We start from the raw sequence: 72,089 nt of genomic DNA, 5'->3' as shown, positions 1-72,089 counted from the left end.
TTCTCTGAGTGAATTCTTTTTTTCTCTTGAAATATCGTTGCAGTGCAACAATATGCTGCAGGGGGGAATCGTGCTATACCGTATTTTTCATTGCATAAGACGCACCAGACCATAAGACGCACCTAGTTTTTGCAGGAGGAAAACAAGAAAAAAAATATTCTGAATCCCAGAAGCCAGAACAGCAAGAGGGATCTGGCTTCTGGGATAGCCTCTTGCTGCCCTGGCTTATGGGATAGCCGTGAGCAGCCTCTCCCGGGCAGCGGTAGGAAGGCTTCCCCAAGAGCCGCACTCCCTTTAAAGAGTTCCTCAGGGAAAAGCCCCCAAGAGCCGCACACAGGCTCCACGTGGCTCTGTAAAGGGAGCGCTGAGCAGAGCCTCCCGCCTGCATTCGCTCCATAGAGGACGCACACACATTTCCCCTTACTTTTTAGGAGGGGAAAAGTGCGTCTTATAGAGCAAAAAATATGGTACTTTCATAGCAGGGTGGGGGAACTTTTTCAGCCTGAGATGCCACTGGACATCTGAGGGTCACTTGCCAGAGGTAAAATTGGACAGTGGAACAAATGTGAAAGTTACCTTTGAACAGTAGGCTACCTTATATCTCCCATGCAAGCAAGAGTTCAAGGATGTAGTCCAGCCGGGGGAGGGGGACCTCATGGAGGGTGCAAAGCAAGGGAGTGAGGGATGCAGCCCTGGGACAGGGCGTGTGGCCTAGGAAGAATCTTGAGGATGGATATAAGACTGAAGGGCTGGTTTAGAACTTGTTTGCCTTGCTTATCCAGAAACATATTCCTGAATGGTACCTCTACGATTGTTTCAGCCACCTCCTTTGTTTCTGCCCTCCCATTGCACTTAGGCAAAATTCGCTACACTTAAACTACTTTGCTAAATTATTTGTAGACTAGTGGAAACTGGTAGATCTTGATTCAAGAAGAGTCTTGGACTCTCTGAGAATTGTCGGAGGAAAACGTTGCAAAATATCGATAACGGCTAGTCATGCAGTTTCCCGGCAATGTCAGCATGAAACCCACAGCCATCTAGCTCTGGGTTTCCCAAACCTGGGTCCCCAGCTGATTCCCATCCTCCCTGACCACTGGTCCTGCTAGCTACGGATGATGGGAGTTGTAGTCCCAAAACAGCTAGAGACCCAAGTTTGGGGGACCCTAGTCTAGATGATCAAGGCTGCAATCTTATGCACTTTTTATCCTGCTGAAGTCAGTGGGAGTTTCCGATACAGAGAGTGGTTTTACTGTTGGAAGTAAACCTTTTACATGAAGGTACTGTGGTACCTCGGGTTAAGAACTTAATTCGTTCTGGAGGTCTGTTCTTAACCTGAAGCACCACTTTAGCTAATGGGGCCTCCTGCTGCCACTGCACTGCCACTGCACGATTTCTGTTCTCATCTTGAAGCAAAGTTCTTAAACTATTTCTGGGTTAGCGGAGTCTGTAACCTGAAGCATATGTAACCTGAAGCATATGTAACCCGAGGTACCACTGTCGTCAACAAAAGAGGCATAGGCCGTATCTGTCTGCTGTTTAGTGTGATGCCTGCAAGAACTAGACATTCTAGGGCAGTGGTTTTCAAACAGTGTGCCTTGGCAGCCTGGGGTGCCTTGAATGATGGTCAGGGGTGCTGTGGGCAACCCTGACCTCTGTCCCTCTTTCCTTCCCTCCTTCCTCTGATGCCCTCTTGCATCACTGCCTCCCAAAAGCTTTCACAGCTGTTTATTGCAGCAGGCCTGGCTATAAGCTCCATAGGTGAATGGTGTCTCTGGGGTTGACCAGGAGGTGCTTCCCAGGCCCCCATGGGGCAGTGTGGGGCACCTCTCTTTGGGGCAGGGGGGCAACTCAGAGACCAGGGGTGGCAGCTGCAGCTGCTCAGAGGACTCCCAAGGAGAGGGGAGAGGAAAGGAGGCTGAGGGAACCCTCCACAAAGGAGAGTGTTCAAAAAAAAGGTTAGAAATTGCCAGCTCTGCAGGAAAGGGGTGACATAACTGAGCTCCTGAGCCCCACAGGGGTCCTGCATGAAAGACTGCAGTTGACCAAGGAAGCCATGGACTCAAAAAGGTTGAAAACCTCTGTTCTAGGGGAGAAAGTGGGAGAAGCCTTAGTGGGTCCAACTGCAGCTTGAGGTGGGGCCAATGTCACCCTGTTTTGTTTTAAATACAAGGGTATGACTGGATCTCATTTCACATGCTAGCAAGGTTATGCTTAAAATTCTACAAGGCAGGCTTAAGCAGTATGTGGACCGAGAGCTCCCAGAAGTGCAAGCTGGATTTAGAAGAGACAGAGGAACCAGAGACCAAATTGCAAACATGCGCTGGATTATGGAGAAAGCTAGAGAGTTCCAGAAAGACATCTACTTCTGCTTCATTGACTATGCATGTTATGTACTGAGTTGACTAGGATCCAAACTGCAGCAGTCTGATTGGTCCTAGAACAATAGGATCCAAAAGGCAGCAGTCTGATTGGTCCTAGAACAATAGGATTCAGAATGCAGCAGTCTGATTGGTCCTAGAACAATGCAGCAGTATGATTAGTTGGCAGGAACCACCCAATCATGCTCCAGATAGAAGTGAATCCACAACCTGATTGGCTGACAGTAGAATTCCGGAATTAGCCAATCATGTGCAGCCCATTGTGTAAATAATGTATATAAAGCAGATACTTTGAGGGGACATTCATTCATTCCTCCTCACCACTATGAGCTGAATAAAAAGCATGAAATCACTTTGTGACTCTGAGTATATTTCAATGCAAAAGCCTTTGACTGTGTTGACCACAACAAACTATGGCAAGTTCTTAAAGAAATGGGAGTGCCTGATCACCTCATCTGTCTCCTGAGAAATCTCTATGTGGGACAAGAAGCTACAGTTAGAACTGGATATGGAACAACTGATTGGTTCAAAATTGGGAAAGGAGTACGGCAAGGCTGTATATTGTCTCCCTGCTTATTTAACTTATATGCAGAATTCATCATGTGAAAGGCTGGGCTGGATGAATCCCAAGCCGGAATTAAGATCGCCGGAAGAAATATCAACAACCTCAGATATGCAGATGACACAACCTTGATGGCAGAAAGTGAGGAGGAATTAAAGAACCTTTTATTGAGGGTGAAAGAGGAGAGCGCAAAATATGGTCTGAAGCTCAACATCAAAAAAACGAAGATCATGGCCACTGGGCCCATCTCCTCCTGGCAAATAGAAGGGGAAGAAATGGAGGCAGTAAGAGATTTTACCTTCTTGGTCTCCATGATCACTGCAGATGGTGACAGCAGTCACGAAATTAAAAGACGCCTGCTCCTTGGGAGAAAGGCGATGGCAAACCTAGACAGCATCTTAAAAAGCAGAGACATCACCTTGCCAACAAAGATCCGTATAGTTAAAGCCATGGTTTTCCCAGTAGTAATGTATGGAAGTGAGAGCTGGACCATAAAGAAGGCTGATCGCCAAAGAATTGATGCTTTTGAATTATGGTGCTGGAGGAGACTCTTGAGAGTCCCATGGACTGCAAGAAGACCAAACCTATCCATTCTGAAGGAAATCAGCCCTGAGTGCTCACTGGAAGGACAGATCCTGAAGCTGAGGCTCCAATACTTTGGCCACCTCATGAGAAGAGAAGACTCCCTGGAAAAGACCCTGATGTTGGGAAAGATGGAGGGCACAAGGAGAAGGGGACGGCAGAGGATGAGATGGTTGGATGGTGTTCTTGAAGCTACCAGCATGAATTTGATCAAACTGCAGGAGGCAGTGGAGGAAAGAAGTGCCTGGAGTGCTCTGGTCCATGGGGTCACGAAGAGTCGGACACGACTAAACGACTAAACAACAAATGACTGGATCAATCTGGTTTTGTACTGAAGTGGTTTATAAAAATGAACACATGTCGGGATCCACAGGACTACTTTAAGACTGCACAAGGATTTGGGCATGCCCAGCGAATCTTTGGTCTTCTGCTGTGTGAATAGCACAACATCTTCTCGCTTTTAATGGTGGCTTCTCATGGGATATTAGTAAGGGGCTGCTGTTTGAGAATCGCATTCTCATAGTCCCCCGCAAGAATGCAGAACTAGTTCCATAGATCTTTGGATTTCAGTTATAGTACTTACTAGAAAATATAGCAGTGCACATGGTTTTATTGTAAAATCTGATCAGCTGCAAGCTTGTACTTGAGCTCCACCTTTAGGACATTTGAGAGAGAGAGCCAGTCAACCATTTGCCTAATGTTTGATTAAAACAAGGGCATTTTAATGGAACTTTGAGCCTCTGGTTACAATTCTCATTTACCTGTTTGGATAACCTGGCTGTTTACCACAGAAATTATCCAATCTTCCTCTACATAGACTTGCCATAGGGCAGACTGGGCTACACACCAATTGTGATAGGAACCCATTGAAATGCAGCTTCTAAATGATTTTAAAGGTTGGCTAATATATTTCTAAAATCTTAATGGCTTGGTTGTAAACTAACACTGGCATACAGAAGTAATTCTGCAGATATGCCCCTGCTGTTCCTTAATGAATATGAAATTCTAAATCAATTCTCTCTCTCTCTCTCTCTCTCTCTCTCTCACACACACACACACACATACACACACACACACACACAGAGAGAGAGAGAGAGAGAGACAGACAGACAGACAGACAGACATATATGCACATTTCATTTAGAGTTTCAGGTGAAGATTGGAGTGGTCTATGTATTGAGAATCCACAAAAGCAATTACTGCTGTCTCATTTTTTCCCAGCAAAAAATATGAGATTTCCAACTGCTACAGTCTCGACTTCTAGCTGCTACAGTCTTTGAGAGATAATGAGTTCACTGCCTAAAGAACACTTTCTGTGGAAGTGAGGGGGAAAATAATTTGCAGGAATGCTTTTTTTGCTGAGAGTGATTGAAAAGTGTTTCCAAACTCCATTGTTGACACGAACCGCCGTTTCCAAAGAGCCATGTAAAATATTGAAACTTGAAATTATATTGGTTCAGATAAGAGGCAACACCTGGAGAAGCGAAAATCTGCCCCGCCAAAGAAATGATCAAGTCATTTGCCTGAGGAAGAATATCTGTATATGCATAGAATTTCCCTTTGCTGCCATTCCTCCACAACTTAAAAAAATTTTGCTAGGTTTTCTCAAAACTCTTTTAGCGTTCCCTCAGAATTCTTCAGATGAAAGCAGAAACTGCATCTGGCATCAACTTCAGATAATTTTGTTGTTGTTGCTTAGTCGTTTAGTCGTGTCCGACTCTTCGTGACCCCATGGACCAGAGCACGCCAGGCACTCCTGTCTTCCACTGCCTCCCGCAGTTTGGTCAAACCCATGCTGGTAGCTTCAAGAACACTGTCCAACCATCTCGTCCTCTGTCATCCCCTTCTCCTTGTGCCCTTCCTCTTTCCCAACATCAGGGTCTTTTCCAGGGAGTCTTCTCTTCTCATGAGGTGGCCAAAGTATTGGAGCCTCAGCTTCAGGATCTGTCCTTCCAGTGAGCACTCAGGGCTGATTTCCTTCAGAGTGGATAGGTTTGATCTTCTTCCAGTCCATGGGACTCTCAAGAGTCTCCTCCAGCACCATAATTCAAAAGCATCAATTCTTCAGCCCTATATGGATGTAAACACATAAAACATCAAATCTGCATGTGAGTGGAGTGTGACCATTTTGTCTGTATAGGGCATTCAACATGGGATTTTTCTAAGACCAATGGTTCTCATCACTGGCCAGCATGTGTCAAGCTGGAGATGGTCTCTTCATTATGCTTTAGATTTCAGCCAATGCAGCAGCATCCCAAGTATGAAAGCCCCATAGGAATCTAGTTTCCCCAGCATCTAGAGCAGTCATACGTCCGGATTTTCCCAGACATTACCGGGATTTCAAAGGCGGAATTGACGGGGGGGCGATTTCCAAAATGTGGCGCATTGTCCTGGATCTGATGCAAGTCAACCAAAAAAATCACATTTTTGAGAAGAGGAGGAGGAGGAGGAGGAGGAGGAGGAGGAGGAGGAGGAGTTTGGACTTGATATCCCACTTTATTGCTACCCTAAGGAGTCTCAAAGCGGCTAACATTCTCCTTTCCCTTCCTCCCCCACAACAAACACTCTGTGAGGTGAGTGACGCTGAGAGACTTCAGAGAAGTGTGACTAGCCCAAGGTCACCCAGCAGCCGCAAGCAGAGGATCCCAGAACTGTCCATACGGCGCTGGAGCAGCGCCGCCGGCAACCCGCTATGTACAGCGTATGTGCGGCGTCGCTATGTACGGCACATGTGTCGTACGTAATGACACCACACATGCGCCCTACATAGTGACGCCCCGCCCCGGGTGTCACAACGCCTTCGTTCACCCCTGGATGGGTGGGTATTGTATCGTATCATATCGTATTGTATTGAATAAGCCGTTCCTATTTTCATCAAAGAAATGTTGGAGGGTATGCTATCCAAATCATAATGAGTCTCTGGCTAGGAGTTAAGGAAGGCATTGTTTTCTGCTCTGCCCTGTATCCCCTGCAAGGAACACACTGATAAATCAGCACCCAGCAGGACTGAACCCATAGGGAAGACATTGCCAGAGCAGCACCCTGCAGGATTTAATCCACCAGCTGATGAGTGGAGAGTTCAGCCCTGCAGGCTAACAAGCTCTGCTTCATCCCAAACAGGGAACGCACAAATGAAGCCGACCCCAGCAGAATTGGATCCCACCCATCACTTGACATGGGCAAGGTTTGGGGGAAATGGCCTAGTAAACTTACTTGTACTCCTTAGCGAGCTAAGGTTGGCCAGCGGACCATTATTGGCCTGTAGGCTGGAGGTCTCCCCTGTTTTGTTTTTTAATACATTTTTTATTAGATTTTCCACAATGATAACACAAACCACAAAGCAAAATGATACATGAAAAAAGAAAAAGAAAAAAGAACAATAAATAGATAAACAATAACAATAAACTTAATTCTTCACAAATCCCACCTATTAAACATCTTGGTTGACTTCCTCAAATCCCTCCCTTCTGAGTTTCCTTGTAATTAAAAGTAACAGCTTTCCAATATCATTATTAAACTAAAACAATTTCCAATTATAGTCCATCTTATTCACTTTTCTTAACATTCTAAATCCCATTTATTTAATTATAACTTAGTTTAATCCTAGGCCTATTTGTTTCTTTCAAGTAATTTCTAATTTTTTATATTACAATATTTATTCAAATAGTCCTTAAATTTCCTCCAATCCTCTTACAACTCCTCTTCTTTCTGGTCGCGGATTCTTCCAGTCAGGTCAGCTAGCTCCAAAAAGTCCATCATCTTCATCTGCCAATCTTCCACTATTGGTAGTTCTTGTGTTTTCCAATTTTTAGCAAGTAATATTCGGGCGGTCTCCCCTGTTTTTGAGTAGGCATCTCAATTGAAAGCAATGCAATAAGCAGGGGCATGTCTACTGTCGCATATCCAGATGTCAAGGTCATGCTGGATGTGCCTCAACGTTCTGACCCAACTCGTCAACTGCATACAACTGGATTTCGCTAGCCCTGAAAATGGAAATTGAGGGAGGTCCCTAGTGAGGAGGATCAGCAACTTGAGATGTTAGAATATGCAGAATTAGCGGGTCTCACAAGTAGAATAAGGGAGCAAGAAGAACAGGTATTTAAGGAGGAGTGGGATTTTTGTGGTTGAGCTTATCGAAAACAATTGTGTGCAGTTGAAAACTCTAGCAGTATTAAAGTGAATTCAACAGTATAATAAATACCAAAGTGATGTGAGATAGGAGAACAGAATTAGGTGCATATATCAAAATATGCAGGAATGGTTGGAAAAGTCCAATGAACCTTGGAAGGGGAGGGCGGATTTACTAAGTGTATGGTATAATGCAAGAGGTTTCACCTGTAACGTAAAATATGAAAATTTGATTAAAATTATAAATAAACAACTGGATCGGATAGGGAATTTAAGTCCAGTTGCTTCAGAAGTGGGTATACATTCCTTTTCCTTTCCAACACTGCCCCCTGCCACATCCCCACTGCAAATTCCATCACAAGGGATGCAAAAAATAATAATAACCAAAAGGGTTTCTTTTGCTAGAGGTGAAAACATATGCTGTGAAATTCTTCCATCTCATTTTGTCTTGACAGCTTGAAGAAGCTGAACACATCTCATATAAACAGATACGACTGTACACTTAGCATGCCTTTTTCCTTCCTTCTGTCAGATTTTTACTGTTTCATATATTGATCCCTGAAAACATCCACAATGCCTGTCTAGAGCAATTTGCGTTATACGCTTAATACAATTATAGTGACTTGAGAGAGCTTCCGAGTTCTCTTTAAGCAGGACAGCAGAGGCCTCTGCTAGCTGTTCCAAGCCAAGCCAAGCCTGCCTGGCGGGTGGCTAAAATATTCGGATACAGCAAACCTTCAGGTATACTGGGCCGAGGCCGTTTAGGGCTTTAAAGGTCAGAACCAACACTTTGAATTGTGCTCGGAAATGTACGAGTAACCAGTGAAGATCCTTTAAAAGCTGTGTTATATGGTCCCAGCGGCCATTTAAGGGTGTCTTGGGGAGAAATGGTCAAAGTCGTGCATGTTTTGTACTTTCATAAAAATCTCACAAAGCTACAAGCACATGGTTCCTTCATCCCACATGTGCAGCCATTTCAGTGCCCTCTCCACCCAACCAGATCTTCAAAATCAGCACAGCACAGTTCCCATAAGTGTAAGAGTCACAACATTTAATTAGCAGGCACTGATGGAAGTAGCAATAACAGCTTTTGTAACCTGTGCTTCCTTCTGCGTTACAAATGAAATCTATTTTTACCCATTCAGCAAGTGTTACAAGTTCTTAATGTCATTTGAGGACTCATGAAACGAAGTTCAGCTAGGTCACTTCTTCATCACATCAGACTGTAATTGACTTCTGATTAACATTTTGCCTGCCCTTTTAAGCTCCTGAGAATAAGATTAGGGTGGTGAAGTTTAATTGAGAGGTCTTTGTTGTTCAAAGTTTTGGACAATGAGAAGGTTGGCACACATTTTGCAAAACATGCCCCAGCACAGATTTAGGATGGTGTTATCACTTGGTTCCATCATCCGCCGTTCTTTCAAGGTGATTTGGTGAAGTCAGTGGACTTTATATGAATGAAAAAAGGGAGCTGTGCTGGCACATAAGAAAAAATCCCAAATCCGTATTAGGGTGATATCTCTATCAACTTTATGGGGAGGAAACAAGGCAAAAAGTTGGGCACTCTTCGATGCACCTCAGCGTATCTTATTATTAAGGTAAAAAAAAAAGATAAAGGACCACTGGACAGTTAAGTCCAGTCAAAGGTGACTATAAGGTTGTGGCGCTCATCTTGCTTTCAGCCCAAGGGAGCCAGCGTTTGTCCACAGACAGCTTTCTGGGTCATGTGGCCAGCATGACTAAACCGCTTCTGGTGCAATGGAACACCGTGACAGAAGCCAAAGCACACAGAAACGCCGTTTACCTTCCCGCCGCAGCCATACCTATTTATCTACTTGCACTGGCGTGCTTCTGAACTGCTAGGTTGGCAGGAGCTGGGACAGAGCAACGGAAGTTCACTCCATCATGGGGATTTGAACCGCCGACCTTCTGATCGGCAAGCCCAAGAGGCTCAGTGGTTTAGACCACAGCGCCACCCACGTCCCTCCCATCTTGTTATTAGCATAGGCTGACTCAGTAATGTGAAATACTACACCAAATCGCCCCAATTTATTCAGTGTATTGAGTTGTTGCATACCCTTAGCAAATAGGACAATGTTACTGTCTTCTGCTTCCATCTAGCTGGGTGACCTAAAGGCACTGCCCTAATACAAACATTGGAATCTTTCCTTATATTATTAACCAAGCCTTCATTAAAAGGAAGAAAGATTTTGGCCAAAATGAGGGAGAGAAAGGGATTGTAAAGCCTTCCTGCCAGCCAATAACATGCTTTTACATTGACTGCAGGCTCTGTGTCATCTCTTTGCAGAAGGATACAGTCCCGATAAAACAGGCAGGCACAGCTAATGCAACGAGGCACATGGAAGAAATTCTTCCATCTAAGGTGAAATTAAAATGATATGACTGCTTAGCCAAGAGAGGCGATGAATAAGAGATAACCTGACAGAGGTACAGTATATGAAATAACTGTCAGGAGTTCAGCCTACACTTGAGTAGGACCCTGGCAGAGACACATGCCCGACTGGCATGTTCTCTCCCTCCTGGTCGATCGTTTGGGAACTTCTTAAGCTTTCTTCAGCCCAAACATCACAGCAACCGATGCCAACAGATACCGGCACACTTAGGGATCCACAGAGCCTTCGCAGTTCACGTGACAGACTTCAGCAACTCAGCATGTTTGCTAATCTACTTTATTTACATATAAACACAGACAGAGCACTGCAACATGGCTCCCTCTCTCTCTACCATCAGACAGCAAAGAGAAAAAGAACTAAGAACAATAGTCCCACTTCACGGAACACAGTAACACAGACATCCTGTCTTCGTCACTTCCCACTCTGTGGAGTCAAAACATATACCGTCATGTGATAGACAAAAATCCCACGACTGCAGACATGGAGCAGGAATTATAACAATAACTAATATCAGAAAATGAATGTCACCTTGGAGTATTTATTCTCTCGTGAAACACCAAATGAAAGGAAGTGAAAACTGGCATGAAGTATGGTGTTAAAACAAGACTGTGGGATCAAATGTCAACCACAGTCCTCGTCTTCCCCCCAGGCCAAATGCAAAGGACTTCTGCACTGAACCATCAGATGACTTTCCATCTCAGAGTTTGTATATTAGGAGTTGGCAAACCTTGGTGGGGAAGAGTGAGTTAGGTGGGGGCATTCACCACCCCCAAAAGGCTCGTGCCCTCCAGAACTTACTTCTGTACATCTTACTCCTTAGCTCCTATCGATAGGGAACTCTCAGTCTTTTTCCCCAACATGCAAGATGGCTGCCAGAGCATAGCCAGCATTCATAACCATCAGAGGCTATTCCATGTTTTAGGGGACCCTGGGCAAAGGTTCCTCTGCCCCTGAATGCCACATCAATTTTTATCCCCCTGCTGAATAGTAAAGAGGAAGGGGAAATTCAAGAGCATTTGTTTACTGGTTTTAGTGAACATGGAACTACTTATGTGGTGCCGAGTTATAATTACAGTGATACCTTGGGTTACAGATGCTTCAGGTTACATACGCTTCAGGTTACAGACTCCACTAACCCATAAATAGTACCTCAGGTTAAGAACTTTGCTTCAGGATGAGAACAGAAATCGTGCTCCAGCAGCGCGGCAGCCGTGGGAGGCCCCATTAGCTAAAGTGGTGCTTCAAGTTAAGAGCAGTTTCAGGTTAAGAACGGACCTACAGAACAAATTAAGTCCTTAACCTGAGGTACCACTGTATATGTGACTTAGGGTTGCCATATTTCAAAAAGTAAAAACCAGGGCACCCCGAAAGTTGTTGAGCTTTTCTTGAGAAGACACCAAAATTTTTGAATTAGGAAACGGCTGTTTTGCATAGAAAGGTGTCTTTTTGTAATAGGACTGCTATTCTAAAAGGGGAAAAAAGTGACGTTCTCTTAGGGTTGCCGTATAAAAACCAGAACACCTTGGGGGAAAAATTGGAGACCACCCAAACTGTTGAGCTTTGTTTAGACAAACCCCAAGGTTGTTGAGCGCCTTTTTTTTTAACGAAAATGCCAAAGAAACACAGTTTTTTGGTTGACTTCTCTATGATCCACCTTTCGTGACCATGTCACTTCTGCCTTTGAAATCCTGGTGATGGACGAATGGCAGCCCTACGTCACTGAAAGAAAGACACAAGGTCCATTCATAGAGGCGCTCTACAGTGGACACAGATGGAGAAAGTTGGAGTTCAACATCTAGAAGGCCTCGCATTGTCTACAATTTTCTGAACATCTGAAGGCAATTCGGCATAAAAGAATCCCTTTAGCAGTTTCTGCATTCTTGAAACTACTTGCCCCCCCCCCACCAAGGATGTTGTTCAAGTGTGTGTTTTTTAGTGTTTTGTGTTTTTTTAGCTAGTGGAACAGGTGAGGAAATGGCTGAAAGCAAAGAAGAGATGGGGTGAGATCCTTGCAGGGCAGATCAATACTTGCTTCCCACCTAAGGAGGCAGGAAAAGAGATCAAAATTGGTTTTGTACGGTGGGTAGAATTTGATTTTGAAGAGAGGCACAAACTCATGGGGGGGACGACTTGTTTGTGAGGAGACCAGCTGCCAGAAACCAAGAAAACAGAGCAGGCAGAAGGCTTCCCAATAATAGCACTGCCTAATTATTTTTAAAACAAAAATTTTTTTTCCTTCCAGTAGCACCTTAAAGATCAACTAAGTTAGTTCTTGGTATGAGCTTTCGTGTGCATGCACACTTCTTCAGATACACTGAAACAGAAGTTGCCAGTGAGAAGGTGGGGAGGGGTATTACTCAGAAGGGTGGTGGGAATGGGTGATTGGCAGATAGCTGTGATGAGCCTGTTGACGACTCTTAACGACTGCAATAGGTCTTACAGGAAAAAGCAAGGGGTGAGAAGGTGAAAAATGGCTTTGTCATGTATAATGAGATAAGAATCCAATGTCTTTGTTCAGACCAGGTCTCTCCATGGTTTTAAGTTTGGTAATGAGTTGCAATTCAGCAGCTTCTCTTTCCAGTCTATTTCTGAAATTCCTTTGTAGTAAAACAGCTACTTTGAGATCTTGTATAGAATGCCCTGGGAGATTGAAGTGTTCTCCTACTGGTTTCTCTGTCTTGTGATTCTTGATGTCCGATTTATCTCCGTTTATTCTTTGGCGTAAGGTTTGGCCTGTTTGTCCAATATAGAGAGCTGAAGGACACCGTTGGCATTTGATGGCATATACAATGTTAGACGATGAGCAATTAAATAGTCCCGAGATGGTATGTGTGATGTTGTTGGGGCCAGTTATTTTTAATTATATAATTATAATTATTTTTAATCACACATTTAAGATGAAATGCTGTACCCACCCACCTTGGACAAAACGTTTCACCTCATTTTTCAAACTCCTGAGCTGCGGGCCATGTTTTTGCTCAGTTTGTTGGCCCTATTCCAGCCCATATCGTATCTGTGCTCAGTTGTTCATTTAGGGATTGAGTAGTTGCCTCTGGATTTGATGGAAATAAAAAAACAGAGCTGGTTGCTGTCAGTACATTGATTTGGGCTATAAATTGCTCGTTATAGGGTTTTTTTTAAAAATGGAACATTTATCTTAACCAAATCACCTACTCTCCATCCCTTATTCTTCACCAGTGAGAAACGCAAGTTGTTTTTGTATGCAACCGAAAGAGCAACAAATCCATTCTCATTTGTTTTGTCTGTTACAATGACATCTTCATCCAGACCTTTTGTTAATGGATGGGGGGGCACAGATAAGATGCCATGGCACATTCCCTCACCTGTTTGGTTAACTCCAGATGAGCTATTTTAATTATCTAATGGGCTTTGCAAAATCTGCTTGAAGTTCTGGTTGCATTGCAACACTTTAACTGTTGAACACACTGCTATTTACACTCAGCAAGGAGTGTCTTTCCTGATGTCTTTGCTGCAACTTAGAATATCAGCTCAGCCAGAAAGCCCATATGCAACACCTCATCTCCCTATTTTTCAAAAAGAGAGCTGAATCAATGAAGAAGATGGGAGGGAGGGGAGAGAAAAGAGCATACTAAATTAGCCTCCTACTTCTGAGGGCAGTTTGTGAGTCTGCATTATTTTTTTTGGTAATCCACTTTGGAGAGATTTGTATCCTCAAAAGTGGGGTGTAAACAAGTGTAATAAATACATTGTACATCTTATAACTGCAGCACGTCTTGCTGATGCTAGACACTGGAGGACATTAAATGTGAAGTTTGGTATGCTTATGCCTGGGATTTACTTTTGATGGAAAAGTTAACAGAAAGGGTACATAAAAGAAAACAACATGAGAAACTACATAACTTTTACATAATGTGGTCCTCCTTTATTACATATGCATCATAGAAAGAACATGCATTTAAACCCCTAAGACACATGGGAGCATGTGGAATGATATTTTTTAAACCAGCAACTGTAGAAATAATTTTTTATTTGATTATATTACTTATGTAATTACCTGAACATAGTTGGGGCTGTTTTTGGGGGGGGGGCAGGGAAAAACTGTATTTGATTGCTTGTTTTTGATTGTATGTTATTCTTATATTCAACTAATAAAATATCTAATAAATAAATAAATACATTTTAGGAACCTGGGAAGCTGCCATATACAGTCGTACCTCGGCTCTCAAACGCCTTGGGAGTCGAACATTCTGGCTCCCGAACGATCGAAAACTGGAAGTGAGTGTTCCAGTTTTTGAACATTCTTTTGGAAGCCGAACATCTGACGCGGTCCAAGTTATGACTGTACTGAGTCAGACCATTTCTCCATCTAGCTCAGTATTGTCTGCACTAACAGACAATAGCTCACCAGGGTTTCAGCAAGTGTCTCTCCAAGCCCTGGCTGGAGATGGCACAGGTTGAAAACTAGGACCTCGTGCATGAAAAGCAGATGTTCTGTCAGTGAACTGCAGCCCTTTCCCGGAATATATCTGGTATAAAGAGCCTGAGGGTCAGATGTCCTGAGGGGGACCCCTTCCATGATTAAGGGTGATCATGTGTCCTAGTTTACATTCTACAATCCTCTATTTTTCCTGTTCAGGTCTGGTAGTATCTCTGGTGGGGGACGTGTCCTTAGGGTTGCCATATACCCAAAACTGCAAATCCAGACAAAGCTGTTGAGCTCTTTAGGGGAACATCTCCCCTCCCCCCAAAATAAGTTTGTGGACTTTGGGGGATTTTTTAATTTCTTTCTTAAAAAAAAAAATACCCCCTTGCCATATGTCTGGGTTTTCCCGGACATTTTGCCAATTTGGCAAAAATCCCGCCTGGACGCCAAAATTTTGTCCGATCCTAGACGTATGGCAACCCTATGTGTCATGCTCCTTCTGAGGTAGTTTGTCCACTTTTTGTTCCCACCCTGCACTCAGCTTTCGCCTGTGGCCTCTAGAAGCTGTCAGCATGAGACAGCGGCCACCCCCTTGGCAACGGCATAGATTGGCCAGCTAAACCAGGTGAGGGTAGCCGATGGGTCTCAAACCCTCGGTGAGTTAAGGACTTCCCCTGCGTGCGAAGACAGGCTCTGGCAGATTGAGCGGATGAGACCAATAGTGGGCCCAATGGTCAAGTAGGCAGTTTCTTCTCATACCGTAGAGGGAAGTGAGGGGCATATGGGGCTTGTCAACCTGGGAAGGTAGCTCATCTGGGAGAAGGAAAACACCCATCCTGTTAGGAGCGTCCTACTCTCATGTAGGACCCTGGCAGAGACACATGCCCGTTCAGGAGCTTCAAAAGCTTTCTTCAGTCCTAACATTACAGCGACTGATACAAAGAAGCATCAGCACGCTTAGGGATCCTGCAGAGTATTCGCAGTGTGCGTAACAGAACCAGTAGCACAGCATTTTGGCTAATCTACTTTTATTTACATATAATACACTCGGAGCATTCTGACTTAGCTCCTTCCTCTTTCTCATCAGAGAGCAAAGAGAGAAAGAACAAAGGACAATAGTCCTACATTCCGGAACACAGTAACAAAAAACATCCTGTCTCCGTCACTTCCCACACTGTGGAATGAAAACATACACCATCATGTGATAGACAACAATCTCATGACTGCAAACACGGAGCAAGAATCCTAACAGATCCTAACCTTGCACTGCCTTGTGGGATATCTTCATGAGAAGAAAAGGCTAAGGAGTACACAAGTCCCCTAAGACGGTTAGATGGTGCCTTTGTACGTCTCCTTCTGGCAACTCCTGCAGCCAAGCTGGTGCCAAACATATTGCTCTGCTTTCTTTGGGCCACATCAACGAGGCTGAGAGCTGGGGGGGGTTTCATCTGGGCCTCCAGTTGACCTCCATACATGCTACCCAGGCTTGCACCTCGGGGAGGTCACGTTGATGTTGCTAAAGCAGCAGTTTGACTTCACCCCTGGAGGTGCACTCCATTGTCTCTCAAGACAGACAGATGCCAACAAAGTTATAAACTGCCCTGTGGTCTTTCGACGAAGCGCTGTATATAAATTTAATGAATGAATAAATGAAATAAACCCAGTACAGCATTGGATTAGAGAGAGAAAAATATTCAGCTCTCTTCCCAATTTGACTCTTATCAATATAGTGTATTATTAACAGCTTAAAAAAATATTCCTACAAATCAAATTTGCTTGGCCACTGATCGTTTATATGCATGCTTCTTATGGACTTTCATCCAACATTTTACCATATGTTTCACCAGTTTCAATTTATAACTTACTACAGGGCAATTAAAAAGTTTGAGAAATTAGCATAAACTGCTACAATTCTTTAATCTGAAATATGTTTACACTTAATTCTTCCAGCACCGTATCGCCATCCAACCAATTCAGGATCTGCTTTGATGTGATAAACATCTCGACTATAGATTAAGCAGTGAGCATTTTTGAGTCAGCAATGTAATTACTGTTACATTCCTATAATTTCCTGTCTGACTGAACTATCTATAAGCATCAGTCAATAGCTAGGCTGCAGATGTCCTCCAATTTCATCCAGATATCCTATCTTCAGGTTTAATAAGCCTGTATTCTGAACAGTTTTTATCTCGTGGCCAAAGCCCTGTTGCCTTTAATATTAATATGTTCCTCCTGGTTGCCATCTCCTGGAGAGATTTTGGTTATCTGTGGCATCACTTTCATATGTGTAGGCCTCCAGCCTTTCTTTCTGCTTTGATAACCTTCTCACATTTATATATTACAACAACAAAAACCCTCAATTTTTTCAGGTTGCCTTCTCTGGGATCAATTCCCCTCAGTCTCCAAATATTCCTCCTCCTCCTCCTTTTACCCAACTGACTTACGACATTCTTCCTTTACAGCAGAGGTTTTCAACCTTTTAGAGTCCACGGCTCTCTTGACCAACTACTGTGGTACCTTAGGTTACAAACACCTCAGGTTACAAACACTTTGGGTAACAGACTCTGCTAACCCGAAAGCAGTACCTCGGGTTAAGAACTTTACCTCAGGATGAGAACAGAAATCGTGTGGTGGTGGCAGTGGGAGGCCCCATTAGCTAAAGTGGTACCTCAGGTTAAGAACAGTTTCAGGTTAAGAACGGACCTCCAGAACGAATTAAGTTTGTAACCAGAGTACCACTGTATATTATTTCTGCAACACCCCTGTGGAGATCAGGAGCCTAGTTATGTCACCCTTTGATAAGCTTTGCCTACTGAACTGGCAGCCTCACCCTTTTTCAAACACGCTTGTGGGGTGTTCCCTCAGTCGCTTCTCCTCCCCCCTCTCCTTGGGAGGCCTCTGGGCAGCCGCTGCTCTGCCCCTTGTCTCTGAGCTGCCCCACCCCTGCCCCAAAGAGAGGTGCCAAAGAGACACTGCCCCATAGGGCCCTGGAAGGAAGCTGCCCCCAGCCTTAGCTGCCCAATGGAGACTGACCAAAGGTGAACATGAGACAAACATATGTTGGAAATGTAAAGAAAAAGAAGGGACTTTTTACCATATGTGGTGGGAATGTAGAGAATTTTTTTAAAAAATGGGAAATGATATATAATGAATTGAAAAGAATGTTTAAAATGACATTTGTAAAAAAAAACAAAAAACAGAAGCATTTTTGTTAGGGATTGTAGGACAAGACCTGCCAAGAAAAATAAATAATTTATTCATGTATGCTACAACAGCGGCAAGAGTCTTGCTAGCACAAGGATGGAAGAATAAGGAAACCCCAGCGAAAGAACAGTGGCAAGAAAAATTGATGAGTTATGCAGAGTTGGCTAAATTGACATATAAACTGTGGGACAAGGACAACTGTGACTTTAAGGAAGAATGGGAACTTTTTTACAAATTATTTAAAAAGACAATAAAATGAACTGGACTCCTTGGCAGGTTTTGAATAAACATACACAAATTTATTTGTTGGTTATATGATAGATAAGGTAAGGATATGTATAATTTTATAACTTGCAGAGAACAATATGTGCAGAGAAATCAGAGAGAGGAGCTGAGGGAAGTCCTGGGGGGGAGGGGGAGGGAGGGATGAAGAGGGGGTGGGGAAAAGGGGGGAAGAATGTATGAGATTATATGGTTTGATAATTTGCCATGTCTGCATGGGGGAAAGGCTCTCCTTCACCAGCAGGCACTCAGCTCCCAGATGGGCCTTGCACACAGGAAGCACAAGAAAGGCCAGGACAGTGCCTGCCTGCCTGCCTGCCTGGTCTCCCATTTGTCTGTCCATTCCCAACAGCAAGGGCTGGCGGACTGGCTGGGCTCCCACAGCCACTTGCTTGCTTCCTCCAAGGCCACCTCAGCCCCTAGCAACCAGCATCCCCTGGCCAGTCCCAGAGGCACCAAACAAAAAACAAGCCTCTGAGAGTCAGAGATGCGAGGAAGCATCAGAGGAGGGAGGAAAGGAAAGACGGAGAGAGACTGGTGTTGCCAGTGTTTGATCGCCCACCGTAAAACATGGGGTGTTCACAGCCTAAAGTTGCAGGGGGCATTTTGCGAGTGTTTGGCACGATTTTGGAGTGAAGTGGACGATGTCAGAATTTGGGCAAAAACCATGACCCACGGGTAAGGGCGCCAAGGGCTCGTTTTTGTCCTACCTGGAAACAGTGCATATGTGGCGCAAAACGGCACACTGCGCAATTTGCAAGTGTTTGGCGCCGTTTTCAAGTGACTTTGCCAACGTCAGAATTTTGGCAAAAAACGTGACCCGCGAGTAACGCTGCAGAGGGCAATTTTTTTGGCCTACATATAAACACAGCATATGCAGATCAAAATAATACAGGGGGCAATTTGCAAGTGTTTGACGCTGTTTTTGAGTGACTTTGTCAATGTTGGAATTTCGGTGAAATGAAGCAGGGGGCAATTTGCAGGTGTTTGGCACTGTTTTCAAGAGAATCAAATGACACCAGAATTTTGGCGAAAAATGTGACCTAGCGGGTAAGGATGCCATGGGCTCATTTATTGGCCTACATAGAAACGCGGTGTATGTAGCGCAAAATGTTGCAGGAGGCAATTTGCAAATGTCTGGCGCCATTTTCGACTGAAATGGACGACGTCAGAATTTTGGCGAAAACCGTAAGGACTCCGAGGGCTCTTTTTTTGGCCTACCTGGGAAGTCGGCATTTGCACTGCCCAGTGTTGCAGAGGATAATTTGCAGATGTTTGGCTCCATTCACTCCATTTTCGAGTGAATCAGACAACGCCAGAATTTTGACTGATTCACTCCATTTTCGAGTGAATCAGACAACGCCAGAATTTTGGCAGGAAATGTGGCGAGGAAAGAGTGCTGAGGACTCATTTTACGGCCTACCATGAAATGGATGCCAAGCCTCGCCAGGACACAGGCCTGTTCGAGCTTCTGGGGTTGACGAGGCATGTGAGCCTCACCTGTTCTGAGCCTACTCCAGCTAAGGAATCAGACAACTCTTCCCCAAGCTAGTGAGCCCCACCTGGGCTGTGGGTCCTTGCCTTCCTTCCATCTGAACTGACAGCTGTTAGTTCTGGAATCCTGAGCTCAGGGGTGGTATGTCCCCTTTTGCCACTTGAGGCAAAACAGGAAGTGCCGCCCCGTTCTGCACACCACTATACCACCACCACCTGTGGAACCAGAGCCGTCTTTCCCATGGGGCTTAGTGGTGCGTCGCGCCAGGGCACTGGCCTCTCAGGGGCGCCCCAGCCAGTTGGTGAGCTGCGTGGCTTTGCCGGTGGCCTCCCCTTTCCCTGCACTCCCACCAGTTGTGCCCCGTCAACCATATGGCTGGCGGGCATGAAGCTTGCCTCCCAAGCCTCTGTGGAGATTGCTCTCCTCCCGCAGAGGCTTGGGAAGGAAGCTTCACCCTGCTGGCGGGCATGCAGCCCCTTTCCCAAGCTTCCGCAGGAGAAGAGCGATCCCCGCAGAGGCTTGGGAAAAGATCAACAACTATGGGAAACGGGGGGGGGAGGGGGTCGCTGGAGGGATCTTTGCACCATGGTGCGGGATATGCTTAAGATGGCCCTGCATGGAACACTCACCACCAATGTGGCACCTGCCCGTGGCACTGCAGCAGTGCTGGCATTGGTCCCTGCAAGATCTCTCCCAAATGTCAATAGATATTTTGCTCTCCTAGACATCTTGCAAGATTTTGAAGATATCTCGCAAGATCTTGCAGGAAATCACCTATCTTTTGACCTGTAAGCACACACATTTAATTTTTGTTATTCAATGCATTTTTCTCAATCTACCCCAGTAGTTGATGCATGGAAGTGAGAGCTGGACCATAAAGAAGGCTGATCGCCGAAGAATGGATGCTTTTTAATTATGGTTCTGGAGGAGACTCTTGAGAGTCCCATGGACTGCAAGAAGATCAAACCTATCCATTCTGAAGGAAATCAGCCTTGAGTGTTCACTGGAAGGACAGATCCTGAAGCTGAGGCTCCAATACTTTGGCCACCTCATGAGAAGAGAAGCCTCCCTGGAAAAGACCCTGATGTTGGGAAAGATGGAGGGCACAAGGAGAAGGGGACAACAGAGGACGAGATGGTTGGACAGTGTTCTTGAAGCTACCAACATGAGTTTGAGCAAACTGCAGGAGGCAGTGGAAGACAGGAGTGCCTGGTGTGCTCTGGTCCATGGGGTCACGAAGAGCTGGACATGACTAAACGACTAAACAACAACAACAATCTACCAGAATTGCACATAGGATTCCGTATCATATGAAATAACGCATCTTGTTTTGTTATGTCGTTACATTAATTGTGGCATTCTAACACTTCGGGTGAAGCCTCCTCTCCCTTTTCCCTTGAAAAATGAGGTTCTGTGCTTTGCACTCAGCATGAAAGTCCATTTAAAATGATATAGGTAGTTATTTTGTTGCTGCTTTTTTGTGTTCTCAGGTGTCAAAGTTAGCCTCCTGGCTCTGCGCCACAGCAACGTTCCCCTCCACGAATCCCTGCTTGGGCTTTCATTGACCATAAGCAATATCCCATGGAGCTAGGTGGTGACACTCCCTGGAGAGAAATTGTATTCAAGGGCTCTAGCCTCTGTGCATGTACAGAGTTCATGATTCAGCAAATCTATTAGACCATTTAAAGAGTTGCATCCCCTGATTAAATTACCAAAGGGGAAAAAAGCCGTGATTAGCTTTTCTCACAAGGGACACAAACTGGAGATTTAAGAAATTATTCTATTGCCTTGGAGGCTCTTCAAAGAGCTAAGGCAGGACGGAAAAGTCTTAGAAATAAATAAAGCCATATTCTCAATTAAAAAAACAAAAACTTCTTGTATTTGCAGCTGTGTAGCTGAGTCCTTATAAGGTGACTCTCTGTGCCCTGACAGGCATAGAATCACCAGTATCACTCAGCAGCAGAAAAGGGGAGAATCTTAAATATCTTTAAATGAACTTTTTTTTAAAAAAAAAGCCCCTGTAATTTTGAAAGCTGGCAGCAGAGGGCCGTATAAGATAACTAATGTCATTGCCTATTAAGCCACAGAACCATGCTGAAAGTTAGAAGCAAACTATTCTGTATAGCACAATTATATGTAACAAAACATTAATGGCACAAGAGGGAAGGGGGTAATTGACCCCTGCAAGGAATGGGCAAACTTGTCCGTTCTGGTTTCTCTCAGCCTCTTATTTTTACAATCTTAAATTCAGCCCCCCCTCCCACATTTCTGCAGCAATTTGTGGTTTTGAGGTGTTTGCTGGTGAAAATAAATCAGCATTTTCATGCAAGTTTCTCTCAAGGTTGGTATTTTTGCATGCAGCTAAGTAAGCATCATACTCATTTTATTAGGCTCAGCTGACAGTCATATAATAGTGAGCTGGCAAAGGTAAAAGGTAAAGGGACCCCTGACCATTAGGTTCAGTCGTAGCTGACTCGGGTTGCGGCGCTCATCTCGCTTTATTAGTTGAGGGAGCCAGCGTACAGCTTCCGGGTCATGTGGCCAGCATGACTAAGACGCTTCTGGCGAACCAGAGCAGCGCACGGAAACGCCGTTTACCTTCCCGCCGGAGCGGTACCTATTTATCTACTTGCACTTTGACGTGCTTTCGAACTGCTAGGTTGGCAGGAGTGGGGACCAAGCAATGGGAGCTCACCCCGTTGTGGGGATTCGAACCGCTGACCTTCTGATTGGCAAGTCCTAGGCTCTGTGGTTTAACCCACAGCGCCACCCGCGTCCCTGTAAAAGGTTATCTATATGCTGGCCTTTGGCTGAGGAGACCTTTTCTCAGAAGGTCAAGCCAGCTCACTCAGTGGTCAGGGATGATGGCAGCAACCTATTTAACAGAAGAAGGAACACATTATTAGCTTTTGATTTTGGTAGATTAGGACTGCCACACATCCGGATTTCCCCAGACATTACTGGGATTTCAAAGGTGGAAGTCCAGGGGGAATTTTAGAAGGGCAACATTTTGTCCTGGATCTTAGGCAAGTCAATCAAAAAATCAGAATTATTGGGGGAGGATTTTTTGGCTTTTTTTTAAAAAAAAAGGTGAACAACTTTGGGGTTTGTTTGTTTTTAAAAGTGCATCAATTTTGGGGGTTTCCTAAAAGAAGTTCAACCATTTTGGGGGTTTCCTAAAAGAAACTCAACCATTTTTGGGGGTCCCTAAATGAAGCTCAGCAACTTTATTTTGGGGTGTCCTGGTTTTCACTTTTTGAAATATGGCAACCCTAAGCTAGATGCCTCTGCTAAGGGAAGGAGAGACTGAGCTTTGCTAATTACTTCTGTGTGCTGAAGGCACCCTGCCAGCCCCTGGAAATTTGTTCCAGAGTTTTGGGGACCCTCCTTTACAGCAGGAGGATGCTGAGAGAAGCGGGGAGTAGTGAGAATATCCTTCCTCTCCCTTACAGTAGCAGAGGCATCTTGCTGAATCAACAGCTGTCCCTCAGACGAGGAATGGAGACACTGGATTCCTCCCTGTCCTTCTACATAAGCTCAGGCCCCAAGCAGCCTACAGTCTGCAACTGATAAAAGGGAAGACAATGGACAAGGCGGAAGAAGTGTGATGCAAGGATAGCAAGGCCTAAATGCGAGCAAATGCAGTTACTCCTTACTAGGGTGGAATCTACACACATATAAGAAACACCGTGAAAATGCTTTTTAAAAAAAAAGTTTTGAAAAATACATTAAATTATGCATAGCTCACTGTCGCCATCTAGTGCCACATATGCATATTGCACTTTACAACACTTTTTGTTCTGTGACCTCCCGGTATAAGACAGTTTATAAATTAAAAACAAAAAATGTGATATGCTGGCAGTTGAACAAATGTCAAAGGAAAGGTCACATTTTCAGTAATATTACTTTCCTCTTCACTCCCATTTATCAACAGTAGAAGTACAAAATTACAGCATGAATGAGCAAGGTTAGGGGTTGTGACCAACTAAGGCCTCCTCAAAGTAGACCCATTGAAATTAGGGGCTCTAAATAAGTTCTATCTATCCATTTCAATAAGGGACGCGGGTGGCGCTGTGGGTTAAACCACAGAGCCTAGGACTTGCTGATCAGAAGGTCGGCGGTTCGAATCCCCAGACACTCCTGTCTTCCACTGCCTCCCACATTCAGGGGTACCTTTACCTATATCCATTTCAATGGCTTTATTCTGTGTAGGACTAACATTGTACACAACCCAAGTTATTTTATTCAAGAACATTTGCACGAGGAACTCTTCCACAAGTGCCTTGCAAACACCCTCCTCCCACCCACCCAAAAAAGGTGGCGGAATTGTGTACATTCAGCTGAGGAATGAAACAGGAAAACTGCAAGAAATACATTTTAAATGCACAAAACCTGAACAAGCAGAAAAGCCCTGTGATCTTGAGATATTTTCAGGCTCTCGTCATTTCAGCCAGGCATCTGGATCTTACACACAAACATACACAGAGAGTAAAATGTTTATTTTGATGATATATATTCTGATCTCCAGCGGTCGTGCGTTCCTGACAGATGAAAGAAAAGTATCGGATAAATTCCTTTGCGTGAACATGCTGGGCAGAGTGAAGGGCAAAGGTACCATTTCAGATCTCAGCAGGGTTGGACGAGAGTCAATGGTTTGCTGTTGGATACAGTTCAAGATTCTATTTCTTTTCAAAGGAAGGACTGCTTTTTAGAAGCATTTCTTAACAAAGCTTAATGCACAGGTCAAAAGGTCATATGCGCACTGCCCTTTTTAAAGTGAAGGAGTGGCTGCATTTGTCACGCATCTCCAGCATACAGGCCATTTAAGAGGCTCTCCTCTTCTCCACTGGAGAGAGGCTGAGAGGCCAGAGGGAGTGGAAGACATCCTTCTTGCAGAGAAGAAGGGATGTGGCGCAATGGCAAAGCACCTGGTAGTTTAGACCACAACACCAGCCGTGCCCCCTAGTCCTGTAATAAGGAGACTCATTTGCACTGCAACCCTACATATACCTAGCACTGATCCCATCACCTCCTGGCAAATAGAAGGGGAAGAAATGGAGGCAGTGAGAGATTTTACTTTCTTGGGCTCCTTGATCACTGCAGATGGTGACAGCAGCCACGAAATTAAAAGACGCCTGCTTCTTGGGAGAAAAGCAATGACAAACCTAGACAGCATCTTAAAAAGCAGAGACATCACCTCACCAACAAAGGTCCGCATAGTTAAAGCTATGGTTTTCCCAGTAGTGATGTATGGAAGTGAGAGCTGGACCATAAAGAAGGCTGATCGCCGAAGAATGGATGCTTTTGAATTATGGTGCTGGAGGAGACTCTTGAGAGTCCCATGGACTGCAAGAAGATCAAACCTATCCATTCTTAAGGAAATCAGCCCTGAGTGCTCACTGGAAGGACAGATCCTGAAGCTCAGGCTCCAATACTTTGGCCACCTCATGAGAAGAGAAGACTCCCTGGAAACACACTGATGTTGGGAAAGATGGAGGGCACAAGGAGAAGGGGTCGACAGAGGACGAGATGGTTGGACAGTGTTCTCGAAGCTACCATCATGAGTTTGACCAAACTGTGGGAGGCAGTGGAAGACAGGAGTGCCTGGCGTGCTCTGGTCCATGGGGTCACGAAGAGTCGGACGCAACTAAATGACTAAACAAGCTCAACAGGTCCCATAGAGCTCAGAAGGATTTATGTCCAAGTAGACATGTTGAAGATTCCACTAACAGTGATGCTACATATCTTTTTTCTTTTTTAAAAATTTACTTATTTATTTCAATACAAACCACAACCACAAAAAACACATACAACAAAAACCACAATAACACTAATAGCACAATTTAACAATTCAGATTTGAGTACTGATATCCCTATAACTACACCTTTTTAACAATATTTCCCCACCTCTCCTCCCCCTACTTCCCACCACTGTCCGCCTTATCACTTAAGCATTCCTTCCAGATTTCTTCATATTTATGCATTCTTAATTTGCATTGACATGCAATTCGTCCGTATGTAGCTAGTCTGTCCATATTGTCAATCCATTTGCTCAATGGAATCTTTTTGCGGCTCTTCCAATTCATCAAAACAAGTTTTTTTGCTTCTAATATGGCACGGTACATTCATATTTTTTTTGACCCCTTGTAATCGCCCATGTTTCCGGTATATAATTTAGAATTAAATTCAATTCCCCTAAATAACAATTTTTTTATTACTCTTGCTATATATATCCTCACCTCGCACCAAAATGATGCTACATATCTTAGGAAAATCCACATTTCAGTTTCTTGCACAAATGACTTGTTACTTTTCGACTTGCCTGTTTGGTTCTAAAACATCATGGCTTTGCTGCATCACTTCTGTTTGCCATCCAGTGCTTCAGTGGCACTGCAGGTTTATGCAGCTGGATGCCCCAAGTTACATCATTTATCTTAGGGAAATCCACATAAGGAGCAAAGGGCCAGAACCAGAATAACCCCAGCTGGGTACGTGTGCGTGCTTTGCCTTTGTTTTCACCAAAGCCAGACTAAACGTCTTTCCTTCTGCAGTGTTGGATGGCAGGTTGAGAGGAGTTCCCTACCAAGACAGACTTTGCTTGTGTGCTCAAGAAATCGATTCCATAAAACATATTTTGTTGCACTGTGCAAAATATGAGCAAGCCAGGGCTGAACTGATATTACCCTTGCTAGTACCTTTCCCGGGAAAATCAGAGGCTCACTATGTCAGGTTCCTATTGGAAGACCGGACAAATGCTAGAACATTAGCAGTGGCAAAGTTTTTATCGGTGGTTACAAGAACCAATGATCCCTATATTCTGAACAAAATGCTTGTTTAACCTGGAGGTAGGCTGTATGAATTGTGCATTGCTTTTGTAACGATTTGTTGGGTCTCTGGACCGTAATAAAGATTGTTGTTGCCTTTGTTTTCAAAGACGTCCCCAGCATCCTTCCCAAAGCCCAAAACAGAGACACTGTTTTACCACTGAAAACTTCAGGCAAACACAAACTGTCTCTGGTAAACAGGGGCAGCCGGAATTCGGGGAATCTGGTAGCGGCAAGCAGCCCAAGTCTGAACACGTCTGCAGACACCGTGTTTCATGTGGGGTTGGACCGAGAGCCATTAACTCTTTGGGGGACCAAAGAGGGCATCTGTGAACCGAGCCTGAACTTAGTCAGACAGTCTGTGTTCAGTCTGTTTCCCATACGTTGTAGAGATAGCGTATTTGCGGGGGAGGGTTATCCTAAACGCAGCCGGGGGTCACTGTGCTCTGAACAGGAAGCTCTGCTATTGCTTCATTGCAGCTGATCCTCTGGAATCCCAACGCCTCTCCTCTCCGGAGTCAAGAGGGGCAACCTCAGAGCACAGCAGTCACATCAGGCTGTTGCAGCTGTGCTAACAGCTCCAGCAGCGAGATCAGATTACATTTCTCCCCTTGTCTCTCTCTTCCTCTCTCTTTCTCTCTTTGCTTCCCCTCTGCCCCCAAGGCCTTACCTTCTGAAGCGAGAAGGGGAAGGAGCAGGCTGCAAAACTCACTCAGGAATTCTCCCTCTGAGGAAGCGTTTGGCACTGTGAGCTGCTTGGTGAGTAGCTGGTGAGATTCTGTCTATTTGAAGCTGTTTATTTTGCTAGATAAAGACCGCCACCCTCCCAGGTGGGTTTCACATAGCTGGGTGGTGTTGTGAGGTATGTATCGGGTTATGGAAATTGAAGACTGACAGCCTATTTGTGTTTACTTATGTCCATTGAACGCAGTGGGACTTACTTCTAAGTAGACATCTGCAGCTTTATCGTGCATGTACAGTGGTACCTCGGGTTAAGTACTTAATTTGTTCCGGAGGTCCGTTCTTAACCTGAAACTGTTCTTAACCTGAAGCACCACTTTAGCTAATGGGGCCTCCTGCTGCTGCTGTGCCGCCAGAGCACGATTTCTGCTCTCTTCCTGAAGCAAAGTTCTTAACCTGAAGCACTATTTCTGGGTTAGGGGAGTCTGTAACCTGAAGCGTATGTAACCTGAAGCGTATGTAACCTGAGGTACCATTGTACACCCCAACAACAAAAACAGACTTAGCGCTTGAGGAAAAGAAATTATCCCATGATTTATACCTGGGCTCTTCATTTCCTTGGCTCGGCACAATCCAAAGCATATTCTACTTGGAAACAAGGCTTTCTGATTCATGTAAGATGTAAGTGTTCATCGGATTCCAGCCTTAATAAAAACCCAATGCTATTATGAACCCCAGGAATAGCAGCTGAAACATAAATCATCAGGGGAGTTACTCTGCAACTACTTGCACACTTTAAAACAGGGGCAGCCAATGTGGGGTCCTCTAGATAAGTGTTTCCCAAACTTAGCTGTTTTTTGGACTACAACTCCCGTCATCCCAAGCTAGCAGGACCAGTTGTCAGGGATGATGGGAATTGTAGTCCAAAAGCAGCTGGAGACCCAGGTCTGGGAAACCCTGCTCTAAATGATGCTGGACTGCACCTCCAAATTTCCCTGACCATTCTGGCTGGAGCTGATGGAAGTTGTAGTTAAACTACAACACATTGACTACTTGCACTTTAAAGCAATATGTACCAGAAAGGACTTGGCTGGGCTTCAAGAGAGGGAGCAGCCAAGTATTATAATACCTTTTATGGACAACTTTATAAAGGCAAGCTTTTAGAGCAGTGTTTCCCAACCTTAGATCTCCAGCTGTTTTTGGACTACAACTCCCATCATCATCCCTGTCTAGCAAGACCAATAGTCAGGGATGATGGGAATTGTAGTCCAACAACAGCTGGACACCCAGGGTTGGGAAACACTGTTTTAGAGCAAGAATGGGAACCTCTGGCTCTGCAGATGTACCGTATTTTTCGCTCCATAGGGCGCACCGGCCCATAGGGCGCACCTAGTTTTTTGGGGAGGAAATAAAGAAAGAAAAATTTATTTCCCCCCCCCCCCAGGAATGGGGCTGGGGCGGGGGAAGCCCGAGCTTCCCCCGACCCCAGCTCCCAGAATAGGCTGTTCTCCGCAAGCCGTGGGAGCCCTCCCGCGGCTTGCGCAGAGCTACCCGAAGCCGGAGCGACTGCTCAGTGTGCCCGGTCTTCGGGATGCAGGCAGCTCTCTGCAAGCTGTGGGAGGGCCCCTGGCAGGAACTCCCGCGAGCTCCCAAGGCTTGCGGATAGCTTCCTGAAGCCTGGAGAGCGAGAGGGGTCGGTGCGCACCGACCCCTCTCGCTCTCGAGGTTTCAGTGAAAGCCTGCATTCACCCCATAGGAAATGGGACATTTCCCCTTCATCTTTGGAGGGGAAAAAGTGCATCCTATAGGGTGAAAAATACGGTACTTGTCCCATCAGTCCCAGCCAACTTAGTCAGAGATCAGGGATGATGGCATCTGTAGTCCCACAATGCCTGAATAGCCACACGGTCCGCATCCCTGATTTAGAGAGCAATGAGAATTGCTTGACATGCCCAATATATGCCTATGTAGGTCAACGGAGAAGTAAGTCCCACTGGGACTTACTCAATGGGGCTTAATCCCATGTAAACTTTCTATAGGTTTGTAGCCTTAGCTGGAGAGGAATTAGTGCATTTTGGCCTGTAAGCCTATATGTGCTTACTTGGGAGTAAATCACATTGAACTCTGGGAAGCTTTCTTCTGAGCAGACGTGCACATACACGATTGTACTGTTAGTATAGTCATCTATCAATGTCAATTCAATTTGTACAACCAACGTTTTTCTTATAATGCTGTAAGTTTAGTTAGTAAAGAAACAGACGGTGCCTGATCTCTGAATGCTGCAACTCAGGAAACAAGATGCATTTCCCCCCCTTCATTATCTGAAAGCCATAAAGTGGCCTTGAACTGCCTTATTTCTTGGGAGGGAATATAATGTACAGAACCACTCTCGCAAATACAGGCAAAGGTTAAAATCTGAAAACACCTTGCCCTGGGAAACCTTCTAAATTAGATTGTGATTCACCCTTCATTATGTTTCAGTCGGGACATGCTAGAGAACTTTCTCTCTCTCATACACACAGACACACACAATTTTTTTTCTGGGGGTACGCATACCCTTAAACATTTTGGGAATCTTTGTACTTTTGTCCATTTACTGCATTTATTTTTCCTGATTTCAACTATACAATGGTGATTATCTTGAGTCAAAATGAGAGTACCCCTAAACATTTTTTTAGGGGAAAAAGCTCTCTCTGTGTGTATGTGTGTAAATTTTTCTGTTTTACATTTCAAAATATTCACTTAGACAACCTTAAATCAATGACTTCCCTTCTTCTCTTTCTGTGGTTCATTTTGCATACCATGTTGTTGTTTCGTCGTTTAGTTATGTCCAACTCTTCATGACCCCATGGACCAGAACACGCCAGGCACTCCTGTCTTCCACTGCCTCCCGCAGTTTGGTCAAACTCATGCTGGTGGCTTCGAGAACACTGTCCAACCATCTCGTCCTCTGTCGTCCCCTTCTCCTTGTGCCCTCCATCTTTCCCAACATCAGGGTCTTTTCCAGGGAGTCTTCTCTTCTCATGAGGTGGCCAAAGTATTGGAGCCTGAGCTTCACGATCTGTCCTTCCAGTGAGCACTCAGGGCTGATTTCCTTCAGAATGGATAGGTTTGATCTTCTTGCAGTCCATGGGACTCTCAAGAGTCTCCTCCAGGACCATAATTCAAAAGCATCAATTCTTTGGTGATCAGCCTTCTTTATGGTCCGTGGCATACCATACATCCCTGCATATTTTACATGAACTAAACCATTCAGTATTCCATTGTTACATCCATCAAAACTTACTCACACTGTTGAATTTATCTTAATGTTACCAGCGTTTTTAAATGTACACAATTTTCACCCGTATATTCAGTAAATATTTTCTAGTCTTCTTTAAACGCACATTCTTCTTGTTCTCTTATTCTATATGTTCAATCTGCAAGTTGCACCTATTGAGAACTTTCATGCAACTAAATACATCACCCTAAAATGCGCGTGCAGAGAAATAGCAAACCCAGGATGACTTTGTGTAGCTCAGCATAAAAATACAACCATGTGACATGTTCTTCTCAGTGTTATCTTAGGGCAAACCTAGACAAGACGGTGGAGGTCTGTAATCAGATTTCCCATCTCTAAATTTTGGAACAAAGGAAGCTGCCTTAGTTTGAGTCAGACTGTTGGTCCAGCTAGCTGAATGCTGTCTACAGTGCAGATGTGTACCTGGGTTCCCTTGCACCCTTGGCCAAGGAGGTGCATTGGTGCCTCCAAAGCTGGGAGAGACTATAAACCAGAAATTCTAAAAGTTTGCTTTTGCTGGGGAGAGGCTGTGGCCCACTCCAGTGACTCGATTTCTTTTTATATATATAAATTTATTTATTTGGTTTTTCACATTGAAATTTTACAGATATATATCAAACATAAATAATTAAAACAAGATTCCAAGGAATCTCCTGGACTTCCATCCTCCCCTTTGTGAGTCCTAATTTAATCATTTCCTCCCTCATCTTTTTATGATAATCCAAATCCTTTACCTCTTCCATTATGTGCAGAATCAACCTTAAACTACAAGTGATATTCCAATCCTACTAACGATTTTAACCGTTTACAATGGTCTTTAAGAAAAGTTACAATTTCCCCCCATTCCTTATTAAAATTTTGGTCTTCCTCATTTCTGATTCTTCCGGTCATTTTAGCCATTTCGGCATAGTCCATCAACTTGATCTGCCATTCTTCTCTGGTAGGGCCAATAACATCTGGGCAGCCGTGGTCGCATACATAAATAGTCTTTTCTGCTCCCTTGGGATTTCGGCACCTAAAATTCCTTAAAAGGCTTCAGGTTTTTTTTAGCAAAGGTTATTTTAAGCATTCCCCCCCAACTCATTATATATCATTTCCCAAAATCCTTTTACTACCTTACAATTCCACCACATATGATCAAAGGTGCCTTCTTTTTCCTTACAATTCCAGCATATATTTGAGCATGTTTTATACATTTTTTGTTAATTTACTAGGAATTAAGTACCATCGGTAGGGACGCGGGTGGCGCTTTGGGTAAAAGCCTCAGCGCCTAGGGCTTGCCGATCGAAAGGTCGGCGGTTCGAATCCCCACGGCAGGGTGCGCTCCCGCTGCTCGGTCCCAGTGCCTGCCAACCTAGCAGTTCGAAAGCACCCCCGGGTGCAAGTAGATAAATAGGGACCGCTTACTGGCGGGAAGGTAAACGGCGTTTCCGTGTGCTGCGCTGGCTCACCAGATGCAGCTTTGTCACGCTGGCCACGTGACCCGGAAGTGTCTCCGGACAGCGCTGGCCCCTGGCCTCTTAAGTGAGATGGGTGCACAACCCTAGAGTCTGGCAAGACTGGCCCGTACGGGCAGGGGTACCTTTACCTTTTAAGTACCATCGGTACATGATTTTCATATAATTTTCTTTCAACCTATAACATGCCGTGAAATTGAAATCCCAGTTCCATAACTTCTCCCAACCAGTGACTGGATTTCTGCACCCAATGGAGCCTTTGCACCTTGCCCAGCCATGCAGAGCTGTGTCAGAGCAGCCCAGGGATTCTGCAGGCTCCTAGCCACTTCAAGCTAGAGTGGAGAGATGCGATTTTTGTGGGGCCCCCCCATAGGCCTGTGCCAACCTGGCGAACCCCTAGACCAGGGGTCAGCAAACTTTTTCAGCAGGGGGCTGGTCCACTGTCCCTCAGACCATGTGGTGGGCCGGACTATAATTTTTTTGGGGGGGTGTGTGGAAATGAATGAATTCCTATGCCCCACAAATCACCCAGAGATGCATTTTAAATAAAAGGGCACATTCTACTCATGTAAAAACACACTCATTCCCAGACCGCCGGCAAGCCGGATTTAGAAGGCGATTGGGCCGCATCCAGCCCCCGGGCCTTAGTTTGCCTACCCATGCCCTAGATATTCATTCATTCATCATTTTATTCGTTAAAACAATGCTCAAGGCGGCTACAACATGGCAAGATTTACATAATTACCAACATAACAAAAGCCATAAACAATAAATAAAACTCATCAAAAAGTACACAACCAAATGCAAAACAATTTCCACATAAATCATAAAATCTAAAACTAAGAATACAGCATTAATATCAATCACAATTTAAAATGACATGGATAAAAAATAAAAGCAATTTTTAAAATTGCCCAGTAGCAGCAACAACAGCAGCACTCCTTTATGGAGCCTATCAGGCCCCACCTCAAGCCAGGTTGAGAGAAGCAGGGCAAGGCCCATCAGGCTCCCAGCAGGTCAGATATGACCCTGACCCTGAGTGGCCGCAGCTCTCCGGGTTTTCACTGCAATGAAAATGAAGGTGTTCAATATGATCTGGAAGGACAATAGAAATGATGTCTGCTAGATGTGTAATGGGAAGGTAGCACCTCCCGGACGGCACAGATTCCTACGTCTCCTTCAGAAAGCAGGAATAGAATAGCGAGCTGGTCTTTCGGTTAGTCTGGATTAATACAAAGACGTGCCTAAATTTAAATGACAAATGGCTGGCCTCGTTCTGTACCGGAAATAATTCATTACCGGGATGCATGACAGTAACGATGCCAATAAGCATGACGGACCAGGGATTACGAAAAGGAAATAAGCCATAAGGAGCAGTCACACAATATGATTCAGTGCTCTGGAAACTGGTCATAAACCTAAAACAGAGCAAAAAGGTGAAGATAGGAGCTCTTTGCCCGACTATTTTCCCCAGCTACGAATATGCGAGACGTCCGTTTTAACGTGCATACGCAACGGGAGACAGAGGCTCTCCCATATCCCTTGCAAACCAGTTCTCTCTTTTAGAATTAGGGACTCAAATCCAGATAAGGTTTGGTTTCCTTACAAACCCTTGAAATGCACAGCTTAATTGTGATCCAAAAGCTCTGAAAAGGGAAACTGTGGGACAGAAAGGGGAAGGTAACTTGGGTACAGTGGCGTAGCGTGGGGGGTGCAGGGGGGGCCGGCCGCACCGGGCGCAACATCTGGGGGTTAGGGCAAATCCACGGGTTAGGGGGTGCAAATCCACGGGTTAGGGGGCACAAATCCACGGGTTAGGGGGTGCAAATTACTTGCCTTGCCCCGGGTGCTGACAACCCACGCTACGCCACTGCTTGGGTACTTCCCAATCCTGCCAGCCTGAGAATGTAGTTTGAGTGACTGGTTTCATAGCTCCGCCTAGATGCCATGACCCTTCAGAAAGTTGTATTCAAAGTTCAAGTAGGTAATCTCTGGGTCTTCAGGACATAAGGCTGACTGTAGCAGTCTTCATAGCCAAAGACAACTCTCTCTTTTCCCCAGAATGTTTGTATACCTTTATATCAACATCCAGCTTATCCATAATGTGATTGCCACATATTCCTTGTGGCCAGATCCTGTACTACAAAGGTGATGGTGACTATGGTAATTTATGGATTGTTGTTTTTACCTGCCTTTCACCATAAGGTCCCAGGGTGAGGGACATGGGTGGTGCTGTGGTCTAAACCACTGAGCCTCTTGGGCTTGTGGATCAGAAGGTTGGCGGTTCAAATCCTTGCGACATGGTGAGCTCCCGTTGCTCTGTCCCAGCTCCCACCAACCTAGCAGTTTGACAGCACGCCAGTGCAAGTAGATAAATCGGTGCCGCTGCGGCGGGAAGATAAACAGTGTTTCCGTGCGCTCTGGTTTCTGTCACGGTGTTCGGTTGTGCCAAAAACGGTTTAGTCATGCTAGCCACATGACCCAGAAAGCTGTCTGCAGAGAAACGCCAGCTCACTCGACCTGAAGCAAGAAGAGCGCCACAACCCCATAGTCGCCTTTGACTGGACTTAACCATCCAGGGGTCCTTTACCTTTTTTTCACAAAAATAAACCATATAATAATAAAATATTAAATTCAGCATACCCTCCAACATTTCTCTGACGAAAATAGGGACGTCCTATTCCATAATAATCAGATTAATGATTCTATTATTTATACCCCGCACATCTGAGTGGTTTGCCCCAGCCACTCTGGGTGGCTTCCACATATACGAAAACATAATAAGACATTTTCTTTTTTAAAAAAAAAAACTTCCTTGTACAGGGCTGTCTTCTGAAGTTACTTATCTCCTTGGCTTCGGTGTGTGTGTGTGTATGTCACATAACTCGATACCCTCCAACATTTCTCTGATGAAAATTAGGGCGTCCTAAGTAAAAGTGGGACATTCTGGGTTCAGATCAGAAACTGGGATGGTTTTTGCAAATCCAGGACTGTCCTTGGAAAATAGGGACACTTGGAGGGTCTGAATCAGTTAGAACAACTTTCCGTCGGAAGGGTAGGGATATATATCTATATATCTATAGGTGTGTGTGTGTGTGTGTGTGTGTGTGTGTGTGTGTATATCTTCTGCATTTGATGAAAACTATACAAGGAGGGTGTTGGATTCACTTCTGTGAGGAAGAAATTTGATAGCTTAAACCATACTGGAGTGCCACTGCCAGTCAGTGTTGGCAATATTGAACTGGATGGACGAGTGGACTAAATCGATATAAGACAACTTCATATGTTCCTAAGACATGGGCATTTCTAGAGAGTATATGGAGCTTTAGGGCAGCAATATCTGAAGCCACTTCCAGCTCCAGGGTTTTCTCTGTTAAATTGGAACAATGCTCCCTGATGTAATTGCAAGCAGTATCCTCCTGCCAAGTATTTATTATTACACCATCTGTATGTGTTTTCCCTAACTCCTTTAGACTGGCCTTGTTTGTTTAAAAATTAATCTCTGGAGAGCAAAGAAATGCGCCAACACTTGTTTTCAGAATTCAGATATTAATTCTAAGTAGAAGCGGAAATTCCCCCCCCCCCTTCCAGGATGCTGCTAAACTTTTAAAGTCAATCTAAGTTCAGTATAATATTTAACCAGGGATCAACAACGCGGTCTGTTTCAAAACAAAGGCCTTATTCTCCCCTTGATTACTCGCTCATGACTGTTTCAGACCTCAAGATGAAGGGAGACTTGTCTGGGTTATCACGGAAAAGCCCCACAGATTAACAGTCCCTTTAAACCACATCAAACATGATTGCTGTTTGCTCAAATCAGTTCACGCACCTTCAGCCCCATCATTTGTCAAGCGTATTGTACTCAGATGTAGAGTAGGATGCTGTGGTATAAACCACCAGCCTCTTGGGCTTGCCGATCAGAAGGTTGGTGGTTCGAATCCCCGTGACGGGGTGAGCTCCCATTGCTCTGTCCCAGCTCCTGCCAACCTAGCAGTTCAAAAGCACGCCAGTGCAAGTAGATCAATAGGTACAGCTGTGGCAGGAAGGCAAACAGTGTTTCCATGTGCTCTGGTTTTCGTCACGGCGCCAGAAGCTGTTTAGTCATGCTGGCCACATGACCCGGAAAGCTGTCTGTGGTCAAACGCCGGCTCCCTCGGCCTGAAAGCAAGATGAGCGCCACAACCCCATATTTGCCTTTGACTGGACTCAACCATCCAGGGGTCCTTGACCTTTACTCAGATGTAGAGAAATGAAGCAATGTAAATGCATGAGTGAAACTTCGCCACCTGTGAATTTAAGCCACCAGTGAATTTAAGACTCAACATTATGCCCTGAATGCTGCTGGTCACTCATGATGCTACTGAAAGTCAGAAGTCAGGCATGTTCAAAGTCCATTTCGGGGGCCTAATCCTTTCCTGGAGTAAAATCCTAAAAAAAAACACCTCAACAACTTCAACCCTAATAAAAAGCTCAACAACTTTGGTCAGCCCTCATGGCCCTTCACTTCATCAAACCTGGCCCTCTTTGAAAAAAGTTTGGACACCGCTGTCATAAGTGATCAGTTCAAGAGGTCAAATTTGCTTGGTTAAAAAACAACTGGATGTGTACCAAGCATTGATCCCTCTTTAATGAACTGCCATAATCTCCTAATTGAAAGCAAGATTGATTATGTTTTCATTTGTGGGCACGTGCATGACGATGTGGAAACCACTGACAGCTCTGCATATACTCAGATGCTGATTTCCGTAACCCTTTCCTTGCTGAAGGTACTGTCACCGTCCCAATTTCGGTGCCCAATCTGCAACACTTAAGTGCACAAGTGGTTCATTTATTGCATTGCCTGTTGCTGCTGCCAGCAGTCACAGCTGTTCCCTTTGGCTCCTTTCCATCACAGTTAAAATAAAATAAAATGATTTCAGGATATAAACACAGGTAAATGTGAAGCCAGCCAATCAAAGAAAGGAGCACAGTGATGCATGACACTCTGACATGTGACACAGTGGCAGGATACCGATAGCATGCTCTGAAGTTGCACTTTTTAATATACATGCATGGAACTCAAATATACAGTGGTACCTCGGGTTAAGAACTTAATTCGTTCTGGAGGTCCGTTCTTAACCTGAAACCGTTCTTAACCTGAGGTACCACTTTAGCTAATGGGGCCTCACAATTTCTGTTCTCATCCTGAAGCAAAGTTCTTAACCCGAGGTACTATTTCTGGGTTAGCGGAGTCTGTAACCTGAAGCGTCTATAACCTGAAGCGTCTGTAACCCAAGGTACCACTGTAGTTCGGGAATGTTGGGGAAATGGCGAATCTTCGGCCAAGAGGATATTGTGGGTTTCCGTAAATAGCAAGGCAATAACGATTTCTCACGGGGAAAGTTCATCCATCCCTGCTTCTTAACGCATCTAGAGCTGGAAACAGGTATCTCTCCCATGAGGGAAACGGGAAATGGAGAAGCAGCAAGAGAGTTCTCTGAAAAATCCCAATGAAATATGAAGTGGAAGTTGGAATTGCAGGTGTTTGCTTCTCCAGGCCACGTCTGGAATGGAAATTCTGGGAAATAAGATTAGTATTCACTGTTATTGTTGCTTTCAGTCCTCCCGCAATATGCAACTCATTATTTTTATTCTCCCATTTGCGTTGTGCTTCCTTTGCATTGAAACGAATGGAGTGGAATAGCACAATGACAACGTACCTTACACAATTTAGATAATATGTAAATTATATAGGGTACATAATTTCACTGTACCAGACAGCGAGGCACATAATGTAGCTTTCAATAGAACAGTATTCATGGGCGTAGCCAGGATTTTTGTTGGGGGGCAGTTTGCTATGTATTTTTATTGATTTTTATGATGGGGGGAAGCTGCTCACCCAATTAGGAGTCTAAGAATGACTGGGGGATGGAGCTTGCATGCCTTGTGCCGATCAAATTGGCCGCGTTGCCTGGGGACTCGCCTTTGCTCAGCGCTTCCCAGCAGAGAGGTGACGGTGGTTTTCCTTGCTGCATCCCCTTTGCCGGGTTGCTGCGCTGTGGGAACCACCGCTCGAGGCTTTGTTTAGCTGCTGCCTGGGCTTTCTGCCTTTAGCTTGGATGGGCTCAGAAGTTGAACATACCTGTGTCCGAAAAATCCCTTATTTTGGCTGCTGATCCCTTATTTTCGAGGCTGCTGATCCCTTATTTTCAAATCTGGAAGTTGACAGCTATGCTCTAGATACGAAAGGGATCTGTTCCGGAGCCCCATTCGCATCATGAAGCAAACGTAACCTGCGTCTGCGCGTGCGCAGGTCACGATTCGCTGCTTCTGCGCATGCGTGTGACATCATTTTGACTGCGCATGCGCGAGTGGCGAAACCCGGAAGTAACACGTTCCGTTATTTCTGGGTCGCTGCGGAGCACAACCCGAAAATGCTCAACCTGAAGAAACTTCAACCCAAGGTATGGCTGTTGTTAAAAACGTTCTTCCATCCCAGTTGAACTGCAGAGGAGCGGAAACGGCGCTGCGTGCGATGAATAAAGTGTGAAAAGCTGCCTTCCTATATGCCTAGGCAACAATCACAGCAATACAGATACTACCTTGAAACACAAACGCTGTTATTCAAGACTTCCCCATTGTACTTTACAGAACTGAAGTAAGTGCAAAGGAGTGGTCAAAAGTGCATCCTTTGTGCTCTGATTCGAGAAGGAGAAGAAGATCAGCTGTTCTTTTAAGAGCTATTATCCCACCCTATTACAAAACATTGGGAGAAAAGCAATGACAAACCTAGACAGCATCTTAAAAAGCAGAGACATCACCTTGCCAACAAAGGTCCGTATAGTTAAAGCTATGGTTTTCCCAGTAGTGATGTATGGAAGTGAGAGCTGGACCATAAAGAAGGCTGATCGCCGAAGAATTGATGCTTTTGAATTATGGTGCTGGAGGAGACTCTTGAGAGTCCCATGGACTGCAAGAAGATCAAACCTCTCCATTCTGAAGGAAATCAGCCCTGAGTGCTCACTGGAAGGACAGATCGTGAAGCAAAGGCTCCAATACTTTGGCCACCTCATGAGATGAGAAGACTCCCTGGAAAAGACCCTGATGTTGGGAAAGGTGGAGGACACAAGGAGAAGGGGACGGCAGAGGATGAAATGGTTGGGCAGTGTTCTCGAAGCTACCAGCATGAGTTTGACCAAACTGCGGGAAGCAGTGGAAGACAGGAGTGCCTGGCGTGCTCTGGTCCATGGGGTCACGAAGAGTCAGACACAACTAAACAACTAAACAACAACATTACAAAACAGGCTTGGTAGGGATGACATGATGCCAGACGGTAATGTCTCAGCTCAGCATTCTGAGCTGTAATTCGTGTCCACTGACTCAAAAAATGAAATAAAATAAATAAATTTGAACTGAAAGCAGAGGAACACTTTCAGCGTCTGTGCAGTGTATAGCTGTCCAACGAAAAGTTCTTCCTGAAGGAACTCATTGCACTGATGGCTTTTATTCTGATATTTGCTATGCTTATTGAGGCATTTTATAACCTACCCTTCATCTCAACGGATCCAAGGGTTGGAGACAAAAAAAAAAGCCCCACATTACATAAAACACAGGAAAAAAACCCTAAAACCCTTTTAAACAGTAGGAGCAACTAAACCACAATGCAAGCTCTCTGCCAGCAACTGACTAATCTCCTTCTTCTTCTTTGGAGATCACTCGTAGCCAAGTAAAACACGGTTTTAACAGTGGATCCGTAAGTGACTGTGAAGGCCAATTCTGGATCCACACATCCTTCCACAATGGAGACATATGTTTGATCTTGGTGAGGGTTTGCCAAGCGTGCCTTCCTCTTAGCATGCTTCTCCCTTTCATCCAGAGTTCGAGCGTCTTCAAAGCCCATGACACCTTTGGTGAACTGACTAATAAACCCCTCAAAATCCATGGAAAAAATGAGTAAGTCTTCACTTAAGTCAATTGCAGGAGGGTCGAGTGTGCTTTGAAGAGGAGGGCATTCCACATATGGAGTGCCATTACAGAGGAAACTCTATATTGGGCAACCACATAATACACTTCCTCAACAGTAGGGTTGCCGTATTTCAAAAAGTAAAAACCAGGACATCCCGTTGTTGTTGAGCTTTTTTCCCCAGGAAACCCCCAAAGTGCCGCCCTATTCAACAGCAGTACGCTGAGGAGAGCTTTCTTGAAATATCTTAAGGCATGGATAGGATCAAATAAGAGTCTTCCTGCATCAACCTCCTTCCATGCCACGTTCTACCTTGTTCTGAAGTATTCCCCCACTTTCTTGAGGTGGTGTTTTTGTTTTTGGAGGAGAGTGCTGGGGGTACAGGAGGAGACGGAATCAGCCGAAGTTGCCTCCTCTCCTCTTCAACTAGTTCAGAATGCGGCGGCTAGGCTGGTGACTGGGAGTGGCCGCTGAGACCACATAACACCAGTCCTGAAAGACCTACATTGGCTCCCAGTATGTTTCCAAGCACAATTCAAAGGGTTGGTGCTGACCTTTAAAGCCCTAAACAGCCTTGGCCCTGTAAACCTGAAGGAGCGTCTCCACCCCCACTGTGGTCCAGTGCCGAGGGCCTTCTGGCGCTTCCCTCACTGCGAGAAACCAAGTTACAGGGAACCAGGCAGAGGGCCTTCTCGGTAGTGGCGCCTGCCCTGTGGAATGCTCTCCTGTCAGATGTCAAGGAAATAAACAACAATCTGGCTGTTAGAAAACGTCTGAAGGCAGCCCTGTTTAGGGAAGTTTTTAATGTTTGATGCTTTTAATATTCTGTTGGGAGCCGCCCAGAGTTATTCATTCTAATTTATTATTATAAATAATAAATTATTATTATTATTATTACTATTACTACTACTACTACTACTGAGTCCCTAATGAGTCAAAGGTGCTTATATGAAGGTAAGGCCAATGTAGGTAGTTTATATTAGAGGATTGGAGGGATGTTCATGCACAGGGCCTATAGGTACAAACCAGCCCCCTCCCCATTCCATATATGCATTCATTCATCATACTTAGGTTGTTTCAGCCGGGCTTAACTTTTCTTGTGATCATGGACCCAGGTTCTCCTATGTAAACTTTGCAAGAGCACAGTAATGACATTTTTTAGGATGATACACAATGACTACCCAAGCTATGTTTTTATCGCTTTTTTTCAAAAGAGGTGTGAAGGCAGAACAGGTCTAGCAAGGCTCTCTAGAAACTTTTAATGAAACTGTGTTTGCAGTAGCTTCAGCCTTTGCATGTGCAATTTCACCCTTTATCTCCCTTCTGTTTGCCCTTTCCCCGTATCCTTTGTGCCGCAGCCGCAGCAGTGACTCACTCAAAGTGACAGCACAGGAAATGGAGCGGAGAGGGTTTGGGAGAGCGCGACTCAGTATCACCCTGTGACATTTGCTAAGGCTGTCCGTGGTTGGCTCATAATCCACAGGCTGCCTTCTCTTTTGCTTGCCATTCTGCCCAATAGGAAGCCCACAAAAAGCTAAAGAGGGGGTTTGGAAATGGCTTTAAAAGTCTAATTACTATGGAAATCAGACCCAAACAAAGTTGTCTGAAAGGAAAAAGTGCAGTACGCCAGAGGAACGCTCCCATTGCATGTAGCTAAGGAGACATCTAGATGCTATATTCTTTTTTAAAGAAAACGCTCCTGTGTTTCTTTTTTTTTTGTACACCTTTTCTACAAGCAGAGATGATATAAGAGTGCCAATCCGAACACAAAATTTGTTGAGTTGTGGTTTTTTTTGCAAAGTTTCCGGTGGCTGAATCCCATACGTCTGGACATATGGCAACATTTCCTTTTTTATATAACAACAAATAACAATTCCACATCCAGATGTTGAGATTAGTCTGAATCTCCTGACTGCCCCCCATCACTTCCATGGGTGGTAATGATAATATTTACAACTGCATATCAATATTTATCCAAATTTTTATCCTTCACAATTATCTATAATTTTCGTTACTTTACAAGTGTGGTTAAAATCCTGCCAATGTTTTGACCTGCTTGCAGTGGTCTGGTAAATAAATTATAAACCTTTCCCATTCGTTTTAAAAGTTCTTGCCTTCTTGATTTCTGAGCTTCCTAGTTAGTTTTGCCATTTCGGCATAGTCCATCATCTGGGTTTGCCATTCTTCTCTGGTCGGAATTGATTCTTCCTTCCATCTTTGGGCTAATAGTATCCGTGCTGCTGTTGTCACCTACATAAACTGTCTTTCCTGGTCCTTTGGGATCTCGGTACCTGTAATTCCCAATAAGAAAGCTTCTGGTTGTGATTCAAGGACCCACCACCCGCTTGAGGATAAGAAAGACACATGGACACAGTATATTGGGTTAATGGGCTAAAAAAGACCACAACTTTATTGATTACAGCATGTGAGAGGTATTGGCTTAGGCATTGGATAAAACAACAAAGCGTGACTCCACCCCCTCGGGGAGGGGTGAGTCTATCAAGGGTTAACCACCAGTGGGAGGAGCCTGTTGATGCAAATACAACTGAAAGCTCCCTCTGATGTCACCAGGGGTCGTGCCATGGCCCTAGCCACCAGCAAGGGCATCGGACAGGATCCACAACCGCCGGATTCCTTTACCGGAATACCCATAAAATGGAGGGGTAGGCGATGGCCACACCCTGCCCTCCAACACACAACCATATTCCAATGCCTAACCGCCAATGCCCAAAAGTTGTGACAATTTGCTACGAGGTAGGTGAAAAACCAAGTGGCCGGTGCCAATTTGCCAGTTGGATAAAAATTCCTACCAGGCCCCTTGGACAACCAAGGCGACCAACCACATAGCAATGTCAAGAACCAAGCGATGAACCAAAGGAGGGAGGGTGGGCGATCCGACTGGTTTTTAAACAAAAGTTATTTTAAACATTTTTTTCATTTTGTTATATCTCATCTCCCAGAAATTTTTAACTACTTTATACGTCCACCACAGATGATAAAAGGTACCTTCTTTTTCTTTACATTTCCAACGTATGGCAACATTTCCTCAGTATTTCACCCCAAATGGGAATGAATGATAGCTGGGATTGACATTTGGCCAACTTAGAATTTACCTAAGTAGGCAGCAATGATAGTAAAATACTATAGGGAGCTGCTTTATATTGAGTCAAGCCATTAGGCCATCTTGCTCAATATTACCTACTCTGACTGTCCTGGCAGCTCCTGGCAGCCATGTTTTTTAAAGGGGACATGAGAACATCTCAACGCTCTATTACTAAGCATGTTTGTTTGCAAATTGCAATAGGGTGTGCTTCTGGGAAGAGGTGTTTGGGATTAAAGTTTATGACGGATCAGTCAACACACTAAATATTCCAGAAAGAGACTGCAGCTGCTTCACAAACTACAACGATTCTGCCTCAAGACAGACAGTTCGATTCCTTTCTACTTTTTGGACATTTGACAGTATCAAATCCAGCTGGGAGGGGGTGTTTCTAGAAATATATGTGCTGGATCTGTCCCCTCACCACCCCCATCCCTCCCTCCCTCCCTTGCCCCCCTCAGCGCACCCCGTGAGCCCTTTCCATTGTGTATATCTTTATTGTTTTAAAATAGATACATTCGTGCCAGGAAGGCAAACAAACCAACAAGCAAACATACAATCAAATAAACCAACTATAAATTGACAAACAGACCGTAGCAATATATGAAACAACACAATTCTTATAACTAACATCCTTTGTACTCCCAATGATGTGAACGATTGTAAAACAAGAAATTAAAAATGACTTCCAATTAGTCTCTCTGTACTTTATCTTTTGGAACGCGGGTGGCGCTGTGGGTTAAACCACAGAGCCTAGGACTTGCCGATCAGAAGGTCAGCGGTTCGAATCCCCGCGACGGGGTGAGCTCCTGTTCCCCACCTTTGACTCTACCAGATTCAGAGCTACAGTAAGGGCAAGCTCTGCTTTTAAACCCAAGTTTTGTGATGTATTGAACGAAGATTGTAGCCCAAGCAGTCCTGTATTGCATAAGGGAAGAGGAAAAGTGAGAGCAATGTGTCTCTGGCATCCTCATCTCTCTGCCCCTGTGATGTAACAGTTTAGGAATTTAAGATACAGAAGGAGGGGGAAATGGAAGTTCTGTACCAACTGGTGTAATGTGAGGAGTTCTAGACAGTAATTTCAGTGGAAACACTTCCTTCTCCCACTCACCTCCCTTCAAGGCATGCTTTTCAAGGGAACAAAAATATTGGGCAATTTCTTTGTGAAATCCTGTTCCTTGTAATTAGTGTTGGATCTATTCCATTAATATTGCACAAGTCATTCCCTTTTTTAAAAAAAAAAATAATTGTTGCTGCTTGCAAATGTTATTTCATTATCTGTTTCTGTTTCTTAAGCTGCACGAAATGCTCTCTTCAATTATTCTGCTGGTTATTATCAGAAATCTCCTAGGGAACAGTTTGGGTTTAACATATGTATTTCTAATATTAAAGAGTCGTTAACATTAAGGCAGTACAGTGTTCCATTAGTGGAGAGTTTAATTCTGCTCCTAATTAGATACTTAGGAATACTTGCTCCCAGAATATTTCTTTTGAAACCAGAGCTGACTCAGTGAGATCCTGAAACTATAGAATAATAGAAGATAATCTTACATTCTAGGAGCTCAGTATGATTGGTGTCAAATGCTTCAACTGTAGCAATGTGGTCTAGATACCGTATTTTTCGCTCTATTGGATGCACCGGACCACAGGACGCACCTAGTTTTTAGAGGGGGAAATCAAGGGGGAAAATATTATTTCCCCCCCCCCCAGCCCCAAAGAGCAACGGACAGGCTGTGCGCAGAGCTTCTCGGGGCTGCGGGGGAAGCCCAGGTTCCCCCCCCAGCCCCAAAGAGCAAAGAAGCCAAGACAGCGAGCGGGATCCATAGCCGTGCAACCTCTCCAGCCAGGAGCTAAACCTCTCCAGCGCGGCTAAAGAAGAAGACAAGGCAGCGAGCGCGATCCATCCCGCTTGCTGCCTTGGCTTCCTCTTTAGCCTTGCGCAGCATCTTTAGCCTTGCACAATGGGATGGACCGCGCCCGCTGTCCACCGGGGCTGGACTAGATGACTCCTGGGGTTCCCTTCCAACCCTGCAATTCTATGACCTCGGAAGGTGCTGGGGGTCTCCACCACTGGAGGCTTTTAAGCAGCGGATGGGGGACCATCTGCCTGGCGTTCTTTAGCTGTGATTCCTACATTGTGAGGGGGCTAGGCTAGATGACCCTCAGGTGGCCCTCCCAACTCTATACAGTCCTACAGTTCTGTGGCAGGAGATCCACAGCCACTTCACACAATGCCCACTCCCAATTTTCATCGGAGAGACATGTGGCTTCAGTGTCTAGGTAGGTACCTCCCTACCTGCCACTCTTCCCCCACCCCACTTAAGCCGAGGGAATTCCTGCCCAGAGAAGCTCCCAGGTGAGGCAAGGGTTAAGATCTACCTCTGGTGGATCGCGCCCGCTGCCCTGGCTTCCTCTATAGCCTTGCGCAGCCTCCCGCGGCTGGAGAGGCGCGCAATGCTAAGAAGGAAGCCAGGGCAGCGAGCGGGGATGGATCGCGCTCGCTGCCCTGGCTTCCTCTTTAGCCTTGCGCAGCCTCCCCCCCCCCCCCCGGCTGGAGAGGTTCCTCAAGGCTTTTCTAGAGGAGGGAGAAGGGACTGACTGGCCGTGTCAGTCCCTTCTCCCTCCTGGGGAAAAGCCCGCAAGAGCCTCCCCCCTGCATTCGCTCCATAGGACGCACAGACTTTTCCCCTTAGTTTTTAAGACGGGAAAAGTGCGTCCTATGGTGTGAAAAATACGGTATTTGATCAAGTCATTTACTTTATGATCAAGTCATTTACTTTATGACTAAAACCTCTTTGGAGAAATTGTGAGGAAATGAAAGTATGCAATAAAAGACATAGGTTTGCAGGAAGGCAGCCTAGTGTTGGACTTACTGTCAGACTTCCGTTCCCATCAACCATTGGCCATGTTGGCTCAGGCTGGTGCAAGTTGGTGCTCAACTATCTGGGGAACCACATGTTAACCATGCCACCGACCTAGGACATTCATTGTATATCCATGTTCATGGCCTCCGACAAGGAGGTACTGGGGGCATTCATGTGCCAGACCCCATGTCAACAGGAACCCCAGATTCTTTCTTAAAATAAAAAAGGTAAGTTAGCGGACATTTCTGAAGAAAGTTAGAGCACAAAAGTGAAGGCAACCTTACTGTTTCGGTACTCTTAAAACCATAATAATAGAATCTTAGAAATGGAAGGGACCCTGAGGATCATCTAGTCCAACCCTGAGACAAGCCATCTTGTAAAAAGCAAAAATAACATTTACTCTCTCAGAATACTTGTTGAAGAGTAACGGATACAGCAGCTTTGTTCAGGCAGGCTTAACATAATAATCCAGTTACAAAGACATAGTTGTCTAGTTTAAAATGAAGTCTGAGCTGTGGCTCAGACTTAGCATATGTTCTACATTGCTGGAATGAGATGAAAGAGCAAAAAGGCAGGTGAGGAGATTATATATTAGGGTTGCCATATTCCCAAAAGTGAAAATCCAGTCATTTCAGGAATCATTTTATTATATAGGGCTATGACCTCCCATTTCAGGAGGAGTGGGTGTCAGAGTTCTCTCTAGCAAACTTACAGGAAAACTCTGTGAGCTTCAACTCCTATCATGTGCCTATCTAGCAAACGTGCGTTGTTGGTTTGACTGCATTGTAAATACCCCACAAGTTCAATGCTGGTGATGGGGGAGGTCCTCCATTGCACCTGAGGACACAGGACAGGCTGGCTGTCACACACAGTTCTGCCCTCCAATACCTCATGCCTTCTGCCTGCCCCCCCCCCAATTTGCTGCCTGAGGTGGCGGCCACGCTCTCCTCATTATTAGGGCCAGCCAATCCGCACTTTGATCCAGCCATCTCCAAAGTAGCCAAATCTATAGCCCTTCTCTTGGAAGTCAAGAACAGGGCTGCTGTTTGAAGTGAATGGGCTTGCTGTCTGAGGTTGGGTTTTTGCATGTGTGTGCCTTGGGCTCGATTCAAAGAATGAAATAGATGCTTTCCTTCTTGGCTGGAAGCTTTCTGAGTCCTTTACTGAACAACGAGGGAAGGCCTGCCAAGGAAGTGTGTGCTCTTGGCAATGTCAACACGTGCCCTAGTTTAAGAAATTGGATGGCAGGCAGCTACACTCACTTCAATCGTGACTTCAGGATGAATGAGAGGGCAGTTGCTCAGGACACATGCCTCATTTGAGATTTAAATTTAAATCTTTGTAGCACGAGCACAACGGACCGGATGTGTTTGCGTTTTGCAGCACTCCCCATGGCATCTCGACAAACTGTGTGGTGACAATACCTGGAAAGGAGGGCAAGAAATAACCTCCGTATTGTTTTTGCCCCTTCCTCTCTTTAAGATAAAAATAAACACAGGGGAAGTGCCATTCCGATGACTTTGCATTGGCATCATTTCAGAGGCTCAGGCCTTGCTACTCACAGGGGTTTCTCCTGGGAATGGTGCAGGCGGATAAAGGAAACAGCCCTGAAGTTCTGGCCACATGTACAACTATCACCCTGTTGGACAGAAGCCCTGGGTGTGTTGAAGGTGCCACGAGCTCCTGGCTCTCTGGGAACAAGTTAGTTCCCCTGAGGCTAAGGTGGCGGACATGGAAAAAGTAAGGGAGGCAGAGACAGTGATGGATGAGGCCTTCAGGGACATTATAGCTGTGCCCCATTCCCACGATGATAACTCTCCTGGTGTCAGGGAGAAGGCAGGTTTCAGGGAAGGAGAGTATCATTTTGAGGAAGAATGAAACTTAGAAGGCACTCATTCCTTGGAGGACATAGAGCTATCCTCTTACGCCTTTCTTTATCCTGGGGGGTGGGTCCAGGTTCCTCACCCCCGATTTGTCCTCATTGCTATACAGTGGTGCCTCGGGTTACGTACGCTTCAGGTTACAGACTCCGCTAACCCAGAAATATTACCTCGGGTTAAGAACTTTGCTTCAGGATGAGAACAGAAATCGTGCTCCAGCGGTGCGGCGGCAGCGGGAGGCCCCATTAGCTAAAGTGGTGCTTCAGGTTAAGAACAGTTTCAAGTTAAGAACAGACCTCCGGAACGAATTAAGTACTTAACCCGAGGTACCAGTGTACTAGGAGATAACTCTGGCTAAGCTTGTCCAAGGCCATTAAAACAAAATGTGGTATTTCAAAACAAATTTGGGTTTCAAATGCATCACGTTCTCCGGCGTCAAGTTTTCTTTTGCTTTATTCAGGAGAGGCGAGCAGAATGAGAGCAGATGTATTTCTAGCTGCCATCTTGTATCTTCTGTCCAGCAACGGGCCATGTCATGGGACTGCACCTTCAGAGGAGGAGGAATATGGAGAGGCTGTCGGTAAGAGATCTGACTACAGCGCATTGAAATAAAGCGTCCCTGTTTAGCTGAATAACATGGCACCACTTCAGGCCAAGTTGCACATAAACTTTGTGGCTTTCTTCTGTTTTCCCTCATATTTGAGCAGTCTGTTTGCACGAGCAATTCTTTGCCCAGTGAGCATGTGAATAACTTGAAATTCAGTTGTACCTTGGTTTTCGAACAGCTTAGCTCTCAAATGTTTTGGCTCCCGAACGCCGCAAACCCGAAAGTGAGTGTTCCGGTTTGCGAACTATTTTTGGAAGCCGGGTGTCCGAAGGGCTAACACAGCAGGAGCTTCCTGCAGCCAATCGGAAGCCACGCTTTGGTTTCCAAATGTTTTGGGAGTCAGACTTCCAGAACGGATTCCATTTGACTTCTGACGTATGACTGTACTAAAACCCATAACCTTGTTAATTTGAGCTAGGGATGGAGGAAAATTTTGTTTGGTTCACATTTTCAAGTCAACTGACTAAATGCACACATCTTGGACTAATACACAGATCAGAACATCATTTGGATTGTGCACTTCTCTGAATTTTGTGATGGAACTATTGGCTCGTTAAAAAATGCACCCAAATGCTTAAACATATATTTAGAAACATGTAAAATGAGATACAAACAGGTCTTGCTATCCAGACACAATGAGAATCATTTGTCTGGCAAGTGTTCACATAGCGAGTTGATGATTTCCATTGATTTCTATGGGAACATTTCCAATGCATTCCTGGTCATGGAATTCTGACCCCAAAATGACCAAAACAAAAAAGCCCAGGAAAACCCTCTGAAATTTGCAAAAGGCAAATGGGGAAAGAAAAAATGCTCTCTTATTGTGTGATCGCTCCCCCTCTCTCCCCCTTCCCAGCAAAACACCCCAAAGTAGGGCTTGTTAAAAGCTGCTTATTTGTTTACAGTACTATGCATAGGTCTGGCTGTTGGGATATCTGAATCTGCAGTGTGCATAGCGAAGTTTGGGTGCTAATTCCTTGTGTTTGGATAAGTGAATTTTCATACGAGTGTTTGGGTAGCAAGACCTGTACGTACATATTTTCTGTTAAAATTTAATGGCATATTTAAGTGTGAAATTTCTTACAGAATTTTTTTTAAAAAACACAAATTAACGTAGAAATAAGATGGAACAAGAGGGACGTGGGTGGTGCTGTCGGTTAAACCACAGAGCCTAGGGCTTGCCGATCAGAAGGTCGGCGGTTCGAATACCCGTGACGGGGTGGGCTCCCGTTCCTTGGCCCTGCTCCTGCCAACCTAGCAGTTCAAAAGCATGTCAAAGTGCAAGTAGATAAATAGGTACCACTCCGGTGGCAAGGTAAACGGCATTTCTGTGCGCTGCTCTGGTTCGCCAGAAGCGGCTTAGTCATGCTGGCCACATGACCCGGAAGCTGTACGCTGGCTCCCTTGGCCAATAAAGCGAGATGAGCGTCGCAACCCCAGAGTCGGTCACAACTGGACCTAATGGTCAGAGGCCCCTTTACCTTTAAGATGGAACAGATTTTTGAATAAGCACATGTGAAATTGACATGGAATGGAAATAGGTTGATTCCTCTGTCCCTAATCTGAACCAAACAAAAAACAAACAAACAGCAAAAGATAGACAATTACTATGGAACGGCACTGAGAATAAAGCCCAAAGCCACAAAATATTCATGATGTGGTTTTTTACAAAAATTCCTGGGAGCACGTTATTTTGTGTGTTACAAAGAGAGCACTGAGGTGCTAGATCATGTCCAGCAACCTTTATCCCACCCCACCCCCGGCTCCATTTCCCAAAGGGAATGAGTCACAGCAGTCAAAATGCCTTTTTCTTGTAAATGGGAAGGCCTGTGAAGTATTAGCATCGTAGTTTGACAATTGGGCTCATCTAACAGGAAAAGCTTTCAGCAAAGTATGCCTGGGTGGCTGGCAAGTTGTCAAATCAAGCTGAAGGAGGGGACAAAAGAAGAAGGTCATCTTCTCTCTGTGTGACAAGCTGTTTTCCCTTGATAAAGTTCATCAGCAAAATGTATTTGGAAAGAGCCTTGCAATTACAGCTGTGCAGAATGCATATACATGGGAATAGCCCTTCCTATAAAAGAAGGAACTCACCAACAGAAGAACAGGCCACAAAAAGACGTAGTGACTTGTACCCGTTTGAAATCAATTGTTCCAATCTAAAGCCCGTTGTACACAAATGGATGTGCAGAATTAAATTGCTGCCGCATTCTGGAAAGAGATTTGCTTTGGCTGGGTAGTTTTGCTTTATTAGACATTCTCAAAAGAGAGGGGTAGAGGAGATGCGAGGCTGCTTTTCTTGTGATAGCCACGTGTAAAGTCTACTTTTCAGCATTCTGCCATAAGCTCCAGCACAATGGACCCTCTATATTATATTTCATGAACTGTGCTGTGTATAGTCAGTGGACATGGCTGGCGCTGTGGTCTAAACCACTGCTGACCCAGTTCAGCTAACTGATTGATTGAATGTGTGACTGCCGTACATTGTTTATTGCTTTCATTTTATGGATCAGTGGTCTCGTTAGATAGTAAAATTCATGTTAAATTGCTGTTTTGGGGGTTGTTTTTAAAAGTCTGGAACGGATTAATCCATTTTGCATTACTTTCTATGGGAAAGTGTGCCTTGGTTTTGGAAAGCTTTGGTTTTGGAATGGACTTCCAGAATGGATTAAGTCTGAGACCAAGGTACCACTGTAAATAAAAGAAGCAAAGGGCTCTATGAGCCTTCCAGAACTTGCAGCCCAAGAGGACCTCATTTTGAGATGCAGCAACGTATCTTCATCTCTTATGTAGCTATCGCTATTTCTTCCATGCTTGCATTATTTCCAGTGTACTCAGTGTCATTCTAGGATGCAGCGAGCATGCTGAAAAGATAGCTCAACACCCCCCCCCCCCAAAAAAAGTCTGAGATTGCTTTTGCAATTCAGTGGAGGCTAAACCGTTGGTGGAATAGTTTATTTATAACATTCGTCTTTGTCAATTTGCACCCCTGGCGTAAGGCATGGTCTCTGTGGGACTTATTAGGACCACCATCCTAGCTCTGCCTTATTTCCGCCAACATTCATGCTTGATTTTCAGGTTCCCTTCCTCAAAATTTACACACTTTCTGCCTAACTTCTCCCTGTGGATTCCAACAAATCTGAACCCACACATGCATAGCAGCCAACACTTCCATAGCAATAAAAGCCACACGGGGCCATGAGAAACTGGCAAGAAACTGGGTGGCTCTCTAAATGTTGTTGTTGTGTTAAAAAAATCTGTCCTACCCCCCTGAGGACTGAGCTTAAAATGCTGTATCATGAAGTCATCTGGGAATAACTGCTGCCTCAGTTTGCAGAACTTATTCTGCTTCTGTTAGTCATGAGGAAGCTCCCAGAGAAATAAGCTGCAAAGAGGAACAAAACATGGGCCATTTCAGGAATCACTGCGGACTCACAGTGACCCCGGCCCCAGGGAACAAAGGCCTGGACAATTGCTTGTGTGCAACTTAAAAATGAAGTAGATTTGTAATTTAGCCTTGAGAGTAGATGACATCAGCTGCCAATTATCCTACAATATTATACAATTCATTGGAAACAAGGTGGTGCAGCGGTCAATTTTAAAGTGCAAGAGTTCATGGTGACGACCTCCACATACACATCGCCAAATATAGTCTACAGTCACATCCCAAAGAGCAATCCAAAAATGCTATATACACACACCAGGCAAAGGGTCTTCTCGGCAGTGGTGCCCTTCCACCAGATGTCAGGGAGATAAAGAATCACTGGCGGAGGAAGAGGAATGTGGGGGGAGCGCACCGCCCCCAGCAGTGCGATCCCGGTGGGATGCCATAGCAGTTGTTCCCCTGCCCGCACTGGGCGCCACGCCCCTGCAGGCGGCATGCCACGCCCCCAGGACACACAACATGCCCCTGTGGGTGGCGTGGTGCCACACCCCCGGGAAGCACACCAGCCCCGCCCCCACCTGCTCTCCGCCCCCCGGTGCCGGAGCATGAAACTCCGCCACTGTAAAGAATTACACAACGTTTAGAAAACATCTGAAGACAGCCCTGTTTAGGGAAGTTTTTAATGTCAGGCATTTTATTATTTTTTATATTTTGCTGGAAGTTGCCCAGATGGGCAGGGTATAAACAATAAAATTATGGTGATGAGTATGATGATTTGTTGGGTTCCACACAGTCACAAAAACAAAAGGGCCGCAAAAATAAAAATGCAAAATAAATAGGAATAACAGACAGATCTTAGCGCAACACTCAAAACAGAAGTGTGGCACTCAAATCAGAAGTGTAACACTCAAAACGGAGCACGTTCGACTTCCGAAAAAAGTTCACAAACCGGAACACTTACTTCCGGGTTTGCAGTGTTTAGGTTCCATGTTGTTTGAGAACCAAGGTACCACTGTATTTATATTTGGTGGAATATTCTAATCAATGCTTCTTTTTTAAAAATAAGTAACAGCAATTGTTGGGCATCAGGCCCAAATGCATCTGCGGTCGGCATGTTAGTTTTTAAAGGAAAAGAAAGAAAATTGGCATCCAAATCTAGCACCAGCTCAAAGGTATGTGAGGCTGGGTCTATGGCTTAGGGATAGCGCCCTGAAGCTATTTACTGAGTAGCGGACAGCCTAGTTGGGTGGAAGCACTTACCCAGGCATAGGCAAACTCGGCCCTCTAGATGTTTTGGAACTACAACTCCCATCATCCCAGACCACTGGTCCTGTTAGCTAGGGATGATGGGAGTTGTAGTCCCAGAACATCTGGAGGGCCGAGTTTGCCTATGCCTGCACTTGCCTGACCTCCCAGCAAGGGTGTCACTGCTGTTTACTAGGAGTGCAAGGGGAAGACAGCAGCCTCGTCAGTATGGTGCAGACACACCAGCAGAGCCAATGCAGTGCTCCTGCAGGTATGTGTTTGCACCACACAACACTCCCCACCATCTCAACTAGCTCCCCACCACCACTCCTGGTACCATACCCTCCAAGTGTCCCTATTTCCCAGGGACAGTCCCGGAATTACAGAAGGCATCCCGGTTTCTGATTTGATCCCGGAACATCCCTGTTTTACTTTTTCCTCCCTCCACATCTCAGAGAACAATTAAAAGGTTTGAGAGGCTGGGAGGGTGGCAACATGAGAACGGGCCTTCTTTGCAGTGGCTCCCCGCCTGTGGAATGCTCTCCCCAGGGAGGCTTGCCTGGTGCTATGGTTACAGATCTTTAGATACAAGGCAAGATCTTTCCTTTGCAACCAGGCGTTTGACTGACATCCAAGGCCCTTTTAAAATGTGCTGGGGGGGATTATTAAGTTGTTTTTGTTTTTATTTGTGTTATGTATTTTGTGTTTTTATGGTGTGATCTTACCTTGTGAATTGCCATAAGACCGGCGGGTATAGGGCAGTATAAAAAATTAAATATAATAATAATAATAATAATAATAATAATATGCAGTTCTTGAAGATTTTTTATTCAAAGGGTGCGCTCACAGAACTCCGCCTTCACAAAACTATAAAGGGACACACAACCCTGGGGGAAATGTCTAAGGTCTATCTAAGAGCAGCTGCTTCCTTTTAAACTGCACCTAATTCCCAAATTGGCTTTTTAAAAACTTGGTCCTGTATCAATTTGTGGCCTGTCAGCTTCTTACTAGGAAAGTGCAAAAACTGTGGGTGTTGGCTTTAGATCTGGATGTTCCAGTGAGTCTGTTGAATTTATGCCTTCCTGGTGTGTTGTTTTCTGGGGCGATGCTGCCCTCTGGAGAATATTTGGTGCTCATCAGCATTCAGGTACGACGTGGCACATTTTACATATCCGTAGCCCCCCTGCAAGAAAAACAGGCATGCATTTAGAGCCCAAGTGCCATTTGCATAATTTTTTATTTGTTAGATTTCTTACCTACCCTTAACCAGAAGGCTCCAGGGCAGGTTACGTCAATTGAAATGGGCAATCTTGAAACAAAGAAAACGGTTGCAACTATACAACAGAAAAAGTGTAAGAACAGGCTCAATATATAAAACAATTATATTTTTGAAAATTTAAAAAAATCAGTGTATAAAAACAATGCAAATTTTGAAAAACAATTCCACATATAAAAACAGTTAAAAATACTGGAATTGGTGTCACCCTGTCTAATGCAGGGGTTGGCAACCTAAGGCCCATGGGCCACAAAACGGCCCATGGGGGTCATTTATCCGGCCCACGAGCCACCCCAGAACCAAGCCACCAGCTCAGCAAGTCCCCATGCACTGCACTAAACTGGTGCAGAGCAACTTGGGGACTTGCTTTCGCGGTACCAGAAATCGCATCTGCACATGCGCAGATGCTGGAAATCGCGTCTGCGCAGACGCCAGAAATTGTGGGCGTGCGCGCTCATGTGCACGTGCGATCCAGCCCACGGAGGGATTTCCACTGGAGTGAACTGGCCCAGGCAAGGTAAAGCTTGCCGACCCCTGATCTATTGTAATCCACAAATGCTGATCTATATTTCACTGTTTTGTGTAGCATGGCTTGAACACCCAGGTCTCTCTCTTACCTATCAGTGGTAAAAGGTAAAGTAAAGGGACCCCTGACCATTAGGTCCAGCCGTGGCCGACTCTGGGGTTGCGGTGCTCATCTCGCTTTATTGGACGAGGGAGCCGGCGTTCAGCTTCCGGGTCATGTGGCCAGCATGACTAAGCCGCTTCTGGCGAACCAAAGCAGCACACGGAAACGGCGTTCACCTTCCCGCCGGAGCTGGAGTTGGAAATGGCGTTTATAAGTGGATTATGATATGCTGAACTTTCCTTCATCTTCCTCCAGGTCCTGCTTGGCCCCCACTGAAACTGGGCATGTCCATCTGTGCCTTCAAAGCGGATGGTGGGCCCTGCAAAGCATTGCACGTCCGGTATCACTTTGACATCCAAACCCGCCAGTGTGAAATCTTTAACTATGGTGGATGCGAAGGCAATGAAAACAACTTTCTGACTCTAGAGGAGTGCCAGCTAAAGTGCATAGTACCAGGTCAGTACATGTCTTCCTCCATTTCTCTCTTTCTTTAGGTTAAATGCAACACATTTTCCTCCCATCGGATCCTTATAGGAAATGTTATTTCACTTTATGAATTGGTACCTGGGTTTGCTTTTCTCCCACTTCTCTCCCCTCTTTCTTTCCCCCCTATATTTTAAGACAGTCTTTTTTTAAATTGATTGCATGTTAGCGCTTCCAGGAGCCTTTTTGCTGAAGTGAAAATACTTTATATAAGTAAACAAATAACTGATACATCACCTCATGTCTGGGACACGGGTGGCGCTGTGGTCTAAACCACAGAGCCTAGGGCTTGCCGGTCAGAAGGTTGGCGGTTCGAATCCCCGCGACGGGGTGAGCTCCTGTTGTTTGGTCCCAGCTCCTGCCCACCTAGCAGTTCGAAAGCATGTCAAGGTGCAAGTAGATAAATAGGCACCGCTCTGGTGGGAAGGTAAACAGCATTTCCGTGCGCTGCTCTGGTTTGCCAGAAGCGGTTTAGTCATGCTGGCCACATGACCTGGAAGCTGTCTGCAGACAAACGCCGGCTCCCTCAGCCTATAGCTCGAGATGAGCACCGCAACCCCAGAGTCGTCCACAACTGCACCTAACAGTCAGGGGTACCTTTACCTTTACACTTCATGTCTAGTATTGGAGGCAGCCAATAGGAGCAGCAGGTTTTCAAATGGCAGGACTGACTGCCATGTTGTTTGCATCAGAGGGCATCAGAGGAGAGAGGGAAGAGGGACAGAGGCCAGTGTCACCCATGACATCCCTGACCATCATTCAAGGCACGCAAGTGAGCCATGGCATGATGGTTGAAAACCACTGGTTTAGACTCTAGAGGCTGACAACTGGATGTCAGCTTCCTCTTTAGAACTCAACAGGGAAGCAGAATTAGTGCCTCTGCCTCTTGCTGGCTTTGGCATAGCTAGCCATGTCCTCTGTCGCCACCTACGGTGGGCCTCCCTGCCTTTCACCCTACCAGTTCTAATGAGCACACTCATTAGACTCTTACATGCATAGTTTTTAAACTTAATACTTCATCAAAGGCTTATCACGATGACTGAAAAAGTGAACTGCTCCCACTGAAATTGGTTCCCTTGGAAGTGACAACAGATTACCCTGAAGCCCTTACTCTGGTGTGGAATGGGACCATTTCACAAGTGTCGGTCATCACTGTGACAAGCATGTGGCGTGTGAACCAAACCCAGACATTGCAGTGCTCACACAAGTGAATCATTTCAAAGGCAAAACGTCAGCTGTGTTTGGAGCATCCTTTTAGCAAAAGAGGAAAAGAGCAAAGCGAATGTGGTTAGTATCAGGCCAGCGGAAAGCTAAGAGCTGCTTAAAGCATTTGGCTCAATTCTTGGATATGAAGAAAAGCGTGGGAAAGCCCATGAAAACATAGCATTTTAGCACACTGCTTCTTAAACTGATGGGGAGGACTGACAAGTTGCCCCCTAATGTGCCAGGAATGGGTACCATATTTGGTTCGTGAAGCATGTCACCCATTTTGACTAGCGCCATTATAGCAGGTTGCCCTTTTTGCCATCCATGTGATCATGAAAGCTGCAACAAAGCAAATACACACATCAACACAAACACACACAGTACTGGCAACACTTGTAGGCAAGCAAATTCAAATTGTAGATTAGCTTTTGACCATCAGCCAGGAATTCATTGTGTATGGGTTAGGCTCGTGTGTTGGAACACTCCAGCTGGTCTCTGGATTCAGGTTTCAGCTGAAATATCAAATCCCGTTACTGCTTTCATTCACTCCTCTTCTTGCATTAATCCCAACATGCCTAGATGTCCACAGCTGTTGGTACTTCACGTGAGCCTTACTCCTGATCAAATGTCACCTCTGAAAAAATTAAGATGACATGGCTACACATCAGACAATATTCATGCTGGGGCAGATTTGATCAAATCTCCTGTTAAATCGGTTAGATTGTTGTTGCAATTCTATGCCTAAAAAAAGGTAAAGGACCCCTGGACGGTTAAGACCAGTCAAAGGCAACTGTGGGGTTGCAGCACTCATCTTGCTTCAAGGCGAGGGAGCCGGCATTTGTCCACAGACAGCTTTCCAGATCATGTGGCCAGCATGACTAAACCGCTTCTGGTGCAACTGGACACTGTGATGAAAACCAGAGCGCACGAAAATGCCATTTACCTTCCCGCCGCAGCGGTACCTATTTATGTACTTGCACTGGTGTGCTTTCAAACTGCTAGGTTGGCAGGAGCTGGGACAGAGCAATGGGATCATGTGCAGCATTTCTAAATTAAAATAGGGAATTTTGGTTAGATAAACACTCTGGAACCATGAGAAATGGTTCAGTACTATGGGGTATATCATTATGGGCAAAAATATATACTTTTCTTTAGTAAATGCTATTTTTCCCCCCAGGTCTACACTAAAAACATTTTCTTTCGATTTCAGATGTGCCTGAGAAGAAAAAGAGATCAAAATCTCAGAGAGGTAACTGTAAGAAATGTGTTCTATGGGTGTTACCTGTGTTTTGTTTCTTTTTGGTTACAGCTGATTTTAATCATCTTTTTGATACTTTAAAATACATCTTAGCTGGTTTTTTAATCAATGTTTTAGTTTTGTGATCCTCAGCAGCAGAAAATACTTTGCATGCTTGCTTTGCCCCTATTTGTCTCCCATGCCTTGCCAAAATGCTTAAATTGAGTTAGATCGTGCCCACTTTTGGTAAATTGCAGTAAGTCCTTCATTAATGGCCATATTGGATTATTTGACACTTTCTCCCCTCAAACAATCTCCATTCACAGGAAAGCCTCCTTACTGCCTTCTGGAGAATGACCCTGGTATCTGCCGAGGATTAATTACCCGGTATTTCTTCAACAAAGAATCGATGAAGTGTGAGAAGTTCCAGTATGGTGGTTGCCTAGGAAACCAAAACAACTTTCATACTTTGAAAGAATGCCAAGATACCTGTGAGGACAACCGTAAGTGGCCTTGTCTTCTGGTACTGTAACTTATTATATCCCTTGGTGCCCATAGTAGATGGTATGTTGGTTATACCATGTCAAGAAGGTCCAATCTCTACCTGAAACCATGATGTCCACCATGTCTCTTTTCCACTGAAGATGGATTTTGTTGTACTTACATCACACATTGTCCATCAGTTATCCTTTTCCTAAAGACTTCCCAGTCCATCTCTCTGTGGCGTTCTATGCAAACCCTGATCAGTTGCATATTCTGATCTTCCAGCCAATTTTGTCTCAAGTCTTCCAATATTTGAGATTATCTGCTGCTCATAGGTTTATTCTCACTTGGAGATTTGATCGAATATTATACCTTCTAAAATATTCTCCCAAACATTTCCACTCTTCTTTTAGCCTCATCTTTAGTACTTCTTATTTTCATGGTCATAGATGCTAGTTCTGTATATTCTATCAATTTATTCTGCCATATTTCTTTTGTAGGTACCTCTTTTCCTTTCCATTTTTTGGGGCCGTCTTTTTTATGCCAACAGGCCTTTGTGATTGTTTAAAATATCTCTCTGAATAGCCTGTGGCTTTAATGATTGCTCGGTATTGCTTTTAAACTTTTGTATGTCACTGAGGTTGTGCAAGAGGGTGGCATACAAATACAGTCGTACCTTGAAAGTTGAACAGAATCCGTTCCAGAAGTCTGTTCGACTTCCAAAATGTTCGGAAACCAAAGCGCAGCTTCTGATTGGCTGCAGGGGCTGATTTGTTCGGGAGCCAAGGCATTTGAGATCCAAAGTATGACTGTACTTTATAAGTAAATAAATAAATAAATAGGATCGCACTGCATGTTCCCATTCAAATCAGTGGGACTTAAGTCACAACTAACTTGGCCAATTGATTTTAATGGTACCTAAGCTCAACAATAGTGATATATGGAAGTGAGAGCTGAACCATAAAGAAGGCTGATCGCCGAAGAATTGACGCTTTTGAATTATGGTGCTGGAGGAGACTCTTGAGAGTCCCATGGACTGCAAGAAGATCAAACCTATCCATTCTGAAGGAAATCAGCCCTGAGTGCTCACTGGAAGGACAGATCGTGAAGCAGAGGCTCCAATACTTTGGCCACCTCATGAGAAGAGAAGACTCCCTGGTGTTGGGAAAGATGGAGGGCACAAGGAGAAGGGGACGGGAGAGGACGAGATGGTTGGACAGTGTTCTCGAAGCTACCAGCATGAGTTTGACCAAACTGCAGGAGGCAGTGGAAGACAGGAGTGCCTGGCGTGCTCTGGTCCATGGGGTCACGAAGAGTCGGACACGACTAAATGACTAAACAACAACAAGCTCAACGAATTGGGGCTGCAGTCCTTCCCCCGTTTACCTAGGAGTAAGCTCTTTCAACTCTGTGGCACTACCTTCCAAATAAACATGGTTAGAATTGCACTGTTACTCTGGATCCAGCCCACTGTTTCCTCTTAGTCTCAGGGCAAGTCAAAGAGGAAGAGGAAGTGATTTAATCCTCAGTGAAGAAGTTGGAGGAAGAAATATAAAGTATCAGAATTCTGCACTGCTGAATTTCAAACGGGAATAAACCTTTTGTAAAATGTAACTGAAACATAAATCAGCCTAAAAGAGCAACTTATGCTTAAATAAAATAGTGAGAAGATGGTTTCGGGTAATGCACTCTTATTATATGAGTTATATGTCGATCATTGTTTTCTCTACTAATTATGCACACTTCTTAAAAGCTTCTTTTATCATTGTTTCGTCCCTTTTAGTTCGTTCTGCCAATTCATTGCAAATAACCGACATGCTGGTTAGCACAACGAATAATACTACTCCAGTTGTAAAGCAAGGTATGTATTCAAAATTTAGCATTAAGTGTGAATTATAGGGTTCTCTCATCAGCATGAGAAGAGATTCAAAGAGGTACCAGTGCATTAAGAATTCTCTATTGTTGTATTTGTCAGTTATGAGCATGGAAATGGGAATAAACTACCACTTTTGTCAAGTGTAAGTGAAATGTAAATGAACCTAAAATAGAAACTTATTTCCATGATACCTTTCTCTCCTGTATGGCACTGATATGCAAATATGTTTTGATAAAACATACCAAAAAAGCTCGGGCTTGATGCGAATATATATGGTTGCATCAAGATTCTTTTTGGTGGAAGATGGTCAATGCGCAGGAGTACATGTGCCTTTAAAAAAAATATTTTTTTTCCAGTTTTTTAAAGATATTTTAACAACAATACAAATCCAATGTTACATTAAACATGAATAGTTTGACTTCCTCGCGCCCTGTTTGAGGTTTCTTATATTATTTTAGTTTCTGACACTGCATTTTCTTCATTATTCCAATTATTAGTTAATCCTTGATTTCCCCTTGAATTTCGTTTTAACTGTTTGGTTTAAGTTAACCCTGCTAATCAGCTTCTATGTGTACAATAACCTTTCAAATAGTCCACACATTTCCCCCAGGCTCTGATAAAGTCTTTCTCCTCTTGGTTTCTTATAGCTCCCGTAAACTTTGCCATTTCAGCATAATTCATTTGGTTGATACACAATCTTCTTTCCATCTCTGAGTGTTAAGCATCCTGGTCTCTGTTGTAGTATAAAGGTAAAGGGACCCCTGACCATTAGGTCCAGTCGTGACTGACTCTGAGGTTGTGGCGCTCATCTCGCTTTATTGGCCGAGGGAGCAGGCGTACAGCTTCCGGGTCATGTGGCCAGCATGACTAAGCTGCTTCTGGCGAACCAGAGCAGTGCACGGAAACACCGTTTACCTTCCCGCCAGAGTGGTACCTATTGATCTACTTGCACTTTGACGTGCTTTCGAACTGCTAGGTTGGCAGGAGCAGGGATGGAGCAACGGGAGCTCACCCCGTCGCGGGGATTCAAACCGCCACACTTCTGATCGGCAAGTCCTAGGCTCTGTGGTTTAATGGGTGCCTCTGAGGGCCACATGTACAGCAATGGGGGGTGCTCAGGGGCCACCCCACATACACAAACACTCTTTCTCTCTCACTCACTTAACAGATGCCCATATACTCATTCAAAACACACATAATTGTTTTGCAATCCTCCAGCTACAGTGGTACCTCGGGTTAAGAACTTAATTCGTTCTGGAGGACTGTTCTTAACCTGAAACTTTTCTTAACCTGAAGCACCACTTTAGCTAATGGGACCTCCTGCTGCCCCCACACAATTTCTGTTCTCATCCTGAAGCAAAGTTCTTAACCCGGGGTAATATTTCTGGGTTAGGGGAGTCTGTAACCTGAAGCGTATGTAACCCGAGGTACCACTGTACTAATCTGGGAGTAACCGCTGTAAATTCAGTAAGACTTAATTTGGAGTAGACATATATAAGTCTATTTTTAGTGCTGTTGTCGTTTTGCTGCGGATTGCTGTGGATCTGCGCTTTCTGCCTCTGGGAATCGCAAGCAAGGAAAGTGCTTTTGCGCTCAGGTCCTGCTTGCTGGAGCAGTGGGAGAGAGGAACTGGCGACAAAGGTCTGCAGAAGGCTTCTCTCCTTGCCAAGCCCCTCTTTGCTGCCAGGCAGGACGGGAGCTTCACCCTCAGGCTGGCATGGTGGCAAGGCCTCACAAAGCCTAGTCACCCCACTAGGCTGGGGCAAGCTTTGGAAAGGGCTTCTCCTTAAGAAGTGCTTTCCGAAGCTCCCCCGCTTAGGGAGAAGCCCTCATGGCACCCCCCTCCACCTCATTACAGTGGCACAGACACACCAAGTTTATGAGGCTGAGGCCTCTACAGCCCTCTGATGTTCAGGCCCCCCAATCTTGAGGGGGCAGAGGAGGCCTGGTGGGATGTTGCCCCAATGCTGTGCGGCCCTGGCATGGTGTCTGGTTGGCCTCTGCCAATGCAACATTCGCCATGCACGCACACAGCTCTGCAATGTTGAGCGCAACTTGGCTCCCGAGCAGTGGCAGCAGGGAGCATTTTGATTCGAGCACTGAAGCATCTCAGACCACCCCTGATCTTGGGTTTGGATTGCTCCTTCAGTAAGTTGTTGTTGTTGTTTAGTCGTTTAGTCGTGTCCGACTCCTGTCTTCCACTGCCTCCCGCAGTTTGGTCAGACTCATGTTGGTCGCTTCGAGAACACATTCCAACCATCTCGTCCTCTGCCGTCCCCTTCTCCTTGTGCCCTCCCTCTTTCCCAACATCAGGGTCTTTTCCAGGGAGTCTTCTCTTCTCATGAGGTGGCCAAAGTATTGGAGCCTCAGCTTCACGATCTGTCCCTCGTTACCTTCAGTAAGTACCTTAGCTCAATTCCTTTTTATCTTAGACCTTTGCTAGTTTCTCTTCTAAAAGCCATATTTTAAGGAGCTGCTGCAAGTACTCCTCCGTGAGTCTTTGCTGTACTGGAGATTGAGGCTTGTCGTTTTTGTGATCCACAGTGGTGCGGAAGGCAGAGAGCAACAGCTGGGGAAAGACGGATCCCTTTCGCCATGTTTTCCTGCTGGTGATCTGCACTTGCGCTCACATGTACTTCTGGGGACTGGCGTGTAATGTGTGGATAGTGATTAGAAAACAAGGAATGAACATGCAAGCCACACAATAAGATGTCCTTGAAATGTTTTGAGTGTGCACATGATTGGAAACCGTTGCATTAGTTTATTATTATTTTTGCACCGTGTGCTCCATTTGTCATAAACTCTGGAAACCACTCAAGCTGCAGTCAAACATCCCGATAATGGAAGAAAGCCATTTGTGTTAGAAATAATTAAGTGGCATTATGATAGGGTTGCCATATTTCAAACAGTGAAAATCCAGACGGAAAAGTTGTTAAGCTGCTGCTGATGGCAGTATTCCGGACGTATGGCAACCCTACATTATGACAAATCAGTACTTTATTCTTTTATTTCTTTTTTTAAATAGAAAAGGAACAATTTCTACCTCCGGTATGTGTTTCAATGCCTCAACCTTAATTGTCTGCTTTGCCATAAACATGTTTCACTTCATCCTGTCTTTTGAAGCATACATTCAAGAGGTAAAGGTAAAGGTAAAGGGACCCCTGACCATTAGGTCCAGTCGTGACCGACTCTGGGGTTGTGGCGCTCATCTCGCTTTATTGGCCGAGGGAGCCGGTGTACAGCTTCCAGGTCATGTGGCCAGCATGACTAAGCTGCTTCTGGCGAACCAGAGCAGCACACGGAAACGCCGTTTACCTTCCCGCCCAAGCGGTACCTATTTATCTACTTGCACTTTGACGTGCTTTCAAACTGCTAGGTGGGCAGGAGCTGGGACCGAGCAACGGGAGCTCACCCTGTCACGGGGAATCGAACCACCGACCTTCTGATCAGCAAGTCCTAGGCTCTGTGGTTTAACCCATAGGGCCACACACGTCCCAATTCAAGAGATAGCCAGGAGTAAAAAGGCATGGCCAACTGGTACCAGATGCAGGGAAACACTTGCAGCCATGTCTGTAAAACATGCTCATTCATATCCACAGTGAAAAACAGGTAGAAATCTGTATTTTATTTTATTTTTGCAAAACCCTGGTAAAGGATTGTACATAATGAGAGTGCCCAGATTTCAGGAAAGTATCGTTCCACTCTGGTCTGAGTACTGCTTTTACAGCTTTATTAAGACTTTTTCATGATGCAATAAAAAGAAACAAACTATTCTAAAGAAAAAAGAGTTTAGATAAAGAGAAGAAAAAGAGCTAGAAGAATGAAAAGTCCTCTCTCACGATATATCCTAACTATTACCCCATGCGGACAAAGATGCAAACTCTCAGCTCTCACCTGGAAGTGCCCTTTTCTCTGCCCAGCCTCCTACCCTGGGAGATCTCCTCTTCCCTTCCTCTCGCAAAGGTATTCCGCCAACTATCCATCGTCTCCATCGCAGACAGCGTACTGCAGGCAGAGACGCAGGTGGCGCTGTGGTCTAAACCACTGAGCCTCTTGGGCCTGCCAATCAGAAGGTCAGCGGTTCAAATCCCCATGACAGAGTGAGCTCCCATTGTTCTATCCCAGCTCCTGCCAACCTAGCAGTTTGAAAGCAAACCAGTGGAAGTAGATAAATAGGTACCGCTGTGGCGGGAAGCTAAACGGTGTTTCCGTGCGCTCTGGCTTCCGTCACAGTGTTCTGTTGCACCAGAAGCGGTTTAGTCCTGCTGGCCACATGACCCGGAAAGCTGTCTGTGGACAAATGCCAGCTCTCTCGGACTGAAAAGCGAGATGAGCTCCGCAACCCCATAGTCACCTTTGACTTGACTTAACCATCCAGGGGTCCTTTACCTTTACTGCAGGCAGAGACATACCAGAATAGGAGGGCAACCAGGATCAATTGCAGCACATGAGTCAGCGCACTACACCACCCTCCTGGCTGCAGGGGTGCCAGGATAGAGCAGGCAGAGTGGTACGGAGTTTGCAGGAAGCACCGGATTGGGGGTAGCAAGTGCAGATCTGTGTGAACTTGCAGCCCCTACTGCCAGGACTGTGCTTTGCTAGCCAGTGGCCTGCCCCACCCCAGTATTATTATTATTTTGCTGCGTTATGAACATGTGACACCAGATGGTGCTCTAGGGCAGTCAGACGGGTGGGGTACAAATAATAAATTATTATTATTATTATTATTATTATTATTATTATTATTATTATTATCATCAGTGCTTTTTTCTGGGGAGACGCAGAGGGACACATACCCCTAAACATTTTGCGAATCTTAAGTTTGACCTCATTGAGGGTCAGTATTTCAATATGAGTAGGAAAATGAGAGTATCCCTAAACATTTTTTAAAGGGAAAAAAACACTGATGCTGATTATTTTTTATCTTATCTATCCCCAATGGGGATAGTATAGATCCAGCCTTAGTTTGATCCAGGAAGGCCCCTTCTCGTGAGAAGTCTCTCTCCTTCTTTCCACACAAATATCTGAGATATTTCCGGATCATATGATTGTAGCTGCAAGAGGGTTTATTGCACAAAATGGAGGCCTGAAATTACACAGGAGGCAGGATGCTTATGGATATTGTCGTGGCAACTGCACATTGTATAGTTATATGCACTCTTTCTGAGTTTGTCAAAGTCTGTAATAATAATAATAATAATAATAATAATAATAATAATAATAATAATAAATTTATTATTTATACCGCGCTCATCTGGCTGGGCTTCCCCAACCACTCTGGGCGGCTTCCAAAAAAATATTAAAATACTGTAATACATCAAACATTAAAAGCTTCCCTAAACAGGGCTGCCTTCAGATGTCTTCTAAAAGTCTGGTCATTGTTGCTCTCTTTGATATCTGGTGGGAGGGCGTTCCACAGGGCGGGCGCCACTACCGAGAAGGCCCTCTGCCTGGTTTCCTGTAACTTGGCTTCCCGCAGTGAGGGAACCGCCAGAAGGCCCTCGGCGCTGGACCTCAGTGTCTGGGTAGAACGATGGGGGTGGAGACGCTCCTTCAGATATACTGGACTGAGGCCGTTCTTTTACACGAGACCGTGTAATTCTTTTATATCATATGAGATATAAAAGTTCACAGCATATTATTCTTTGAAGGAGAACTACTTGATAATGATTTACAGCTGGTATTTAACTCTGAGTAGGCTTGCTAAGATATATAAGACTGAATCAGATAAGTGCTCGATGTGCAATGAGGTTGAGGGAATGATTTTTCATATGTGGCGGGCCTTTGAAAGGGTAAAAGAGTATTAGGAAATAATCCATAATGAATTGAAAATAATAAAAGTACTTTTCCAAAAAAAAAAAAAAATCAGAGTCCTTTTTGTTGGGGATAATTCAGATAGAAATTCCCAGGTTTCAAAAAAATGTTATTTATGTATGCCGCTACAGCGGCCCATGTTTCGTTAGGCCCAAAATGGAAAATGAGTGAGGTCCCAACAAAAGAAGAATGGGAACTTAAATTGATGGAATATGTGCAGCTTGCGGACTTAACATATAGAATAAGAGAGCAATAAGAACATACGTTTAGAGAAGATTGGAAAATGTTTATTGAATATATGGGGTGAAATTGTGTACACTTGAAAACGTTGGCAGCATTAAGACAAATTCAACAGTGTAAATAAGTTTTGATAGATGTAATAATGGAATACTGAAGGGTTTAGTTTATGTAAAATATGCAGGGATTTATGATATGCAAAATGAACCATGGAAAGAGACTAAGGGAAGTCATTGATATCTTACGATTGCTTAAATGAGTATTCAAAATTGCCAAACACAAAATTTAATAAAAATTATATATATACAGTGGTACTCCAGTTGTGGATGGGATCTGTTCTGGAGCTCCGGTCGGATCCTGAGGTTTCCGCAACCAGAGGGACCACTTCTGTGCATTCACGCGGTGCAGTAGAGCACTTTTGCGCATGTGCACATGGTGAAAAACTTCCGGGTTTGCCGCTTTCGCAATCCGAAGTTTATGCCACCCAAGGTTAACCTAAGCCGAGGTGCTACTGTATATAAAAAGAAGAATTGGCCAAAGCACAGGACTGTTAGAATTCAGGTGTCAAATTTAATTTACTGAACCCCATTCGTTGTGACTTGTTTGTTAGTGCAAAACATTGCCTTGGTTTTTATCTACTTCCTTCAATTCAGTTTCTTACGTGATTTTTAAAATATTTCCCTCCATATCGGTATGCATGCTTTGTTTCTCTGCATTTTAATTTTTATAAATAGCAAATGTTAAAGGTCCTAGGCTTTTAATCATATGATATAAATATGGTTTCTCATATTGTATAATCCAAAGCCTATGACTTTTAGCAATTTGCAGTGTTGCTGCACCCTGTAGACCCCTACGGTATTGGCATTTAGCAGCTGCTTAACACTCACCTGTTTACCCAGAGGCGATCTAGCAATGTTGATGTATCAGTCTGATCTACTGATCTGTGATGTCTTTTGTACTTCTTTTAAGAATGCAATGCCATTGTTGATTTCATGCTCTTCATGGTATATATATATACACACACACACACACACACCATATTTTTCTCTCTATAAGACGCACCAGACCACAAGATGCACCTAGTTTTCGGAGGAGGAAAACAAGAAAAAAATATTCTGAATCTCAGATGCCAGAACAGCAAGAGGGATCGCTGCATAGTGAAAGCAGCAATCCCTCTTGCTGTTCTGGCTTCTGGGATACCTGTGTAGCCTGCATTCGCTCCATAAGACGCACACACATTTCCCCTTACTTTTTAGGAGGGAAAAAGTGAGTCCTATAAAGCAAAAAATATGGTATATCTTTGAAATAATTTTTAATTTGATTTTCAAGAATATAAACATACAACAAAACTAATTCTGAATTCAAATATCAAGATCACTTTGAATCTCCTAACTCTCCACCCTCATCCCTTCCATGGTCCTATTAAGACTTTTTCAAATATGGGTCTTCTTTCCAAATAACCTGCTGAGAACTTAAAGGCAACTAGCAGAGGAGCGCATCTTTTTAAGAGGTGCCCAAATGCAACGGGAGCAGTAACGATTTGGTGGATCCTTAATGAGCTTCTTCTTCCTCCTGTGCTAGAGTCAGTCCTGCTCCCTTCCCTCTGTGTGATGCGCAGGGACAGAGGCCTTTGCAAAGCCAACGAGAAAAGGTTCTTCTACAATCTCACTACCGGCAAATGTCATCCGTTCAATTACAGTGGCTGCGGTGGGAACGAAAACAACTTTACCTCTAGAAAGTCCTGCCTGCAGATGTGTAAGAAAGGTATAAATACAACAGTCTGAGGTATAAGGGTTAATATTTTTTCCTCCACTGGGCGAAAAAGGTAACTATCTGATACACAATTCAAGCAAATTTAGACCTTTAAAAAATATTTATAGAAATTTGAAAAATAAATGATAATTCAACAACATTTAAAATTTAAAATTCCGTTCATCAACCTAGGACTTCCCCCTCCACCCCTCCATGGTTTTCCCCAAATTCCAATTCTTGCTGCATATTATAATTCTATAATATGGACTTCCGGTTTGCTGTGGAGGCAATGGCGGCGCGCTCTGTGTCTTCTCTCTAAAAGACAACACGGTCCAGGCTGAAAGAGCTTTGGGGGTGCTCGCCAGGGCTAGGTGCCCCCCGAAAAACTCCCCATGGAAGTCTGGGGACTCTAGGGGTCCAGCAGAGCATGCAAACCCACCGATCCTAATCCCCCGACTGCCGTTTTTGCGCGGGGGAAAGGAATAGGGTTGAGTCCTCTCGCGGCTCCAGTGCATTCTACAGCCAAAGCCACACACCGCCACCATAAGCAGTGGATTTTCCAATTAGAGACAAAAACCAAATAAAGAATTAAGAGAAGAAATTAGGTTTAAATTGATTGATTTGGTGAAACAGAAGCCAAAAAGGAGGTCAGCTTCCGATTCCTGCGGGCAGGCTTTGCAAGGGGACTTTTTGTGAATGGGAGCACACCATAGTACTTGCAGCTATGGAGATTTTGTAACAGTTTGACTTTGGACATTTGAGAGACTCTCTTTCTCTTGGATACATATTGGCTACAGCTGTGTCAAGTTGTCCTCTGGATAAAGGTAGGATATAAATTGACAGCTGGGCAGAATTTGACAGATTGATACTTGGGCAGAGTAGAAAGCAAAAAGACTTACGTAAAAGTACTGTGGAAATATAAGCTTTAACTTTAAACCCTGGAACTCGGTGGCACAAAACTGAAGCTAAGCAGGAAAACTCTCCATCATATTGGGGGAGAAATTCCCCAAGAAGGAAGGAGAACCTGGAATAGCTGGAGTTGGATTTGATATTTAGTGCTTACTGAAGACCAGGGAAATTTATGCAATACTACCTGCCAATAAGCAATTAATTAATATCTTTGGACATCCTGGATATATATTTTTCAAGCCTAAAAATTGGAAGATTTGGATCACAATATATTGCAGAACTGTACATTTGGATTTACATTTTGGATTTACATTCTGGATTACAATTACAAAGCTGGACTAACTCTCATTTGCCGCCACTTTTTTGGAAAAGGAAAAGAACTATTGAAGAGAAGTACATAACCTTATATTAACTTTATATCAACAGTCTGTACCGGTTTTTGTTTAATATCTGGTTTTAGTTTGGGGGAGAATTGTCCTGTTTGATATATGACATGCAATTTTGATTAAGTAAGATTTGGTTGGGGGTTAAAGGGCCTGAGAGTGATAACAGTCATTTTCTGTTTTTTACAGGTTTTACAGGTTTTTAAAGTCATTTTCTGTTTTTTACAGGGTATTTTTTGCTCTTCCTTTTGTCTGTTTTTTTTTTACTGTTTTACAAGGACTGGTGGGGGGGAGGGAACACTTTAAGGGTAAAGGGAAAATTTTATGGTTCAGCTTGGGAGTAGGAAAATACTTTCACTTCTGGGCTAACTAAGAAACACAGGTGTGGCCTTAATAGATCAAAACAAAGGCATTCAATTGTGGGAAAACTCTCTAGCTTAGATATGGCAGGCAAACAAGATACAGGAGCTGTCACAAGGAATCTTCTGACTCCCCACCCACATCCCTTCCACGGGTCCTATTGATCCTATTTTCAACTGCATATCAATACTTCTCCATTTATGTTTCTCTTTTTAAGTTATTAAAAAGATATTAAGTTATTAAGTTATGTTTAAGTTTTTAAGTTATTACAAGTGTGTTTAAAATTCTGCCAATGTTTTATCTTGCTGACAATGATCTTGTATATAAGATATAAACTTTTCCCATTCTTTTTTAAACAATATATATATATATATATATATATATATATATATATATATATATTTTCTTAATGTTGGTGGAACACAAATCTTTTCACACAAATAAATAAATAAATGAAAAGACTGAGTAGTAATCAGCCCTTTGACCATCTCTTCTGAATGTGGACCATTCTGTCTGTTTCCAGATGATGTCACTGGGTTTTTCCCCTCCATCCTTCATTCTGTCCATGTTAATCTGCACTTTGAAAGAATACTTTTTCAGATACGCGTCTTCTTTCCAAATAACCTGCTGAGAACTTAAATGCTGCACAGTTGACGAAGCCCAGCTGGGCGAAACAAGGGATTATTCTGGAATCCTTGTCTTTTTTTCTGCATGTGTCATTCTTGTTTTCTGTATGTGTCATTCTTCCAAGTTTTTTGTCTGACACCTGCATACAAGGAACGCTAGAATTCTGAAAAGCATCTTCATGTGGAACACTACAAGACCGATATAAGAATTCCACACCATGGATATTGCCAATATAAGAGCTGAATAGATTGTATTTCCTGATCAATCTGCTGGACTTTAATTTCTCATAACATGTTTTGTTTATATGATAAGTTGGTCTATAGAACCATATATATTGATATGATATGTTGAATCACATTTAAAATAGAATGTATATAGTTACATACAACCTGTTACGTTGCTGTGTTGTTTTCAGTTTTGGAATTTACGTGACAAAGGGTTTGGTAGTGTTTTGAGAACTTAAATGCAGCAAGCAGAGGAGCGAATCTTTTTAAGAGGTGCCCAAATGCAATGGGAGCAGTAACGATTTGGTGGATCCTTAATGAGCTTCTTCTTCCTCCTGTGCCCAGAGTCAGTCCTGCTCCCTTCCCTCTGTGTGATGCGCAGGGACAGAGGCCTTTGCAAAGCCAACGAGAAAAGGTTCTTCTACAATCTCACTACCGGCAAATGTCATCCATTCAGTTACAGTGGCTGCGGCGGGAACGAAAACAACTTTACCTCTAGAAAGTCCTGCCTGCAGATGTGTAAGAAAGGTATAAACACAACAGTCTGAGGTATAAGGGTTAATATTTTCCCCTCCAGTGGGGGGGGGAGTAAAGTAACTATCTGATACACAAGTCAAGCAAATTTAGACCTTTAAAAAATATTTATAGAAATTTGAAAAATAAACGATAATTCAGCAACATTTCAAATTTAAAATTCAGTTCATCAACTTAGGACTTCCCTCCATCCCTCTGTGGTTTTCCCCAAATTCCAATTCTTGCTGCATATTATAATTATTCTGTAATAAGGTTACCAGATGTTTTTTCAAAGAATCCAGGGGGGAGTTATTTTTTAAAAAAGAAGTAATATCTTCTCTTCTGTGGTCTCCTCTGTGCAAATCGAAATCCTTGCACTGACAGAACGAGCTAGTTGGGTACCAGCCAACATGAGGACAGGTCCTTGTTCTGAGGGGGGGTTTCAACCTAGGATTAGACAGAAGAGAGTGGGAATTCAGAGCCAGGTTTAATACATCACATCCACAGGTCGGCAAACTAAGGCCCGGGGGCCAGATCCGGCCCAATCACCTTCTAAATCCAGCCCACAGACGGTCTGGGAATCAGCATATTTTTATATGAGTAGAATGTGTCCTTTTATTTAAAATGCATCTCTGGGTTATCTGTGGGACATAGGAATTTGTTTATTCCCCCCAAATATATATATATATATATAGAGAGAGAGAGAGAGAGAGAGAGAGAGAGAGAGAGAGAGAGAGAGATGATAGATAGATGATAGATAGATAGATAGATAGATAGTCTGGCCCCCCACAAGGTCTGAGGGATGGTGGAATGGCCCCCTGCTGAAAAAGTTTGCCGGCCCCTGATTGTTTTTCACATCTATGTTTCTTGTTCCCTCCAGGTTTCCAAGGCAGAATGAAAATTCGCCGGAAGAGAAAAAAACAAGCAAAGCTGATAGATGGGGAAATTGTCATTGAAAGGATATAGCTTCCCTTCTACCATCTCTGCCTATCATTTGCATTTCCTGCCTTATTCACATATATTATTTATCGAGATTTTATGCTGCTGCTTTTGTGTTTCTTCTTTCTCCTGTACATTTTGTAGACGGCACAAACTGAAGCTTTCGCTGTTAAAACTAACACCGTGAGCCTGTCCTATGCTGGTTGCATAGAAATCAGTGAGACTCCCCCCACCCCACATTTAAATGTTGTCCAGTTTCCATGGTTATAAGGCTCTGATCCTGAATTTTTGTATCCTTGGTATTCCCGATTTTTGTCTTTTGATAAACCATGTTAATCTACAGTCATGACTAATCTACCATAATAATCACTGCGAAGGCTATAAGTTCCATTATATGGGCTTTGATAAAGAAATTGCAGGTGTACAAAGT

At 44.3% G+C, this 72,089-nt stretch overlaps 1 protein-coding gene across 3 annotated transcripts; it reads left to right on the top strand.

Annotated features, from left to right (window-relative positions):
- The first annotated feature begins 26,589 nt into the window (after nucleotides 1–26,589).
- TFPI (tissue factor pathway inhibitor) lies at nucleotides 26,590–71,759 on the top strand. Of its 3 annotated transcripts, none has more exons than XM_053360060.1 (9): nucleotides 26,590–27,044; nucleotides 47,939–48,058; nucleotides 54,872–55,072; nucleotides 57,516–57,554; nucleotides 57,869–58,045; nucleotides 59,809–59,886; nucleotides 67,534–67,716; nucleotides 70,553–70,735; nucleotides 71,601–71,759. In XM_053360060.1, exons 2-9 carry the CDS (start codon nucleotides 47,953–47,955, stop codon nucleotides 71,684–71,686), a joined length of 1,053 nt encoding a protein of 350 aa, XP_053216035.1. In that variant the 5' UTR covers nucleotides 26,590–27,044; nucleotides 47,939–47,952; the 3' UTR covers nucleotides 71,687–71,759. The 3 variants fall into 3 exon arrangements, with proteins under 3 accessions (XP_053216035.1, XP_053216042.1, XP_053216027.1); XM_053360052.1 differs by having other exon boundaries at nucleotides 26,591–27,033; XM_053360067.1 differs by lacking the exon at nucleotides 67,534–67,716 and having other exon boundaries at nucleotides 26,590–27,033.
- Nucleotides 71,760–72,089: the final 330 nt, after the last annotated feature.

Source organism: Podarcis raffonei, chromosome 1 (assembly GCF_027172205.1).
Source record: "Podarcis raffonei isolate rPodRaf1 chromosome 1, rPodRaf1.pri, whole genome shotgun sequence".
NCBI lineage: Eukaryota > Metazoa > Chordata > Lepidosauria > Squamata > Lacertidae > Podarcis > Podarcis raffonei.
Note: the sequence above shows the minus strand (reverse complement) of the source record. Positions and strands in the feature narration are given on the sequence as shown.

Bases quoted from the DNA above. Each gene is read 5' to 3' on its own strand.
- TFPI (XM_053360060.1), top strand. From the start codon at position 47,953: ATGAGAGCAGATGTATTTCTAGCTGCCATCTTGTATCTTCTGTCCAGC. The intron at 59,887-67,533 runs GTATGTATTCAA...CTCCTGTGCTAG, and splicing joins TACTCCAGTTGTAAAGCAAG to AGTCAGTCCTGCTCCCTTCC. The intron at 67,717-70,552 runs GTATAAATACAA...TCCTGTGCCCAG, and splicing joins CCTGCAGATGTGTAAGAAAG to AGTCAGTCCTGCTCCCTTCC.